Source organism: Microcaecilia unicolor, chromosome 4 (genome assembly GCF_901765095.1).
Source record: "Microcaecilia unicolor chromosome 4, aMicUni1.1, whole genome shotgun sequence".
Classification (NCBI taxonomy): Eukaryota; Metazoa; Chordata; class Amphibia; order Gymnophiona; family Siphonopidae; genus Microcaecilia; species Microcaecilia unicolor.
The window spans coordinates 297,821,492-297,893,580 of record NC_044034.1 but is presented as its reverse complement, the minus strand read 5'-3'; the positions used below and the strand labels follow the sequence as shown (position 1 = coordinate 297,893,580).

Below are 72,089 nucleotides of genomic sequence, written 5' to 3'. Positions count from 1 at the left end.
GTAAGAGTGACAAAGCTGTTTAATTTTATGGTTTATGTTAAGTCCTGTATGGATGTCAAAATATTTCATCATAGAAACATGACGGCAGATAAAGGCCATCCAGCCTGCCCATCCTCTGTAACCCCTAATTCTTCCTGTTCCAAAGCGATCCCATGCCTTTTTAAATTCTGGAACAGTCCTCGACTCCACCACCTCCACCGGGAGGACATTCCACACCTCCACCACCCTGTGAAATAATACTTCCTTAGGTTACTCCTAAGCCTATTTCCTCTTATCTTTGTCATATGCCCCCTCATTCCAGAGCTCTCCTTCATTTGAAAAAGGCTCTCTTCCTGTACATAAATTCCCTGGAGATATTTAAACGTCTCTATCATGTCTCCTCTCTCCCTCCTCTCTTCCAGTGTATACATGTTGAGGTTCATAAGCCTGTCCCTATAATTTTTGCATTCAAGACCGCTTACTAATTTTGTAGCCGCCCACTGGACCGACTCCGTCCTGTTTATATCTTTCCGTAGGTGCGGTCTCCAGAATGGCACGCAGTACTCCAAATGAGGCCTCACCAGAGACTTATACAACGGCACTATCACCTCCTTTTTCCTGCTGGTCATGCCTCTTTATGCACACAAGCATCCTTCTGGCTTTGGCAGTCACTTTTTCTACCTGTTTGAAAGCTTTAAGGTTGTCCGACACAATCACCCCCAAGTCCCGCTCTTACTTCACAAACTGAAGCACTACACCCCCTATACTGTACCGTTCCCTCGGATTTTTGCGACCCAAGTGCATGACCCTGCATTTTTTGGGATTAAACCTTAGTTGCCAAATATCGGTCCATTCCTCTAGCTTCGCTAGGTCCTTCCTCATGTCATTCACACCCTCCAGGGTGTCCACCCTGTTACAGAGTTTAGTATCATCCGCAAAGAGACAAACCTTACCAGACAGCCCTTCCACAATATCGCTCGCAAAGACGTTAAAAAGAGCCGGCCCTAGGACCGATCCCTGCGGTACTGCACCGACGACGTCCTTTTCTTCAGAGCAAGCTACATTTACCACCACCCTCTGTCTCCTACCATTCAACCAATTTTTTACCCAATCCGTTACTCTAGGTCCCACACCGAGGGCACTCAATTTATCAGTCGCCTGTGCAGAACCATGTCAAAAGCTTTGCTGAAATCCAAGTATACCACATCAAGCGCCTCTCCTACATCCACTGTTTGGTCACCCAGTTGAAGAAGTCAGATTCGTCTGACACGACCTGCCACTAGTGAAGCCATGCTGCCTCGGGTCCCACATTCCATGTAGTTCAAGAAATTAAACAATCCTCTTCTTTAGAAGCGTTTCCATTAGCTTACTTACCACTGAGGTCAGACTGACAGGTCTGTAATTCTCTACCTTCTCCTTACTTCCACTGTTGTGCAAAGGAACCACATCCGCCCTTCTCCAGTCCACCGGGACCACTCCAGTTTCTAAGAAAGCATTGAAGAGATCCGTCAGCGGAGCCAACAGAACTTCTCAGAGTTCCTTAAGCACCCTCGGGTGTATCCCATGAGGCCCCATCGCTCTTGTCTTTTAGTTTGGCAAGCCCCTCACAAACACAGTCCTCCGTAAACGGGTTTTGGTCTACCACACCTCCATCCCCTTTAGCCTTTGCTTTCTGCAGCCCTACTCCCAGTTTTTCATTCGTGAACACAGAGCTAAATTAATCGTTAAGCAGTTCAGCTTTATCCTGATCTTCCACATATTTCTCTCCCTCAGCTTTGAGCCTCACAATTCTATTATGGCACTTCCTCTTGTCACTTACATATCTGAAAAAGGTCTTGTCCCCCAATATTACCGTATTAGCTATCTTTTCCTCCATTTGCCGCTTCGCTTTCCTGATAGCTTTTCCAGCTTCTCTTCGCTTATTTAGGTATTCTCTCTTGTCTTCATTTTTCTGAGTAGTCTTATAACATGCAAAGGCTAGCCTCCTTTCCCTTATCTTTTCAGCTACTACATTTGAGTACCAGAGAGGCCCTCTTTTCTTCTTACTTCTATGTACTTTTCTAACATAAAGGTTAGTCGCCTTTAATATAGCTCCTTTCAGTCTCGTCCATTGCTGTTCTACATCCTTCAGCTGTTCCCATCTCGCTAACTGTTCCTTGAGAAATTCCCCCATCTCGGCAAAGTTAGTTCCTTTGAAATCCAGGACCTTCAATCTCAAGTGAACCCTCTCTTCTGTTTAATACCTCTCTTCTGTTTAATATTGAACCATACCACACGATGATCACTAGACGCCAAATGGTCCGCCACCTTGACGTCAGAAACGTACTCTCCAATCGTAAGCACCAGGTCCAGAACAGCTCCATCCCGCGTTACTGCCGGAACAATTCTTCCTGTAGGGAACCTAAGATCTCTTTGCTTCTAGACGACCCCACAGCCGGGACACCCCAATCAACATCCAGCATATTGAAGTCACCTATCAGTAGCACTTCCCCTTTTCTAGCTATCTTGCGGATGTCTTCAATTAAGTCCCTGTCCAGTTCCTCTGACTGTGAGGGAGGTCTGTATAACACTCCGATATAGATACATTTTCCTTTCCCTCTTTCCAGTTTAACCCACAGCGCTTCTTCCCTACCCATGTCCTGCAGTTCTGTCACTTGGATATCATTCTTAGCATATAATGCCACACCTCCACCCTTTTTTCCTACTCTGTCCTTCCTGAATAGATTATAGCCAGGTATAGCAACATCCCAGTCATGGTTCTCTGTGAACCACGTCTCCGTGACCGCCACTAAATCCAAGTCCGCTTCCATCATTGTAGCCTCAAGTTCTAGAAGTTTGTTTCCCATACTACGGGCATTGGTATACAAGGTTCTTCAGATTTTACTCTTTTTATTCCCTTCTATAGAGGCATTAGATGTCCTACCTTCCTTGGGGTTAATTATGGCTTCACAGCCTTTTATACCCATCCACATCAATTTCAGTTTAAAGCCCTCTTTAGTATTTTAGCCAGCCTGTTGCTGAAGACACTCCTTCCCTTCCTTGACAGATGGACACCATCACTGCTCAGTGCCTCTTGGAAAATCATCCCATGGTCTACGAAACCAAAGCCCTCTCGTCAGCATCATTTTGAGTTCCTGGACTGTCTTAAAATTTCCTTTTAGTATTCTTACCATAAGATAATTGATGTAGTGTTCTGGTTTGTAAAGTGCTGTGCCACAGAAGTAGCATCCTGGTTGGCATTGGAATGTTTAATATTGTGTATGTAAATTGAGCCTTGTCTTTAGCATCTGGTTTGTTTCTCCAATATAGCACCCTTCTTCATACTTTTTGCATTGAATGATACTACATTTGAGGATGAGCATGTGAATGATCCCCTTATGCTGAATGATTTTCCCATGTGAGTGACTGTGGAATCCTGTGAGATGTGTTGGCATAGTTTGCACCCTAGGTATATTGCAGGGATATATGTCACTCTTCTTTTTGTGCTGGAGTTGTGGAGATAGTTGCATTTGTCTGTAGGTTTCCTGTATATTGATGTTTGTATACAGCAATTGCTGATGGAAACTGTGGTGTCTAGACAGTTGACTTTCTCTGGGGAGTAGTCAATTTTGAATTTGATTGTAGGATGGTATGTATTGAAGGAACTGTAAAATTGAGAGTCCAAATCATGAAAATTTCATCAATGTACCAGTAGTAGTTTAAGGGTTTAGTCTGACATTTATTTTAAAACATTTCTTCCAGTTCTGCCATGAAGAGGTTAGCATTTTGTGGTGCCATCCTGGTGCCCTTAGCAGTGCCCATGATTTGTAGACAGATACTGTTAAAATGGAAATAGGAAATAGTTGCAAGTTAGCAGTGGCATAGAAAGGGGGGGGGGGCGGTGGGGCGGTCCTTCCTGTTCCGGGGTAGAGAGAGCAGAGAACCAGCGGAGCCGACGCAGCTCCCAGCGACGTGCACTCGGGGCGGAGCGGCCCTCCCACTCGTCCCCTTTCCTGCGCCAGTGGTAAGAATGCGCTCTGGGGGGGGGGGGTGCGCAGCGGCGACCCGCTCCGGGTGTCAGCCGCCCTCGCTACGGCACTTCAAGTTAGAATAAATTTTTGTAATGGTTTCTAGTTAGTCTTGACGGTCCAGGGTGGAAGTTTTAAGGAATTTATCACATGCAGCTATGCCATCTGCATGGGGAATATTACTGTATAGTGCTTCTACATCCATTGTGACAACAATAGCAGATGGTAGCTGCTTGATGTTTTTTAGTTTGTTCAGAAAGCCTGTGGTGTATTTTATGAAGCTGGCTGTCTTGTGCACAAAGAGTTTAAGAATCCCTTCTATAAGGTTACAATCAAAGCAGTTTACATATTACAGCATGAGATATGATACTAGAATAAGAGCCTACTTAATACATTTGTATTACATTGCTAGAACCTGGTCATCAGACACTAACAAAAGGATTTTACTAGCACCATGATCGGCTACCTTTAGGAGAGGAAAATTTAGATGTGGTGTATTATAGAACTATCCTTTTTATTACCTATCTTTATGTTTTGTGGTTGTGCTCTGTATCATTGTGACGTCAATTGTAATTTCACTTATCCATGCCTTTTTCTGGGCCAAGTCCACACCAAACACGTGTTACTCAGTAATAGCTAAAACTGATTTTTTTTTTTTTTTACTTTAACAGTTCTCTATGGAGAAAACAAAAAAGAGAGAGAAAGAATATAATGCATACATTTATCGGCGTTATTCCCTCCGGCCACTCACCTGTCGGGCAACCGGTTTTTGCCCTTCCCCATCGTCACACCGCGCTCGTTCCAGCGCCAGTGAGGCATCAAATCGGCTCCACAAACGGTTCTCGCCACCCGAGTGCCCGCCCAGGCAAGTATCCACAACCGCAAGGCCGCCACCGCAAGCTCTCGGTCCAGACAGTGCTTCGACCTGTTACCAACAGTTACAGACGGTGTACCGTACCGGCTTCCTGCCCCACTGTACTACTTCCACTCACGTCAACATCGCCTACATCTACATCATCACTTGCGCGTCTCACAGTTTTACCCAAGGAGGTTTATTACTTCCTTAATTTTTGCCGACTTCCGTATGAGAGAGAGGACCGTCACCGCTCCCTCGCCAACTCACGTCGACGTATTACAGTGCCCTCTGGCGGTCCCAGAGTTCCAGTGTTTGCTCTAGAGCAGATTTGTTAACCGCTTCAGTTGTCTTCATCGATGCAGTGTCTCAGTTACACCGGGATGGATTTTTTTTTTTATTTGTTACATTTGTATGATTGTATCTCACATTTCCATATCATCAAGCTGATCAATCCATAGACTGGTGGGTTGTGTCCATCTACCAGCAGGTGGAGATAGAGAGCAAACTTTTGCCTCCCTATATGTGGTCATGTGCTGCCGGAAACTCCTCAGTATGTTCTCTATCTCAGCAGGTGGTGGTCACACACAGCAGCAGCTCTGGCTAGGCCTCCAAGCCTAATCCTTAGGTTTTGTTGAGGCCTGGGGTTGAGGGCTCTTTTGAGCAAGTGCAAACCTGGTGGTGCCAGGTCCCTCCTTTTCTCCCCCCTCCCGCTGGCTCCGTTTAAAAAAAAAAAAAAAAATTTTAAACGTCTTTAAAGGCGTTTAATTCGACGTTTCTTTAAACGTTCATTGCAGCTACTCACTGGGACACCAGTTCGTTACAGCTCGGAGCGGCAAGCAGGTAATTTTACCTTTTTATAGCGGGCAGGGGGTTCCCCGATTCTTCTCTTCGTGGCATATGGCGTCGGAGGGCGAGGGCGCAAAGGGTCGCTCCCCGGATCGCTGGAGCGCTTCTAGAGGGGATGCGGGGGTTTTACAACCTGATTCGCCCTTGATGGGTGACAGTTTAGTGACCGATGAATGTCCCGGTCGTTCCTCCGGCGTGGTGGTTTTTTCCCGCCATAAACGCCCATCCCCCGCTCCTCGCCTCCGCCATCTTGGCCGGCCACGCGGCTCGGACGGCTTCTTCGTGGGCCGCCCTTGAGGTTGGAGACATTAATGCCATGAACGCCCTTAATTTGGGCGACGGCACAAGCGGCTAAAGTTAAGCGCTGTTCTTCCCGCGCGGCTCCTTCGCGGAGTTTCACGCCGGACGCCATTTTGGATGCGCAGCATGTCTCTCCCCCGCTATTGCGAGCGCCGGTTGAGAGTGCGTCTAGGGCTGTTGCCCAGGCTGCGGAAGTGCACAGTCTGGGGGGTTTCTCCCCCGAGTTTGTTTTGCTGCTGCATCAGGCTTTCCTCATGCAAAACGCTGCCCCTGCTCCCTCTTCTGATAAAGAGGTTGAGGTTCCCAGAGGTAAACGCCCTCGGGTTGATTTCCAGGCCTTGGAGGACTTTGTCTCCTCCGATGTAGATGAGGGCAGCGTGTCTGAGGTCTCCCAACGGTCCTTTGCGGATTCCTTGGAGGAGATAGATCCCCGCTCGGATGGAGCGGATGACCCCTCTGCAGCGCGGCTTTTTAGCCAGAGGATTTGCCCAACCTGTTTTTACAGGCCATGGACACTTTGAAGATTTCCTCTCCGGAGGACGTCTCTCCCTCAGCCCCTGTTGGCTCTGCCATTATGCTGGGGACGAAGCGCCCGCCTAGATCCTTCCACGTGCATGATGCCATGCACACCTTAATTGCGGCTCAATGGGATGTCCCAGAAACGAGCCTTAAAGTGGCTAGAGCTATGTCCCGCCTCTATCCTTTGGCTGTGAGTGAACGTGAGGCCTATCTGTGGCCTACCGTGGATTCTTTAATCACTGCGGTGACTAAGAAAACGGCGTTGCCGGTGGAAGGTGGCACGGCCCTAAAGGACGCCCAAGACAGAAGATTGGAGGCGGCCTTAAGGTCGTCCTTTGAGGCAGCTGCTTTATGTTTGCAGGCCTCAGTTTGCGGCTCCTATGTGGCCAGGGCGTGCCTGACTATGGTGCAGCGGGCTTCCCCCTCGGATCTTTCCTTGAGGGCTGATTGGCCGGCCCTGGAATCGGGCTTAGCCTATTTGGCAGACTTGCTGTATGATGTCTTGAGAGCCTCAGCTAAAGGCATGGCTCAGACAGTCTCTGCGCGGCGGTGGCTTTGGCTGAAACATTGGTCTGCTGACCACGCCTCTAAATCCCGCCTGGCTAGATTGCCTTTTAAAGGCAAGCTGCTCTTTGGGGTCGAGCTGGACAAAATCGTGACCGATCTCGGCACGTCTAAGGGCAAGAAATTACCAGAGGTCAGGGCTCGGGCTAGTACTCGTCCCGGTACCTCCAGAGGACGGTTGCTGGGAGCCCGTCGGTACTGCCCGGGCAAGTCGGGTTCCTCTGCCCCCTCTTCCTTCAAGAGGAATTTCTCCCCCAAGCAGCATTCCTTTCGCAGAGACCGCCGTCCCGGAGGTGCTCCCTCCGGTCCTCCCCCAGAGTCTCGTACCCAATGACGGGGCCTTGGTCCACGCCCCAGTGCAGATTGGAGGACGGCTGTCCTCGTTTCTGGGCGAGTGGACCACTATAACTTCAGACGCGTGGGTGCTGGAAGTCATCAGAGACGGCTACAAGCTAGAGTTCTGCCAACCCTTAAGAGACGGGTTTGTACTCTCTCCCTGCAAGTCTCCGGTCAAGCTGTGGCAGTGCAGCAGACCTTGGACAACCTGATCCGCCTGGGTGCGGTCGTTCCGGTGCCAAAAAATCAGATTGGCAAGGGACGTTACTCCATTTACTTTGTGGTTCCAAAGAAAGGAGGTTCTGTCCGGCCTATCCTCGACCTCAAAGGGGTCAATCGGGCCTGGAAAGTGAGGCACTTTCGCATGGAGACTCTCCGCTCTGTTATAGCGCAGTGAAGGCAGGAGAGTTCTTGGCTTCCTTGGACATCAAGGAAGCGTACCTGCATATTCCCATCTGGCCTCCTCTCCAACGCTTTCTGCGTTTTACAGTCCTGAGACGACACTTCCAGTTCAGAGCCCTCCCTTTCGGGTTGGCTACTGCTCCGCGGACCTTTTCCAAAGTAATGGGGGTCATAGCGGCCTTCCTGCTAAAGGAAGGAGTACAAGTCCATCCTTATCTGGACGACTGGTTGATCCGAGCCCCCTCTTATGCAGAGTGCGGCAAAGCTATGGACCGGGTAGTTGCTCTTGTGAGCTCCCTGGGATGGATCATCAACTGGAAGAAGAGCCAGCTGCGCCCGACTCAGTCCCTGGAGTATCTGGGAGTTCGATTCGACACCCAAGTGGGCAGAGTGTTCCTGCCAGACAATCGGATTGTCAAGCTTCAGGCTCAGGTGGACTAGTTCCTAGTAGCCTCTCCTATTCGGGCTTGGGACTACGTGCAGCTGTTGGGCTCTATGCCGGCCACGATGGAAGTAGTGCCCTGGGCCAGGGCTCATATGAGACCACTACAGCTATCTCTGCTGCTGCGCTGGACTCCGATGTCGGAGGATTATGCTGTGCGCCTTCCCGTGGACCCAGCAGTGCGCAAGGCGCTGAGCTGGTGGACGCAGACAGACAAGTTGTCTGCAGGATTGCCTCTGGTGACCCCGGAGTGGATTGTCGTCACGACAGACGCCTCTTTGATGGGCTGGGGAGCCCACTGCTTGGGAAGGACAGCGCAGGGGCTCTAGTCTCCTGCAGAGGCAAGTGGTCTATCAACCTCCTGGAACTCGGAGCCATTCGGTTGGTGTTATTGGAGTTCATCCCGGTACTGGTGTTGAAGCCTGTACGGGTCCTGTCGGACAATGCCACGGCTGTGGCCTATATCAACCGCCAGGGAGGTACCAAGAGCGCCCCTCTAGCCAAGGAGGCTATGAGTCTTTGCCAGTGGGCGGAAGCGAACCTGGAGCAGCTTTCAGCGGCCCACATTGCCGGAGTCATGAATGTCAAGGCGGACTTTCTCAGTCGCCATACCTTGGAGCCCGGAGAGTGGCAACTATCTGCTCAGGCGTTCTTGGACATCACGAAGCGCTGGGGCCAGCCGAGCCTAGATCTGATGGCGTCATCGGCCAATTGCCAAGTGCCGCGCTTTTTCAGCAGAGGACGGGACCCTCGATCCCTGGGAGTAGATGCTCTTCTCCAACAGTGGCCGACACAAGAGCTCCTCTATGTGTTCCCGCCCTGGCCCATGTTGGGCAGGGTGCTAGACCGGGTGGCAAAGCATCCCGGCAGGGTAAACCTGGTGGGTCCGGATTGGCCCAGACGTCCCTGGTATGCGGACTTGATCAGGCTCTCAGTCGACGATCCTCTGCGGCTGTCAGTGGAGCAGGGCCTGTTACATCAGGGTCCCGTGGTGATGGAGGATCCCTCTCCCTTTGGTCTTACGGCCTGGCTATTGAGCGGCAGCGTCTGAGGAAGAAGGGCTTCTCAGACAAGGTCATCGCCACTATGCTGAGAGCGAGGAAGCGCTCTACTTCTACTGCTTACGCCAGGGTTTGGCGTATCTTTGCAGCATGGTGTGAAGCAGGCTCACTTTCTCCCTTCACTGCTCCAATTTCTTCAGTGTTGGCGTTCCTGCAAGAAGGTCTGGAGAAAGGCCTGTCGCTCAGTTCCCTTAAAGTCCAGGTAGCGGCTCTGGCTTGCTTCAGGCGCCGCCTGAAGGGTGCTTCCCTGGCTTCGCAGCCAGATGTGGTGCGCTTTCTCAAGGGAGTTAATCACCTGCGCCCTCCTCTGCACTCAGTGGTGCCTGTGTGGAATCTCAACCTGGTGCTAAGAGCATTGCAGAAGCCGCCTTTTGAACCCTTGTCGAGGGCATCTCTGAAAGACCTGACGTTGAAAGCAGTCTTTTTGGTGGCTATCACTTCAGCCAGAAGAGTTTCCGAGCTCCAGGCGCTCTCATATCGAGAGCCTTTTCTGCAGTTCACTGAGGCAGGAGTGACTATTCGCACAGTGCCTTCCTTCCTGCCCAAGATTGTTTCTCGCTTCCATGTGAATCAGCAGCTCTGTCTCCCTTCCTTTCGTAGGGAGGACTACCCAGAGGAGTACTCTGCTCTTAAATATCTGGATGTGAGACGAGTCATCTTCAGATACTTGGAAGTGACCAATGATTTCCGGAAATCGGATCATCTGTTTGTCCTGTTTGCAGGTCCTCGTAAGGGTCTGCAGGCTGCTAAGCCTACAGTGGCAAGATGGGTCAAGGAAGCCATTGCAGCGGCTTATGTGGCCGCGGGGAAGGTGCCGCCTATCCAGCTGAAGGCTCACTCCACGAGAGCTCAGGCGGCCTCGATGGCAGAGGCCGGATCCGTCTCCTTGGAAGAGATATGCAAGGCGGCAACTTGGGCTTCGGCTCATACATTCTCCAAGCATTACCGTTTGACTGTGGCTGCACGGGCGGAGGCCCGGTTTGGAGCTTCAGTGTTGAGGTCAGGGATTTCAATGTCCCGCCCTGGGTGAGTACTGCTTCGGTACATCCCACCAGTCTATGGATTGATCAGCTTGATGATATGGAAGGTAAATTATGTATAATCATACCTGATAATTTTCTTTCCATTAATCATAGCTGATCAATCCATAGCCCCTCCCAGATATCTGTTCTGTTTTTATTCTGGTTGCATTTCAGGTTCAAGTTTAGTCTTCATTTATTTCAGAAAGACTTCGTGTTCAAGTTCTTTCACTTGGATTCTTCAAGAGTTGAGACGAGTTTGTGTTACAGTGAGCTGCTGCATTCCTCTCCCCTCCGTTTTACGGGGCTGGATTGAGACATAAATTCTGCCGGCACTCCCTCCCGCTTCGTGCGGCTGTAGGGCAGCTTTGTACCCCTCCCGCTTCGGCGGTGTTAGGGTCAGTCAGCTCCTCCCGCGGTTGCGGTTGCAGGATAAGCCAGATCCCCCCGCATCGGCGGGTGTGGTGTCCCTCCCCCGCTCCGCGGGGATGAGCTGGACGGATTCCCCTCCCCCACTTGTGTGGGGATGAGCTGGGTTAATTCCCCTCCCCCGTTTCGGCGGTGGTGAGCTGGGCAGAGTGTCCCTTCGTGGGTGTAATTCTCTAAGTGCTGAGTCCTGCGGATGGAGCTTTGATATCGACATACTGAGGAGTTTCCGGCAGCACATGACCACATATAGGGAGGCAAAAGTTTGCTCTCTATCTCCACCTGCTGGTAGATGGACACAACCCACCAGTCTATGGATTGATCAGCTATGATTAATGGAAAGAAAATTATCAGGTATGATTATACATAATTTTACCTTCCCCACCTATTTGCAGGCTCAAGGTGGCTTACACAGTACTGTATCCAAATGTTACTTGTTGTAGCCAGTCCAGTTCAAAACTTTTGAGTCTGCACAGTGTAGTAAGAACATAAGAATAGCCAGAGTGGGTCAGGCCAATAGTCCATTTAACCCAGTATCCTGATTTTTTAACAGTGGCCAGTCCAGATCACAAGTACCTGACAGAAACCCAAATAGTAGTGTAGAACTGTAAATAAAAAAAACACTAGCCTGTGCTCAAATTAACAATTGTTTATTGATATATGGATATATGAGAACCAGGGGCATAGCTAGACCTTGACGGGAGGGAGGGCCAGAGCCCAAGGTGGTGGTGGGGGGGGGGGGGGGCACATTTTAGCCCGCCTCCCCTGCTTCTGACCCCCCCCCCCCCCCCCCGACACTTCTGACCCCCTGCTGCTGCTGCAAAAGTACCTTGGCTGGCGGGGGTTGAAGCGTTGGTCTGTCCCGTGCAGGTCTTGTATTGCCTCTTCTGTTTTCAGCTTGCCCTGAACGCTCGTTTTAATGAAACGAGAGCATGCATGGCGCCACTGAAAACAGGAGAAGCAAAATGAGACAGCAGCAAGGGACAGACAAACGCTTCAGCTGGTGGGGATTGGGGACCCCTGCCAGCCAAACCGGGGGCCCCAGAGCCAATTTGGGGGGGCCCAGGTCCCCATGGCCCCCCGTAGCTACACCACTGATGAGAACATACATGTCTTAATGGTAGATAACGTATGTTCTAAACTCTGGAGAGAGGCCAGTTCCTTATATAGGGAATTTTAGCATCTTAAACACAAAAGGATCAAATCAAAAGAATACATAAAAAGATTCATTATTACAGGAGCAATGGTTAGTTTACTAATGACTGTATATATATGGTTTATCGCCTCTGTGATAGTCTCCTTCACCTCTTGGCCATCAGATTATCCATAATATATTGGAGTCATAAATTGCTCCCAAGTTAAAATACAAATGACTTACAATGGTTTTCCTTTCCTAAAGGTCTCTGGGTCGCCTAACAGCTTACCCTGCTCTTTATAGTTAAACAATGAGGTAATACATATCCAGAAGGTGGTCATATATATACTAAATTCTAGACTAATATTAATACTATATTAAGTATGCAAGTTGTCCATGCTTTTTATGTCTATAGTAGTCAGCAGTACAGGTACCAAAACATTTGAGGAGAGACAAGATCACATCAAGGCCAATCTGAAGTCTCCCCTGTAAACACTGGAAACGTCACCTTTTTCATCATTTTGATTCCTTGATAAAAATCCTTCAGCTCCAGTGGATTTCAGTGGTGACAAGTCACTGTTTGCAATAAAAAGGTGGGAAAATGAGGGATACAAATGTAACAAATAAATAAAATAAAATAAGGTGGGAACATGTGGGATACAAATGTAATCTTTCCTCAACAATACACTCTTCAATATTCTACTAGTAAGATAATTGAATTGGAGGAAAAAGCCTCAAACACGGGTAGAAAACTCCGTCGTTGAACATCAACTTATGGAGCCTCTACCTAATCATCACAGGCTAAAAAAACCTCCTTTCTTGATTCTCCCTGCACTTCTATAAATAAACGTGCTGAAATCATTTAACTTAACTTAAAGTTGTATCGCCAAATGTAACAAATAAAATAAATAAATAAATAAAATAGGTTAAAGCAGGTGTTTGTCCCAGACATGGATGGCCATCACCTTGCTTGTAACTGAAAGTATTCTGTTCTTCTCCCAGTTGGTACAGGGCCCTTGAAATCCCAATACAGGACCACTGGTTCTTTATGCTTTATTACTTTCTTGTAGAGTCTTTTATACCTACTTGAAAGATGATTAAGAATATAAGAATAGCCATACTGAGTCAGTTCAATAGTCCATCTAGTCCAGTATCTTGTTTCCAACAGTAGTCAATCCACAAGTACCTGGCAGAAACCCAAATAGAAGCAACAATCCATGTTACCAATTCCAGGACAAGCAATGACCTTCCCCATGTCTATCTCAATAGCAGACTATGGCAAGTGGTTCCTTAACCTGGTCCTGGAGGTACCCCAATCAGTCAGGCTTTCAGGATAGCCACAACGAATATTCATGAGAGAGATTTGAGTGCACTGCCTCCATTGCATGCAAATCTCTCTCATGAATATTAATTGTGGATGTTGTGAAAACTTGACTGTCTGGGATGCCTCCAGGACCAGGTTTGGGAACCACTGGACTATGGACCTTTCCTCCAGGAACATGTCCAAAACTTTTTGTTAACCCATATACGCTAATCACTGTTACCATGTCATCTGGCAATGAATTCCAGAGCTTAACTATTTGTTGAGTGAAAAATATTTCCTCTTATTTGTTTTAAAAGTATTTCCATTTTACTTAATTGAGTGTTCCCTAGTCTCTGTACTTTTTGAAAGAGTACAAAATCTGTTCACTTCTACTCATTCTACACCACTCAGGATTTTGTACACCTCAATCATATCTCCCCTCAGCTGTCTCTTTTCCAAGCTGAATAGCCCTAATCTCAACCTTTCCTTATATGAGAGGAGTTCCATCCCCTTTATCATTTGGTCGCTCTTCTTTGAATCTTTTCTGCAATATCTGTCTTGAGATACAGCTACCAGAATTGAACGCAATACTCAAGGTGAGCTCGCACCATGGAGCAATACAGAAGCATTATAGTATTCTCGATCTTATTTACCATCTCTTTCCTAATAATTCCTAGCGTCCTGTTTGCTTTTTGTCTGCCGCCATACACCAGGTAAAAGATTTCAGCGTTTTGTCCAGGGGCGTAGCCAGCCTTCCGTGGGTGAGGGGTCCAGAGCCCGGGGGGAGGGGGCACATTTTAGCCCTCCCCCCGGCGCTGCCCCCCCACCGCCGACATTGCGGCCCCCCCTCCCGCCACGAACCCGCCGCCGCTGCAGCCTACCTTTACTTTTGCTGGCGGGGGATCCCACTCCCCGCCAGCCGACGTCTTCTTCTCAGTCCTTCCTGCTCTTCAATGTGTTTGCTGACGTCCTGCACGTAATTGTACGTGCAGGACGTCAGACTCAGAGAAGTTCTCTGAGTCTGACGTCCTGCACGTACAACGTGCAGGACGTCAGCAAACACATTGAAGAGCAGGAAGGACTGAGAAGACGTCGGCTGGCAGGGAGTGGGATCCCCCGCCAGCAAAAGTAAAGGTAGGCGGCGGCGGGGGCGGGTTCGCCGGGAGGGGGGTCCTGGGGTGAATCTGCGGGGGCCCCGGCCCCCTCATGCCCCACGTAGCTACGCCACTGGTTTTGTCTACAATTACAAGATCTTTTTTCTTGGGTGCTGACTCCCAAGGTGGACTCTAGCATTAGGTAACTATGTTTTGGCTTATTTTTCTCAATATGCATCACTTTGCATTTGTCCACATTAAATTTAATTTGCCATTTGGATATCCAGTCTTCCTGCAATATTTTACAATCCTCATGTGCTTTAACAACTTTGAATATTTTTATGTCATCTGCAAATGTAATCACCGCACTTGTCATTCTGGTTTCCAGATCATTTATAAATATGTTAAATAGCACCGGTCCCAGTACAGATCTCTGTGGCACTCCACCAGTCACCCTCCTCTACTGAGCAAAGTATCCATTTAACCCTACCCTCTGTTTTCTGGCCAATAACCAGTTCCTAATCCACAATAGAACATTGCCTTCTATCATATGATTCTAATTTTTTTCAGGAGTCTCTCATGAGGAACTTTGTTAAAAGCTTCCTGAAAATCTAGATACACTACATCAACTGGCTCACCTTTATTGACATATTTATTTTTGCCTTCAAAGAAATTAAGTAAATTGGTGAGGCAAGACTTCCCTTGGCTGAACCCATGTTGACTCTGTCCCATTAAACCATGTTTGTCTTCATGTTTCATAATTGTATTCTTTATAATAGTTTCCACTATTTTGCCCAGCATTCCAGGATCACTGCATGTGATGTGAAACTTCTGGTATGCTAAATTCCAAGCTGAATCCTTCAAGAATCAGCTTGGCAAGCCATCATTATCTAAGAAGGAGGAGGTATCTCTTCTATCTGCACTGGGATGGGAGCCCTTGGGCTTTTGGAAAGGTATCCCCTTCTATTTGTGGGGTGGCTGCTGTTTGTTGAAGTTTTGCAGTGCATGGATGAGTGGTTAGCTGAACAGTCAGAACACTCTGCAGATGCCCTTTTTAAATCTGCTGTATATGTTGGTGGGGATATGAGGTAATGCTCTGACCTTATAAAAATGCCTGAGATGGAGGACACAACCACTGCAATCAGGGCACAACTTTTATTCCATTCAAGTGTGGGAGGCGATATGGAAATATGATGATGTCAGACAAGAGTACTCAAGCCCTTGTTTGGGAAGGAAAGTTGTTGTTTGCCTCTTCTCTGCTTTCTGAAATAGGTAGTGAGGTCTATAAACCCTTAGGTCCAGGCCCTGATTACCAAATTGGGATCAAGGAGAAAGAAAGGATAATTCCTTTACCTGAGATACAGTAGAGAGGCCTGGAGGGACAATGTCGCAGGAGTTGGGAGGCATTTGTATTCTAGTTCTGAAAACCTGTCTGGCTCTGGTCAGTACTCGTGGTAGGTGTTCTGTCCTCCGTTTGGATGGAGGCAGGAAATTGGTTTGTGCCCTTAAACTACAAATCCCTGTAATCCTGTAGTTCCCTGTAATAGGCTCTTAGAGCACATATCCAGTTCACTGTGTCTTATAGGACTCTTTCTATTGGTTTGCCTTGTTCTCTGTGCTCACAAAACAGTGGTTAAAAAGGAAGTGATTTTATTTGTAGTGTTTAGAATATATCTGTTTGGGAATGTGCATTTCTTCTTTTGTTCAGTACGTGAGGAAATTATTTTTTATATCTCCTGTATTGTACTGTGGTTTCTCTGAATGTCCTTTGCTAATTTTTTGGTCATTTATTCTGTAACTTGTGAGGGTTGCTTTGTGTCCCATGTGTGTGACTGAGGTGAGGGATTCTTCTGGCGTGTAGTGTCTGTATTGGGATCTATAGCAATCCAACTTGTTTGACTTCTCCAAAATGAGGTATATATTTCGGTGTTCTATATCTGTGGGGCCCCTTTTCAAACATATAGGCCTGTCTTTGGTGTCCAGAAAGTTAATGTTATTATGGTAGGAAGATTTGCTACATAGCTTCTGAGTAGCTTCTTTTGAAAGGGTTTGTGTTACTTCATAAAATATTTAGCAATGGAAGGATTTTGTGTTGCTACCATAGAAATGATAAGGAGAATTTGAACACATTTTTGTATGGCAGGCTGTAAAGGGAAACATTTTAGCTCCGTTCTATATAGATTCCAGATTGGGCAAAAAAAGTTCTTGATGTTAATGGTTTAGTATGAATTTATCTACCGTTCAGCTCAATATCAGAGCTGCCAAGGTACCCATTTGCAGGAGGTAGGCGTTTGGGCCAGTCCTGGTTTTAAATTACATCCAAAGTGGTGAGGGATTTGTAGTTCCTGATTCTACCCATTGAAATCTGTGCTGGAGGTCCCATTCTGCATATCGTGGTGATATGTACTTATCGTGGTGAAGGCGGTTAGCTTGGCAGAGTTTAAAAAGGGGTTAGACGGTTTCCTAAAGAACAAGTCCATAAACCACTACTAAATGGACTTGGGAAAAATCCACAATTCCAGGAATAACATGTATAGAATGTTTGTACGTTTGGGAAGCTCGCCAGGTGCCCTTGGCCTGGATTGGCCGCTGTCGTAGACTGGATGCTGGGCTCCTTGGACCCTTGGTCTTTTCCCAGTGTGGCATTACTTATGTACTTATGTAGGATGAGGTTGTCAGAAAACTAGGACTGGCTTAAAACCTCCCTCCTGGAAGTGGGAAGCACTGCAGTATTGAAAAACTGTGTATAGAACTTGTGTCTAGATTTCTCACTGAAAGAGTAAGGAAAAATTAAAACTTTTGTGTTGAAAAAATAACATTTAACAGCATTTATATAAGGTTAAGATTAAACTGTATTTATATTCTGCCTTAAAAACCGCTAAGTACAATAATAACAATCAAAAATAATAAAAATGATAAAAGCAAATAAAAACAGAAACAAAAACACTCATAAACAGCACAGATGCTAATAAATAGCAATACCAAACATCCTGTGTGAGCTTCCATTACCCCAAAGTTACTACATATCAAACTGTACTATCTGCTGTTATACTCTAACATCCTGCTACCAAGCCGTCTACAGTTATACCCTATGTCATGGGCTCTCAACCCAGTCCTCATCAGGACCCATCTAGCCAGTCAGGTTTTCACGATACCCATGAGACAGATTTGCATGTCCTACCTCCATCGTATACAAATCTGTCTCATGCATGTTCATTGTGGGGTATCTGAAAAAAGAGAGGCGCAGTGCCCCTTAGGTGCACGGAGCCATAGATAACATGGCGCCGTGCACCGAGGGGACAGGCGTGTTCGTGCCAGCGGGGTGCCAACGCGGAAGTGAGGTGGGCTCGTTCCCGCCGCAAATGGGCACCCTGCTGGGAGAGGGAGGAGAGGAAGCGGGGTTTAAAACCCTGGGGAGGAGCCCGGACAACCTCTTTCGTGTACGGGCTCCAGGTGCAGCACCTCACCTGCACGGTGATCCAGAGCGGAGCGGCGTTCCAGGCCGGAGTGACCCAGTGACAATCCCCCTGCCCCAGGCGATCCCCCTTCACCAGGCAATCCCCCTGCACCGGGCGCAGGCAGCGGCTCCTGGCGCGTGCAGCGTTCCTACACCAGAGACCCTGCCGTGACCGTGCCAGATCTGGGTGGTGAGCAGAGGACGAGCGAGGCGCGGTGAATTCGGCGGTGAATCTCGCCAGACTTTGGCGGGTCGCTCGGGCTCTTATGTTATGTGTTACTGTACATGTTATATCGTGTCGCAGCTTTGGCGGGGTACCCAAGCCTGATGGTGTAAGCTAGGCAGCTGTGGCAGCTGCATTTATGGTGGAGCTCCCTTGCTGGGCGGCGGGGAGCTCAGGTTACGATTGGTCAGTCCTGCTATGACGGCGGACTGAGGTGGAATTGAGCCAGAGGCTGGAGCGGCTTGGGTATACCCATGTTTAAGATGTTTGTATCTAAATAAAGCTGCGGCCGAGTTATGCCATATTAAATACCTTGTGTCTTGTCATGATTGTATCTCGTGTACTGCTGAAAAATTGTAAACCGAGGTCTCTCGGCTGCCTATGTTATCCGCCTGGCTAAGTGTGTCCCTACTCCCTAGGACTGGGTTGAGAATCCGTGCTCAGTCTGTGCTAATGTAAACAAGTGACATTTCAATTTTGAAATAAAGCAGTGTCAGGTTATAAAAATAAATGTGAAAAAATTTGGGCTTTATATTGTTAAGATGCAGATTAGTGTTCAGGGTGTCATGCACATGAACACGGTCTGTAAGGTGTGTCACAATAGGAGAAAAGTTGAGAACTACTGCTCTAGTATTAGCTCAGATCAGATTTCAGTTTCACAGGCTGCAATTAAACCTGCTCGCAGCAGGAGAGAGGCTGCCTGCGCCTTTAAGTGGTTCAGGAAGTGTGAGGATCAGGAGAGCCGAGGCACAGCCCCCTTCTTTACTTCTGTGTTACCGGAGAGTGCTGTGCCCATTGCCTAGCTGCACAGACACAATGTGGCTGTTTATCCCATTTGGCATTGGTTTGGTACTACTGCTTTTGAAAGCATGTTTTTCCAGGAAGAAGTCCCAGAATCCATTTGCTTTAGACTCCCGGAGACCTCCTGCACCGCTGGTGATTGACAAAGCAGAGAGGAGAAAAGTGATCAAACAAGGTAAAGGTCACAGGCTGGACTGGGCACTCTCGTGTTCTGCTGGAGAGGTATCCCATGCCGATCCATGGCACAGAGAATGAAGCGCCCCCTGATCATAAATATTTATTTAGTTATTTATTAGGGTTTATTTACACCTTTTTGAAGGAATTCAATCAAGGTGGTGTACAGTAAGAATAAATCAAACATGAGCAATAGACAATTACAGCAGTAAAAATATTCAAATAATACAGAGTATGGCATAGTATACCACTTACAATGTCAACACAATATGTAATAGAACATTTTAATAGACAGAGTAGGGTATAAGCAAAGATGGAAAATATAGATAGGTAAGAGAGTAAGAGGAGTTAGAAAATAAGGTGACTAATTTAAAGAAAGGTGTACATGAGGTCAGAGAGATGGTTAAATATTATCCCTACTAGGGTAGGAGTGGATAAACATGTATTGTAGTTAGTGATAGTGCTTGAGAGGACCTTAGTGTCCTTGGAGGTGTGTAGAGGATCATCCTATTCTTCAGGTAGTCAGGGCCATTCCCTTTAAGGGCTTTGAAGATCAGACAGAGTTTAAATTTAACCCTGTATTGTACTGGTAGACAATAAAGTTTTTGCAAAAATGGTGTGATGTGGTCACCTTGCTTGCAATCTTCTATGAGTCTTGTTGCAGTATTCTGAATCAATTGGAGCTGGTGCAGGCCCTTTGTAGTCAGACCGTTGTATAGTGAATTGCAGTAATCCAGTCTTGATGTTATCATAGCATGCACAACTGGGATAAGATTTACCTTCTCGATGTAAGGAGAGAGGCAGCGTAGCTGTCCCAAATTGTAGAAGCACTCGAAGGTTGCTTGGATTTGGGGAATCAGAGTAAATGTTGTGTCTAACTGTATTCCAAGGTTCCTGACTTGTGATTTGAGGGGGAGTTCTTATTTACCAAAAGAGATTTTGATGTCAGGTGTGTGTCCACTTGTGTCAGGGATGCAGAGAAGCTTGGTTTTACTTGGGTTCAGTGTTGTGTTTACCCCATTCTTGAATTGATGTTAGGTAATCAGTTTATTCAAGGCTGTAGGTAAGTCAGGTTCAATGGGTATGAGTAGCTGCACATCATCTGCGTAGATGTAGAACTGAGTGTCCATTGACTGAATCAACTCGATCCTCGTTGTACTCCGCAGGTCAGTGCGCATGGTGGCAATGAGTTGCTGCCAAACATTATGGATTGTTGCCTGTCTGATAGATAGGATCTGAACCAGGCAAGTACTGTTCCATTGATACCTGTTTCTGTCAGTCATGCTAGCATGATATCATGATCCACAGTGTCAAAAGTTGCTGAGAAATCTAGCAGTACAAACACCGATGGAAATCCCCTGTCTCGGTTTCTGGGAAGATCATCTAGTAGGAATACGAGGACTGTTTCTGTTCCATAACTGGGTCTGAATCCAGATTGACTTGGATCCAGCCAGTTTCTCTCTTCTAGCCAATCATTAAGTTGAACACAGACTGTGTTCTATAAGTTTCCCTAGAAATGGGATGTTGGATACTGGCCGGTAACTTTCAAGTTTGTCCTGGTCAAGATTGTTTTTCTTTAGCAAAGGGTGAACCACTGCCCTTTTTAATGCTGTTGGTAGTTGCCCATTAGAAAAAGAGGCGTTCACAATTTTTGTGGCACCTTCTATGAGGCCCATACTTACCTGCTGCACTATCTTTAATGGGCAGGGGTTGGTCGAAGGTCTCTTAGGATGTTGTCAAGGTTCTCCTCTGTCATTGGGTTAAAAGTGTCCCATCTGTCTCTGTCAGGAGGGGGCGAGTTTGTGCATGTCTGGTTAACTGATTGGAGACTGGGTGGGATTGCCTGTAAATCCTGGTGGAGACTTTTCATTTTGTTGGCAAAGTATACAGCAAAATCATTGCTGTTCTGTTGTGGGGGTTGCAGTAGGCTGTTTATTATACTGAACAACTGCTTAGTTGAATTGGCAGCCTGTGCAATGCATTGAGAGAAATATTGTTTTTTTTTGTGGTGTTGTTGTTGCTGTTAAGGTTTTTGGTACTTTGTAGTGTGATTCCTACAGTTTAGCCTGTCTTCATCCAGGTGAGATTTACGCTATCTCCTTTCCAGTTATTGTCCTTTGTGTTTAAGGATCTGAAGTTCTGGAGAAAACCAAGGTGAGCATTTGTGAGTGGGGCATAAGACCTTTTAGATTTGAAAAGTCCTTCATCCAAACTTGTTTCTTTGAATGCGTTTGGCCTGCTATCTCTGGGGTGGAAGGACTGTTCCAATTTTAATAGCTAATTAATGTGACAGCTTTGAAGAACAATAATATTGAAATTATTATAAACCAATGAAACAGCAGGGGAGGGGGCAGGTAAGGTGACTTACCCCAACTGTGGAGTCAGTAGCAGCTCTGCAGCTCAGGGTCCCAGAGATTCTGAGGTAGAACAGGCATTAGAATTGATGGCGTGCGGTGACCTTTATAGCAGGGGATTCAGTAGATGTGCTAAACTCTTTGGGCATTGTCCTGTCACGGTAGCAGCTAACGAAAACGGAATGCAGATGAGCAAATTAGTATTATGTGTATGATTCGTATTACAATGAGATGCACTACCATTTTCCGATCCCCTCACCATGGAAAACCTAACGGGAGGTCTGCACCTCTCGTTGGGGCTGCTGTGAGGAAATCGGAAGGAAAAAAAAAAGAGAAACCCAGCAGCATGTGAACGCAGCTCTGCTTGATGCCGAGGGCAAGAAAATGCAAACCATGGGCTTGGACTGCAGTGATTGCCGAGGCCTCTGGATTTTGTTCCTCCTGCACTGAGAAGCCGGGGATTGATTTTGATCTCCCTCCTTTGCCTGTTCCTTAAGATGAAATGCTTCTTTCGCTACCTGCCCTACATCTTCAGGCCCACCAACACCATCCTGTCTTCCAGCTGCCACACGGAAGGTAGGGAGCAGCCGGGTGTGGAGGGAGGGAGGAGGGAGCATGGAGCATGGCTTCTCGGGAAGCTTTGCTGACACTGCTCTTTGCAGCAGCCATGCTTGGCAGAAACCACAGTGTTCTCAAGGTTGGGGTGTTTCCCTTTAAGAGCCTTCCTTCACCAGGAAGTTTGCTCAGAGTCAACCAGTGCTTGTGCCACCAGCTACAGATTCCTGGCTATGGAGGAAGTGTGCTTTGAAGGGCCTGTGCATGGAAGAGGTGCAGCTGGCACTCATCGGGAGTTCATCCATGGGCACGGAGGGGCTCTGGGAGCTTCGTGTGAAGCTGCTGAAGGAGCAGACAGGCGGCTTTTGAAGGAAGGGGAGGAATCCCACAAAGGACTTAAAAGACACAGGGAAAAAAAAGCATCTCAAGTTAATCAAGTGGAGCTCCCCCCTGAAAGATTAACGAAACTCCACTTGATTAACTTGAGATGCTTTTTTTTTTGTTTTATATTAAGTTTTTATTAATCAGCAATGGATTCATATTACAACAAGCATTAACACAGTTTTGTATTTTATCCCCCCCTTTCCCCTCGGGAACAAACTTCTTAACTCAGAACAAGTTTTCGTCTGCCTAATATTTATTCCGTGACAGGACATGCTGCTAACATCCCTTGTTGTTTTGAAGGACGTCCATAAAGGATGTCCTTGGCATGCGCAGAGCAGCAGCATAACGCTTGGCTGCTCTGCGCATGCTCAGCTGGCCGACTGGCTTGGAAGGAAATCGCATGCAAATGAGCTAGCAGCGACCAGCTCATTTGCATGTGATTTCCTTGATGCATGCCTGTTTCTTACCGATTCGCTAAGGAATCAGTAAGGGAAGGGCTTTAACATTAGTCCCTGTAGAGAGTCGCTGGGGAGAGTGACTGGGAGGAAGCCGAGCCCAAGGGAAGTAGTTTTTTAAAGTAAAATCAGGGCTTTTTTTGAGGGGGTACTTGGGGGTACTGAGTACCGGCACCTTTTCCATTGTCTGCTAAAATTGACCCATGGTCCCCAAGTTTTAATGAAAGAGCTCAAGCTCTACACACCAATACTGCCTTGTCATAGATTCTGTGACTGATTGCAGGGGGCCTGGCTATTGTGGGGTGGGTCCCTTAGTGATCACCCCACCCCCTGAAGGGTGGCCTGGCATTTGAGTACCCGCACCTTTTTCGCTAGAAAATATGCACTGAGTAAAATGCAGAGAGATAGTGCCCTGGGACTGAAGAGTGATAGGGGGAGGAGATTGGAAGGAGATAAGGAGGAGTGTTTGCACTTTAGAGGGGTCTTTGGTTGCCTACAGGTGTAAGCTGCCTGCACTTTCCCCTGTCATTGACCTGGAAGAGGGAAAGGGAAATCCTGGAAAGCAGAGAGATCCTTTGGCTGTAAGAGGCCAGTTGCAGCTCCATAAAGTGGCAACCAGGAGTGGAGTGTACAATGGGTTGGTAGAGGAAAGCTCAGACCGGGAGCAGGGTGGATCCAGAGTGGGGTCACCACTGGAGGAGGGTCAGACCTTGGAAATCTCTCTACAGAGAATGGCCTCCCGGTGGAGGTTGTGGAGTCGAGGACTGTGTCAGAATTTAAAAAGGCATGGGATAAGCATGTGGGATCGCTTAGGAAAAGGAAGAGTTAGGGGTTACAGAGGATGGGCAGACTGGTTGGGCCATTTACTACTACTACTATTACTTATCATTTCTATAGCGCTACCGGACGTATGCAGCGCTTCACACTTGAACATGGAGAGACAGTCCTTGCTCAATAGAGCTTACAATCTAATTATGACAGACAGACAGGACAAGTAAGGGATAAGGGCCTTTATCTGCTGTCATGTTTCTATGAAAGAAAGTGTCCCTGTAAATATACCTGAGGAGAAAGTGGAAAAGGTGTTTCCTTTGGAAATAACAGAAGTCTGGTATCGAGTTTTGCTGGAGTTTTACTGAGAGTGACTATGCTGAGAAGGAAAGGCAAAGTTAAAGTCTGCCTGTTGCAGTGTTTACAATAAAAGTTGAATTTTGTTTTTAAACCTTTGGGAGTGCTGTGTGGTTCCTGGACTGAAGAGCTGAGTGGAACCTAGAACTGGAAAAGTATCTCTCAAACCCCCGGATTGCTGTTCTGGACCATTGACCTGCCCTAGCTCCAGGGGTGTAGCCAAACACCCAATTTTGGGTGGGCCTGGACCTAAGATGGGTGGGCAGAAGAACTCCACCCTGTCCCACTTAAGTGATAATGAGGCGTATTTTCAAAGCACTTAGACTTACAAAGTTACATTGTAATCTATGGAACTTTGTAAGGCTAAGTGCTTTGAAAATGAGCCCCTTTGTCTCTCCCTCTCTCGCCTGCATGCCATATGGGCTCTCAAACATCCCCCCCTCCCCCGCATACATTTTAAGTAGCAGATTTTCACCAGCAGCGAGCAGCAACTAATACACACAGCTCATGTTGATCCCACAGCCTTTCCTCTGATCAGTGTTGCCAGGTGGGCGGTTTTACCGCCCAATTGGGCGGTTTTCCGCGACCCGCCGCGGGAAATTTTTGCCCGCGGCGGGTTGCGGTTTTTTGGGCTGTTTTTTGGGCTTCAGGGCGGTTTTTTGTGCAGCTTTTTCGGCCGCGGGGGGCGGGGTTAGTGACGTTTTCGGCCGGGGTTAGTGACGTGGGAGGCGGGGCCGATGACATGGGAGGCGGGGCCGATGACGTGGGAGGCAGGGCCGATGGCGGGGGAGGCGGGGCCAGTGACGGGGGAGGCGGGGCCGGTGACGGCGGGGGCGGGGTTGATGACGGCGGGGGCGGGGGTGATGACGCGGGGGTGGGGGTGTCAGGGGCGGGGTTTGAGCTTGGGCGGGTTTTGGGCGGTTTTTGTGCTGGATTGGGTGGGAAAAAAATTTTCCACCTGGCAACACTGCCTCTGATGCAACTTCCTGTTTCCACATAGGCGGGAATACATCAGAGGGAAGGCTGTGGGGTCAGTGCAAACAGTAGGTATCTGTTGCTGCTTGCTGCAGTTGAAGATCTGCTATTTACAAGGTATGCAGGAGGGACAGTTGTTGGGAGTTTTTGGCTGGTGGGGCTTGGGGATCCCTGCCGCCACATCATAGGTGTGCTGCTACTGGGTGGGCCTGGGCCTACCCTTGGCTACGCCACTGCCCAGCTCAACTGCAGGTGACCTGGAACAGATGTGTGTGTGTGTGGTAAGAATGGCCCGAATGAGACTGTGTGTGTTTTATGAGCCTGGGTCTGGAGTTAGTACCGCATGAGGCCCGGGTTACATTCATATCGCAAAACTTTATTACATTTACTGGATAACATTCCCCTAAATGTGTAAGTGTGTGCTGCCTTTAGTCTACCTGTCTTTCCTTTGGTGAATAATTAACATAAAGGTGCTTAGCTCAGTGATTAATGTTTATCAAACTGATACATTTCTCCTGCAGTGCTGCTGCTTATTTTCTCAGTATACCACAGACAAAGAAAGAAAACTGCTTTTAAAACTCACTGTGACCAAACTTTCCCCAATTTCTCGATAAACCCTCCCTTCAGGGGATTTCACCTATTTTTCTTAAATTGTTTCTGCCTTTCTTCAGCCAGATTTGTGATTTATATGGATTTGTTATTGTTTAATAGTGTTCTTTTGGCTATAATTTTGGGTAGTGATTGTGTTTTGCCTTATGAATTGTTTGTCATAATAGACAGTTTTATGGGAAGGCAGGCAATGATTTGATGAAATAGCATTTATTATTATTATATATTATTTTTTTTAATTGACCAATAGAGGAGCCATGCATTCCTGTTGCATTTTTAGGGGAGCAAGAATACCACAGTTGAGTGAACCTATGGACAGGTGTTTACATAGCTAAGCCACAAAGCAGATTATCTCAGCAGGCAAAGCTAATTTGCCTCATTTGATTCAATTAGGTGGGTTTTTTTTTTTTTTAACTTCCAATAAACTGTGGGCAAACTGAAGATGGTGGAAGCAAGTGTCTTCTAAAACTTGGGTAAATTAATCCAGATTTGAATGCATGGAATTTAGCTTCCTTTAGTGAAGTTAAATATTAGCCAAGTTCCTGGTATTGAGTAGCAATGTTTTGCTGGTCACATGCCCTGGGACCCATCTTTTATTGCTGTAACCAGAAAGCTTCCAGTGATTGAACTGGTCTGCTTGCTTGTGCTCTTCAGCTGTCTTTGGTTGCTTTCTGATGAGTGTACTCATTTCCTGCTCAGTCCAGGGTTACATTGACTCTAACTGCCCCTCCCTCTCCTTTGTCTCCCTCTATATGGACTGCTTGAGTTTGATCATTTAAAAACGCCTTTGATGGTACTATGTAAGCTACATTGAGCCTGCAAATAGGTGGGAAAATGTGGGGTACAAATGCAACAAATAATTTGTAAACCACATAACCATTTTTTTTTTTTTTACCTATACCCTAGGAGCAATTAACCAAAACATTGTTTATGTGGTTTTCCTCTGGGAAAGAAATTACAAAGTAGCCAAATAGGAATAATTGATGCTTCTCTGAACCTGTGATGCTTCACTTTTTTATTTATTTTTCACATTGTCTAGGGCAGTGATTCTCAACCTAGTCCATGGGACACACCCAGCCAGTCAAGTTTTCAGGATATCAGCAATGAATATGCAGGAGCTAAATTTGCATGCACTACTTCCATTGTATGCAAATCTCTCATGCATATTCTTTGTGGGTATCCTGAAAAGCTGACTGGCAGAGTGTGTGTAGAGGACTGGATTGAAAACCTATGGTCTAGGGTAGTGAGTGCCAGCATCAGTGGGATTTCTCTTTCAGCTGGGAGTCATGCATATTGACTACCAGTAGTATTGGGCATCTCTGTTTCACTGAGATCTCAAGCCATAGGCTCAGCATGACTGCTCAGAAACCTTATGCTGGGGGAGATTTATGATACAGGTCTATAAAATAATGAGAGGAGTGGAACGGGTAGATGTGAATTGCTTTTTTACTCTTTCCAAAAGTACTAGGACTAGGGGGGCATGCAATGAAGCTACAAAGTAGTAAATTTAAAACAAATTAGAGAAAATATTTCTTCAATCAGTGTAATTAAACTCTAGATTAATTGCCAGAGACTGTGGTAAAAGCAGTTAGCTTAGCGGGGTTTTAAGACAAGTTTGGCTAACTTCCTAAGAGAAAAGTCCATAAGCCATTATTAAGATGGCCTTGGGGAAACTCCACTGCTCATTTCTAGGATAAGCATCATAAATTGTATTGTACTATTTTGGGATCTTGCCAGGTACTTGTAACCTGGATTGGCCACTGTTGGAAACAGGATGCTGGGCTTGATGGATCTTCAGTCTGTCCCAGTAAGACAATGCTTATATTCGTAGAAAATTCCTCACCTCTCCATTGCTGCTTAAGGAGGACTCATTGTTTGAACTGTCTCCAGTTGTTTGGTGGTTGTTCATAAAGCAAGGCATTTATTAATTCCCTGTTTTTCAAAGATTTTCTTAAATTCTTCATTGTCAAGACTGGTTTACATATTTGGCACATTTGTTTGAAAACTCACAGCTGGTCCTATCTGCATAGTATGCATTTAGGGAGTAATTGTATAGCTGGAAGCCTCTGAAAGACACTTATCTATGGCTGCTGTTTTCAGCTGATTCTAGAAAGGAAAGTAGGCATCTGCTTTTCCTCAGGCACTAGCACAGGTGGCCGAAAACACACTTACTTTTAAGGTTTAATCACTTACACTAGCCCTGTAGCTGGTGGGATAAATGTCCACGCTTAGATGTTAGCTAGAATGTGCATAAAGTGTAATATTTTATAATTTATTTGTGCACTTCTGTACCGCAGTCGGTATTCTGTAAGAAGTAATTTACAGGCATATGTGGTCACTTATGTGCAGGGCTTTTTTGAGGGGGTACTTGGGGGTATTGAGTACTGGCACCTTTTTCATTGTCTGCTAAAATTGACTCATGGTCCCCAAGTTATAGTAAAAGAGCTCTGGCTCTGCACACCAATTCTGCCTTTTCATAGATTCTGTGACTGGTTGCAGGGGGCGTAGCTATTGTGGGGTGGGTCCCTCAGTGATCACCCCACCCCCGAAAGGTGGTCTGGCATTTGAGTACCAGCACCTTTTTTACTAGAAAATAGGCACTGCTTATGTGTATAATTGACTAGAATAGTGCCATTTCCATGAGTTCCTCCTCTGCCTAAATTAGGTGTCATCTTATGAGACACCCTATTAGTGCTAGATTACACAGCACAGTACACACATGCCTAGGTGCCCTTAGGTTGACTGATATTAGGACTCGGAGACCTCACACTCAGTTTGTGCTGTTGGGGTATAACCAGACACTCAAGTTTGGGAGGGCTGGGGCCCAAGATGGGTGGGCAGAACTCCACCCTATCCTACAAGTGATTTGGTCTCTCCCTCTCTTGCCTGCATGCCACATGGAGGGGCATAATCGAAGGGGGCGCCCAAGTCTTCCTGAGGGCGTCCTCACAGGACGGCCCTGCGAAGGGGCGGGGAAACCCGTATTATCGAAACAAGCTGGGCATCCACCTTTCGTTTCGATAATACGGTCGACAATCTCAACAATTAGGTCGACCTTAGAGATGGTTGACCTAAATGTTGAGATGGTTGACCTTGGAGATGGTCGTCCCTGGTTTTCGTCCATAAGGGAAACCGAGGACGCCCATCTCAAAAACGACCAAATCCAAGCCCTTTGGTCATGGGAGGAGCCAGAATTCATAGTGCACTGGTCCCCCTGACATGCCAGGACACCAACAAGGCACCCTAGGGGGCACTGCAGTGGACTTCACAAATTGCTTCCATGTGCATAGCTCCCTACCTTGGGAGCTGAGTCCCCCAAAACCAATTCCCCACAACTGTACACCACTACCATAGCCCTAAGGGGTGGGGGGCACCTAGATGTGGGTACAGTGGGTTTCTGGTGGGTTTTGAAGGGCTCACAGTTTACCACCACAAGTGTTAACAGGTAGGGGGGGATGAGCCTGGGTCCGCCTGGCTGAAGTGCACTGCACCCACTAAAACTGCTCCAGGGACCTGCATACTGCTGTCATGGAGCTGGGTATGACATTTGAGGCTGGCAAAAAATATTTTTAAAGTTTTTTTTTTTTTTTTTTTTTTAAGGGTGGGAGGGGGTTGGTGACCACTGGGAGAGTAAGGGGAAGTCATCTGGTCAGTTTGGGCACCTTTTTGAGGTTTGGTCACAAGAAAAAATGGACCAAGTCAAGTTGGCCAAGTGCTCGTCAGGGATACCCTTCTTTTTTCCATTATCGGCCGATGACGCCCACCTCTTAATCACGCCCCAGTCCCACCTTCGCTACGGTGTCAACATGCCCCCGTGAACTTTGGTCGTCCCCGCAATGGAAAGTAGTTGAGGACGCCCAAAATCGGCTTTTGATTATGCTGATTTGGGGCGACCCTGAGAGGACACTCGTCTTCCGATTTGTGTTGGAAGATGGGCACCCTTCTCTTTCGAAAATAAGCCTGATGGTCTCTCAATCATCTCCCTCCCCTGCATACCTGTTAAATAGCAGATTTTCACCGGAGCGAGCAGCAACTAATACACACTGCTCGTGTTGGCCCCACAGCCTTCCTTCTGATTCAACTTCCTGTTTCTAAATAGGTGGGAATACATCGGAAGGAAGGCTGTGGAGCCAGTGTGAACAGTATGTATCAGTCACTGCTTGATGCAGGCGAAGATCTGCTATTTACAAGGTATGCGGGAGGGACAGTTGTTGGGAGTTTTCAGCTGGTGGGGCAGGCCTGAGCCCAAAGTGGGTGGGCCTGGGTCCACCCTTGGCTACGTCACTGGTGCTGTGCCACTGTAGTTGCCCCATTCACCACTCTTCCATCACCCCTAGTCCATTTAGAACTTCATTATTGCTGTAAGGAAGGGTTTTTGTTTGTTTTAAATGCATTGTTATATGAAACATTACTTGGACTTGTATTCTCAGGTTTGAAAAAATATATTAATTTTTGTATTCATAATTGTAATATTAAAAAAAAAATTTTTTTTTAAAAATGTGAATCTATAGATTTTATTTATACTATATCGAGCTATGAGAAAACACCCCCAAGGTCTTGGTGCTTAGGAGCCACAGATGGTTTTAATCTACCACAGTATGTGTTGGTTTCACATCGCTATTGAAGACATTAATTGAGGATGTCTGCTTTCTGTTTTGACAGCATTTTCACCAGACAAGGTTCCACAGAATCTGGATGCTATAGTGATCGGCAGTGGCATTGGTGGCCTGGGGGTGGCAGCCCTGTTAGCTAAGGCTGGCAAACGCGTGTTGGTACTGGAACAACTTGCCAAGATTGGAGGATGCTGCCACACCTTTAACGAACAGGGCTACGAGTTTGATGTTGGTAAGAACAAGAATGAGGTAGAAGACTGTGGTGGTGCTGACGGTACTCTTCAACAACACTTACTAGCTGGCTCTAAGGTAAAGGATGTCGCCCCCAACAAAATGCTTGAGCCTCGTTTCTCCTGTACTGAGCCAGCGATGCCATTTCCTCTTGTATCTGGTGTTTTCATCCAAGAGGTTTTCTATCCTGCTTTTGGCCTCTGCCATCTCATCAGATCAGAGGCCAGGGAGGTGGCAGTAATAACCTCTACTAAACTGTAGCAGTTAACCCGGTTTGTCTGAGATGTATCTGGTGTTTTCATCCAAGAGGTTTTCTATCCTGCTTTTGGCCTCTGCCATCTCATCAGATCAGAGGCCAGGGAGGTGGCAGTAATAACCTCTACTAAACTGTAGCAGTTAACCCGGTTTGTCTGAGATGTGATTGCTATTTCCTCTAAAAATGTATGATTTTCTGTTTGTATACATATAAAAAGTTCCTGATGTTAATGTATTTTAGTAGCAGAGGAAGTCGTTTTCTTTTCCCCTCTTCATATTGCTTATAAGAGATTTCAGATATCGGTTACTAGTTTTGAACAAGAATCTTTTACTGATACTGGGATTCAAGTGTAAGGTCGGCAATAACAGATGAGATTTGTAACTGACAGCAGGGGCGTAGCCAGACACCCAATTTTGGGTGGGCCTGGGCACACGATGGGTGGGCAGAAGAACTTTTCCTTGTCCCACAAGTGATTTGGTCGCTCCCTCTCTCGCCTGCATGCCATATGGTCTCTCAAACATCCCCTCCCCCTGCATACCTTTTAAATAGCAGATTTTCACTGGCAGCGAGCAGCAACTAATACACACCGCTGATGTTGGCCCCACAGCCTTCCCTCTGATGCAACTTCCTGTTTCCGCATAAGTGGGACTACTTCAGAGGGAAGGCTGTGGGACCAGTGCAAGCAGTATGTATCAGTCGCTGCTCACTGCAGGCGAAGATCTGCTATTTATAAGGTATGCAGGAGGGACAGTTGTTGGGAATTTTCAGCTGGTGGGGCTTGGGGATCCCTGCCAGCCACATCATAGGTGTGCTTTTACTGGGTGGGCCTGCCACCCTTGGCTATGCCACTGACTGACAGTAAATTTGTGTCTTCTTGTGCTAATTAAAAAAATATATTTTGCTACACTATCTATCGGGATCAGCCTTCCTAAGTTGGCTATATTCATGTCCCATCTTTTTGGAGACTGCTTTAGCCCTGCCTCTTCTAAATTATAGGCTTCTCCAGTTTTTAACCATGTTAATGTAATATGTAAATTTCCTCGGACCACCTATTTGCTTTTTCTATATGTCTTAACAGTCCAGTTTCTGTGCATTTTACTGTCTAGTCACCTGTCTCATGCTAGGTACATCTACTAGCCCTTTACGAATGAAAGAAATATGAGTATTTTTTTGGTAGTAGAAATAAAGTGAGTTGCCTACTGCCACAAAGAGAGTTGGTGGCAGAGCTGGGATTAAAAATAGAAGGAGATAAAGGGGTAAATTTTGTAAAAGCTTAACTGGAACTTAACCACATAAAATAAGGAGTTGCAAATTTGTCCTTTTGACTCTGTGTTTTTGGCTTAGTATAAAAATGTGTGTTAATTTCAATGCATGCTTAAATTTACCCACAGAAAAATGGGTGTTCTAGGAAAAGGGAAGGCATGTGTGGAAGAGTTATACAACTACATTTTCAAAACAGAATGCATGTAAATAGGATGCCATTCACACAGATAACTCTGTGCCCCATTTTTGCAACAGTTAGTTATGCTTGTATATTTAGGAGCATAGCAGCTTGATTCCAGTCAACTTGTGCATTTATCTTATATTGAAAACTGGGATTTTTTTTTTTTATATACGAAAATTACACACACATTAGCGTACTACTAGAAATTTATCCAAAAGTGGCTTGCTTAGGATAAGAGAGTCAAACGCTAAGAACCTGAGGCAAAAACCTATTTAATTCATGTTTCTCATATAGAACCTTTACTGCTAGGCCCCACCTCCTATATAATTCTCTATAAAGAATGCAGATGATTGATTTGTACTGTTCGGTTTCAGGGATTCATTATATTGGAAAGATGTATGAGAAATCGATCCTTCGGCTCATGGCAGACCAGCTTACGGAAGGGCAGCTGCAGTGGGATAAGATGGATAGTCCATTTGATGTGGTGGTCCTGGGAGATCCCAGTACTAGCAAGCAGTATAACTTGTACAGTGGGGAAGATGAATATATCAAAGGGTTAAAGAGATGCTTTCCAGGGGAGGCACCAGCGATCGACAAATTCATAAAACTTGTAAAGGTACAACTTTGACTTCTTATTTAAAATGGAATAATAAAAAAAAAAAGATGATTGTGGAACACCCTTTTGCCATGGGAAGATCTTGCTGAACATGCTTGACTGAACTATTTTAAGCTGATCAGAGTAGTGCATTGAGGGGTGCAGTAAATGTGAACAGGACAGTGGGGTGACTGATTAAATGGTGATAACACTGGAAAATGTGCTGCTGCTGTCATGTGACTCGAGAACAAATTAAGCACATTCTAATTGTTTAAATAATCGCCTTTCTATGCTCATGTATATCTCTAATTTTCTTATGACTAAATGGCCATGTGAGAATGAATGTACTTTAGTGCAGGGGTTCCTGCATTTTTGGTTCCCGTATCCCTTTATCTGAACAGTGACACCCAAACATCCCCTTCCTAAGCCACGTGTGACTATTGACAGCTACTTACGTTCCTATTAGTCACTAACAGCACTAATTGCCATCATGTCACTAAAATTACAGTAGCACACAATTATACTACCAATAACTGCCCTAATAACTGCCTTCACTTTGTCTAGTAAGTTTCAATAAATTGCCTCAGATTTCAAGACCCTTCTCCACACCTATCAGACCATTTTCCTTAGGGCAAGGTAGTGGTAGGGTAAAAGGCTAATACGACAACCGTGCATCATAGTCACATTTTTGGAAACACCTTAACATAAGAAGGCCATTTGAACACTGATTACTCCCTTGCTTTTGAGACACAACAAGTCTATGCAGATTACAACACTCCTGTTGCACCCCTAACACAAAAAGGCTACCCAGAATTCCTGGAAGCCAATCATTACCCCTTCCTCCCACCCCTCAAAGGTCTCCTGGATTCTGTGCAAGCAGAAGAAAAGGTGAATACCTTCCTTGCCCAGTGTGTCCAATATCACACTGGTTCCACACCACTTTACATTTTGTCCATATTCGGGTTAAAGAGTGATTCAATGGTGACCTGGAAATATGTACAGGTACTTTAATACTGGGCCTCCAGTCAGCCCTTACACTACAGTCCAGCATCTTCTTGTTGACATTTTGAACAGTGGTGGCCAGCAGCACTGTATCTTATGGTTTACTGTCGACTATAAAATGAGATAAATCAAATCAAATTAGATCTTGTATACCGCTAAAATCCCCTTTTCCGGGTTCAGTGCAGTTTACGACATAGGTGGAGCATAGGTTGAATACAATCTTTAGGCCACTTGAATGAGATTTTTTTTTTTTTTTTTAGAAGGTTGCCAAATGGCCATGAGGGTTCAGATCTTCTGGCTTTTAGTTTATTGTTACATTTTCCAAACAGGTTTGGAAATGTATCTGTTTTAGCTGTAAACCCTCTCTAGTACCAGACATATTAAACTTTATCAAAGTCTCTCAGGACCTATAGAACAAGTCTACCATACCATATCAGCACTAACTTCCAAGAGTCGCACAGCAAGGGACTATGTAGGAAAAAGCAGCACTATAAACATTGCAGTGGACACTAGAACATCAGTACACTTATTGGCAGAACTGAGCAAGCAAGCAAGGGATACAGATCCCTATACATTCAGTGCTAACAGAATACCTGGCTTCTTTCACTCATGAAGAACACAGATAGACCCTCACCACTTATAGAATAAGAGACTACAAAGTAAACAGAAATATGTATGTAGACAAACATTTAACTGAAGCCCCCAAGAAACCAGACTCTGCATGCAGTGCAGCACCAAGGAACTAGAAACATTGATGCACATCTCCCTGTAGTGCACAAAATTTAAAGAGAGCAGATGTGAATTTCAAAAAATCACATACTTCAATCACTAAATTAAAAAAATGTTTTTCTACTTGTATTGTCTGGCCATTGTATTATTCTAATTGTGTTGGTCACAGTCTCTGGTTTCTACTTTTCTCTTTCTTCTCTGATCTCTCTCCATGGTCTCCTGCCCATTTGTCATTTTTCTCTCCTCTCCTCTCCTGTTTTCTTCACTTCTTTCTGTATCCTCTGTAACATTCTTTCATTTTCTGCCTTTCTGTCCCCTCAGATCTCATTCCATCTACCTATGGCTTTTCATCTCCTTCACTCCTCTTGGTCTTGCCCAGAGACTTGGATCAAAATGATTAGAAAAAAAAAATTGCCAGACAACAAAGGTGGGAAAGAGTTTTATATTCAGTTTGGTGATTGGAATATGTCAGTTTTTGGAATGTACATCTGCTGTCGTTGTATTTTTACTCCTAGGGGAATTCTGTGCAAAACAATTGAAAATTCCGTAATTTCATTTTCTTGTACAGAATTCCCCATTATAAAGACTGACTTCTCCCTCAGCTATATCCTCTCCCCACCACAGTTTATTTATTTTTATTTATTTAAAAATTTCTATTCTGCCTACAATGAGGTGGATTACAAATCAACATACACAATAAAACTAACATACAATTAAAAAACAGATCAGAAAATCACTCATAAAACAGACAAGAATATCAACTCCATGCATGTTCAAACAAATATCTCTTCAGAAATTTACAAAATTGATCCCTGCTGCTACACAATCTCAAGTAACCTGGCAAATTGTTCCAAATTTGTGGGCCTGCTATTGAAAAGGTGGTATTCCGGATACCAGCATATCTTACTGTATGCTGTTTAACATTTGCTAATAACTTCAAATTTTTAGACCGCAATGATGATAATGTTTGATACACTTGAATCACATCTTTAAGATACCAAGGAATACAATCCAAGTGCAATATTTGATGGATCAAATGTGGCACCTTGTACTACACTCAGAAGTGTACTGGCAACCAATGCAGTGAGGTCAAAGATTGGGGACAGATGTTCAAACTGAGACGTACCCACTAACAATTGAGCAGAAGCATTGTGGATCTAAGATGCAGGCATTGCAAATCTAAGATGCAGGCATTGCAGATAATACAGAAGCATTCTGTATTATCTGCAATGCCTGCATCTTAGATTTAGACAAACCTAGATACAGTGCATTTTAGAAATCAATACGATAAATCGCCAAACTCTGTATCACTGACTGAAAATCACATTTTAACAGCAACGGCTTGAACCTAGCCGGTAAATGAAGGTGGAAAAACGCAGACCTAACACATGCAGTACTTGACCCTGCATAGACAATAAAGGATCTAAAATCATACCCAACACACACATTCTTTCCTTCACTGGCAACTCAGACTCACCCAACCTCATTGACTAGCAGTGGAGCAAATCCTCATCGTTTCCAATATACATCACTTCAGTTTTACTAAAATTTAAAATGAGTCTATTGAAACACATCTATCTTTTGACAACTGTCATACAGTCATTCAGTTGTTCAGTCAATCCACCCACCCAGACCCTCTTGTACTGGAGAGAAAAATTGTATATCATCAGCATAAATTCTGTATTCAACATGAAATTCCCTGAACACTGCTCCCAAAGAGGCCATTTAGATATGAAATAGACCCCTACGGTACCCCCTTGGATACTGGCGACATAGTAGATACCTCCTAATAACCTGTATCTTACGTCCCTTCAAAAAAAGAGGCAAGCCAATTCCATGTAACTTCACCAATTTCTATCCCCTTCAGCTTAGCAAAAAAATCAATATCTACAGTATCGCATGCCGATTACACATCCAAAGATACAAAACAAAACTTATGACCTTCATCGATCCCCTGCCTCATTACATCTAGAGAGCACAGTAATAAGATCTCAACACTATTTCCAGCTCTAAAACCATATTGATGATCATCCAAGCACATCACCATATCCACAAACTCAACCAATTGATGGAGAACCACTTTTTCAATTACCTTCAATACTACAGGAACCACAGAAATTGGCATATACAGGCATATTTTCAAAGCACTTTGGGAGGCTAAGTTCCATAGGTTTCTATGGAACTTTGGGAGGCTAAGTGCTTTGAAAATGAGCCCGATAGTTACCTAACTCCAACACATCCAGCGAATCACTTTTTTAAAAGAGGTTTCACTGTAGAAGTCTTACTCTTCTTGGGAACCTTCCCCAAAGATATTCAGTATAAAAGACATAATTGGAGCAACTGTTGACGCCAAACCCATGATAACCATTGCAGAACAGGGTTCCACCAAAGATTTAGTAGGCGTCCAAGAAGACACAACACTGGCAACCTCCAATTCTGTAGCCTAACTGAAATTGGTCCAAACCTCACCAATAATCTCATCGTGATTCAGGCCCAAGATTGTACTAGGCTCCAATTACAGTTGTTTCCCTCCTCAGGTTCCACCTTCTCCGGAATTAGAATTTTCTTTCTGTATGATGAGTTCTATAGGAAAATGTCCTAATTCTGTTTTGTGGTATTAATTTTTTTTCTTGGGGCAACCATATGACTAGTGTTTTGAGTGGGAGGAACCCCCTCCCACTCCATTACTGATCAGAACTTTGAAGGGGCCCTTCCTTTGTTGGTGCCTTGGTGGGGTGCCATCTCATACCTCACCTGCCCCTGACCTGGACAACTTTTTTGCATTGTGTAGTTGCAGTCATAGGCTTCAACTCACCTGAAGAAGTCAATCCTCCTCCTTCAGATACTACAGTTTCTCCTCAGTTTAAGGTCCACCCTACATCCAACCAGTATATTTTAATTTATAGGACTGGTTTAAATGTTTTCAATCCAAGCTTTTCTTCCACAACACACAGCTCAGCCTTTCATTGCGCAGGTTTCTGCCATTTACTCAGCTCAGGGTTGCAGCCTGTAAATACAAGACTATGGCACGTTAAGAATGCAGTCTTCTCATGACTGTCTCAAAATTCTATTTCATTCTGCGCTCCTAATCTGTTTTCATTCCCCCTCTCCCTGGGGCTGTGCCATTTCTGTACTGGTAACATATAACTCAAAATTAGCGATTGGCTTGCTCTTTGTACCTTAACAGCATCAGCTACTTCTGTTTACAAATGCCTTGAACCAAGTGTGATGGTCTCATTTGACAATGATCATTCGCTGAGCAAGTGGTTAGAATACTATAGCCCTCATTTTACAAGCCCTATTCGTGTTTGATATAGATATGCATAAAACAGCAATTAAATGGTTATCTTGCATAAACATTTAAGTCCTCGTTTTACAAAGCTGGGATATGCATGTGTCAAACCCAAGCAAATGAAAAGAGGGCATGGTCTGGGAGTGTCTTGGGTGGGACAAGGGTGTGGCAAATTCATATCTATTTATTCACTATTTCAGAAGGTGATTAAACATCTGTGTCCTAAAAGATCAACGTTGGGAATTACACGTGCTACTAAGCAGGTTTAGGATGTATTTCCCCCCCCACCCCCATTAAAATGCCAAATTGACAAAAGAAACCTGTCACTGTGACAGTGTTGGGATTATAGCTGGTTATGTTTCTAAGGTCACAAAGATAACTGGTTATATGCCGGCTTTGAACGCATCGTTTTTAAAAAGATGTTTATTTTTCTAAGATCATGTTTGTGCAGCACGCAGCTGGTGCACAAACATCAATTTCTCTTGTATTTTGAAACAGGCTGTACATCGGCAGATTCTATTTTAAAATACTGGTGAAACTTGAGATGCACTGACCACATCTCAATGCCTACTTCTGTAATCTGCCTGCACATCAGTAACCCTCCTTTACCTCAGGTACAAGTGTGAACTCTCTGGGCACAGGAAAATGCTTAGTGTACCTTAACGTTGCTCACCTTGAGCTACAATTGAAGGTGTGCACTAAATCCAAATAAATAAATCTAAAGACAAGGAGTAGCCTTAAACTTGCACTTCAATTCTGCTGTGGACAAGCGGATGTTCTTTCAGTTCCATTGTCTCATCAAAGTGGACCTACTATAGCAGTGGTTCCCAAATCTGTCCTGGGAGATCCCCCCAGCCAGTCAGATTTTCAGGATATTCATAATGAATATTCATGAGAGAGATTTGCACTCTGGCCATATGAGTTAATCCCTCGTAGTCAAATATGTGGTCTGTTCAAAGACTAAGATGATACGAGAGTTTTTTTTCCTTCTGCAGCTTTACAACTAACCGAGGTGCTGAGGAGACCACTCTGCACAGGAAGGGTCACACCCACTCAGAACTTTTCACTAAGGAGCCCTTTTAGGAAGCTGCAGGAGGGCTACTGTTGGGGTAGCGCGTGCGCCTGGCGGTAATTCTGAGTTTGGAGCATGCCGAATCCCACAGTAGAAAATATTTTTCTATTTTCTACCATGAGGGTGTTCCCAGCAGTAATTGGCAGCATAGCCATGTTGGCGTGGAGGTAGCAAGTGAACCCTTAACCGCTAAGTCAATGGCTGGCGGTAAGGACTCTGCCTGTAAATAGGCACACGCTAGTTTTAATTTTTATGCATGCCCTTTTTCCTGCCCATTAAAAAAAGTTTTTTTCCCCATCCATGATAAAAGGTAGCCCAGTGCGCACACAAAAGACGCACCCATGCTACTTCAGGCCACTTCTTACTGCAACTTTGTATATGGACCCCTAAGTTCAGAGCTGTGGGAGAGCAGTTCTGTCCCAGCACCACTGGAGAACATTAAGTACATAAGTAATGCCTAACTGGGAAAAGACCAAGGGTCCATCGAGCCCAGCATCCTGTCCACGACAGCGGCCAATCCAGGCCAAGGGCACCTGGCAAGCTTCCCAAACATACATTCTATACATGTTATTCCCAGAATTGTGGATTTTTCCTAAGTCCATTTAGTAGCGGCTTATGGACTTGTCCTTTAGGAAACCGTCTAACCCCTTTTTAAACTCTGCCAAGCTAACCGCCTTCACCACGTTCTCTGGCAATGAATTCCAGAGTTTAATTACACGTTGGGTGAAGAAAAATTTTCTCCAATTTGTTTTAAATTTACTACACTGTAGTTTCATCGCATGCCCCCTAATCCTAGTATTTTTGGAAAGCGTGAACAGACGCTTCACATCCACCTGTTCCACTCCACTCATTATTTTATATACCTCTATCATGTCTCCCCTCGGCCGTCTCTTCTCCAAGCTGAAAAGCCCTAGCCTCCTTAGTCTTTCTTCATAGGGAAGTCGTCCCATCCCCGCTATCATTTTAGTCACCCTTCGCTGCACCTTTTCCAATTCCACTATATCTTTCTTGAGGTGCGGCGACAAGAATTGAACACAATACTCAAGGTGCGGTAGCACCATGGAGCGATATAACGGCATTATAACATCCTCACACCTGTTTTCCATACCTTTCCTAATAATACCCAACATTCTATTCGCTTTCCGAGCCGCAGCAGCACACTGAGCAGAAGGTTTCAGCATATTAGACGACGACACCCAGATCCCTTTCTTGGTCTGTAACTCCTAACGCGGAACCTTGCATGACGTAGCTATAATTTGGGTTCTTTTTTCCCACATGCATCACCTTGCATTTGCTCACATTAAACGTCATCTGCCATTTAGCCGCCCAGTCTCCCAGTCTCGTAAGGTCCTTCTGTAATTGTTCACAATCCTGTCGCGTGTTAACGACTTTGAATAACTTTGTGTCATCAGCAATTTTAATTACCTCGCTAGTTACTCCCATCTCTAAATCATTTATAAATATATTAAAAAGCAGCGGTCCTAGCACAGACCCCTGAGGAACCCCACTAACTACCCTTCTTCATTGTGAATACTGCCCATTTAACCCCACTCTCTGTTTCCTATCCTTCAACCAGTTTTTAATCCACAATAGGACTTTTCCTCCTATCCCATGACCCTCCAATTTCCTCTGTAGCCTTTCATGAGGTACCTTGTCAAACACCTTTTGAAAATCCAGATACACAATATCAACCGGCTCCCCTTTGTCCACATGTTCGTTTACTCCTTCAAAGAATTGAATTAAATTGGTCAGGCAAGATTTCCCCACACAAATACTCATGTATTTATTTAAAATACTTATATCCCACCAATCCCAGGTCCTCAGCAGGTTACAAACAAGTTATATAATAATGAATAACATTTGGAGCCAAAATAGGAAGACTTAAGTATGGAGCAAGACCTGTGACTGCACAGTAGGGAGGTACAAATAGTCCTTATTTGCTAACATATTCTAAGTAAACCTCCCCCAGGACGAGTAATTTTCCCCCAAACCATGGGATGGTTAAAATGATCACAACATAGTCTATGTAAGCTAAGCAGTGCAGTATCTTCAGGGCAGAGGGATGGAATTGGACATCTGTGGCTGAGTGCTGCTCCTGATGGACTATTTAATGTTTCTCTTTTGCTCTACATTCAACCTTCCTATGATGGTACAATGCTCTGTATCCAGGGCTTCTCCACAGCTTTGTACTTCTTTCTTGCACTGAACCTAGAGTCTCTTCATCACCATCTGATTCTGTCTTGCTTGGAGTGTATGGCTCTGATGTGTTTATTCCTGGGGGAATTCTGCACTACTGCACAATGCAGAATTCTCCTCCTCTGCAGACTGTGCAAAATTCTGCCTCTTCCATACAGAATGCTGTGAAGTCTGCTGATGCGGAGTGCAGCACCAGCACGGAATCTGCTCTTTCCAACTGGCTGCATCCCTCCCTTCCTCTCTGCCTAACTGCACACAAATCGCTACAGTGTGGCAAGAAAGAGGAACTGTACAGCCGCACACTGCTTCCGCCTTCTCTACCGCCTTGGTCCCCAGCAATTCCTTTAAGCCACGTGGCTGTATGGAGGTCTGTGTGGCTCAAAGGAACAGTCAGGCCCAGGACAGCAGAGGAGGATGAGGAAGAAGCCTCCACCCCAGTACCAAATCATAGCAAATCAACTGGATGAAGTTTAACAACACAAGGCTTGTTATATCGGGTCAAGCCAATATCCTGTTTACAACAATAGAGAATTAGTTGACGGTGACTTAAAGGGGGGGGGGGCAGGGGTATGATAGGTCTTTTAATACATTATTGGTAGTCTGTAAGCAGCATTTTAAGTATTCCATGATTTTTGTGGTTTGTTCTTTGGATAGAAGTTTGTAGTTCTCCTCAATGTGGGCTTGTGCAGCAATGATTCTCACTTGCTGGAGATAATTTGTCCTTATATGCTTCTTTGTTTGCAATTACTTGCATTACTTGATATGTGTTTTGGAATGAAAATTTTCAAAATTGTAATAAAAACAAATGAAGGGAAAAAAGGAGGGATTGACGAAAGATCTCAGATCGTTTCCCTCATAAGGGGAAGAGCTGGCAGTTCTGCTAGGCTAATGTGGCAGTCCACTGATCATACCAAGTCTCTTATAGCTGGTAAATGGTGCCGTGTTCCACCTTTCTACTTACAGGTGTCTTTTGTTGCAGACCGTCTCTAACAGAGCAGGGGATATGGTCATTTTGAAAATGATTCCTTTGTCCTGGGCCAGGTTCCTCATTCGTACAGGCCTTGTAAACTGGCTGTCCCCTTTCTTCAAGATGTCATCCAAAAGTCTCACTGAAGTGATCAATGAGCTGACTCAGAATGAAGAACTTAAAGCAATATTTGGGTACATCTTTCTCACTTATGGTAAGGCTTCATTCTTTCATTCCACCAGTCACACTTTATCAATATCCTGAGTACAGCTTTTCTTTATTACATCCAGTGCATTTTTTTCTAGCAAAAAAGGTACCAGTATTCAAATACTAGTCCACCCTTCGAGGGTAGGGTAATCACTGAGGGATCCATCCCACAATAGCCAGACCCCCTGCAACCAGTTACAGAACCTATGACAAGGCAGAATTGGTGTGTAGACCCTGAGCTCTTTCATTAAAACTTGGGATCCATGGGTCAATTTTAAGCAGACAATGGAAAAGGTGCCGGTATTCAGGACCCCTAAATACAAAAAGCCCTGATTACATCACATACTGTAGAGTAGAATGTGTTTATTTGCTGATTTTTTTTTTTTTTTAATTTGAGGGAAGTTTTTTCGTATCAAATTCTGCCACACTAGACTAAAGAGCTACAAGTTGACTCCATGTCATTGGGGTAGACTGACACGATTGTAGTTTTGCCACCATTGCATCTTTGGATTTGTAGATTTTTTTTTTTTTAGTACAATAGTTTTTATTGGTATTTTTAAATATAAAACATTACACATTAATATCAAACATAACATTAATTGAGAGTGTGGTGATGCATATATATATATATATATAATCACAGCTTTATGTTGACAATGCTGACATTTTAGGATTGCAAAGTAACCTACATTATTTTCAATCTGCGCATAAACACAGATAACAAAGCATGATGCGTCCAATTGGTACAAGATTATCACAATGGAAACTAAAGAATAAAACCTACAAGTCCTTAAATCTGTCTGGTCCAGTAAACTAAATACTAATATAACAAAAGAGCAATGGACCTACTGGTGGAACCACAGAACTCGGTGTGTCCAGTCTGCTTCTATAACACAAGCCTTGTTCTACATTGGTCACAGATGCATGTGGACACCTATTAAAATACATAGAATAGACTCAAACAACTACATGTTCTAAAGCATGAACTCTAGATAAATTTACATGCTTTAGAACATGTCTCAGCTGTATCCATTTGTAGGTTCAGTTTCTCCGAGACTAACATATCCTAGCCAGCAGTGCACCTCTTCCTCTGCTTTATGTGATCTGCTGTACTTACTCCCCTTATAAATGGGAGGATTAAACTTGAAGTAGAACACACTGCTATATCTCAGTTTATGTATCCTATCAGCCAAGAATCCAGCCAGCCAGTCTCTTTCTTTGGGTTTTTTTAATGTCGGAACTCTACAGAATTGTCATCTCTGTGCCTGTAACTGATTCCTTCCTCCTGATCTCTTTGTGACTTTTATTCTGCTCATGTAATATTTGTGGGTTTTTTTTTTTAAATTTCTTTATTTCTTCATCCATCCATTTCCTCTCCTACAGGAGTGTTCCCGAGACAGGCCAGCTTCTCTGTTCACGCCATAATCATCGACCACTACCTGGAGGGTGGATGGTACCCAAGAGGGGGTGCCAGCGAGATTGCCTTCCACATCATTCCAGTCATAAAGAGGGCAGGGGGTGCTGTTTTTGCTCGAGCGTCCGTGCAAAGCATCTTGGTAAATGAGGAAGGGAAAGCATATGGTGAGTGTGGTTGCATGATGAAAATTAAAAACATTTAGACTGGTTCTCAAAATCTGCCCCCTCCCCCCAGTATTCAACCTATGGTAGTCAGCATTTTTAAAAATGAAGGCCACTGCAGGTTTTTATGCTCAGATAGTCAGTACAAGTACAATATAACCGCCTGCACTCAATGGATTCCAGCAATATTCAAACCAGTATAGTCTACAACAACATCCACAGCACTATGAAAAGTGTTGAAATTCAATAAAACACACTTCAAATATTTAAAAGTAAGAAAAAGAGAATTCAGCAACCATGTCAGGAGACTATATTTGTCTTGCCTCAGTCGGTTTCACTGTCATTCATTGGTCATCTTTTAAAAACAAAACTATTTTTAAACATTTATTCTTGTGTGTGCTACTCTTTTACATGTAGTGTAGAGCAGTGTTTCCCAGGTCCGGTCCTGGAGTACCCTTTGCCAATCAATTTTTCAGGATATCCACAATGAATATGCATGAAAGAGATTTGCATATAATGGAGGAAGTGTATGCAAATCAAGTTCATGCATATTCATTGTGGATATCCTGAAAACCTGACTGGCAAGGGGTACTCCAGAACTGGACTTGGGAAACACGGGTGTAGAGAATGGGACAGGGACAGAGCACACAGGGACAGGGTGGGGATGAGGACAGAGCCAGATGGCGGACAAGCTTTGTCCCTGTGTCATTCTCTACTTTGAAGACTGTTAATGAATTGGACAGTTATTTATGTTCGAGAGATGCAGACAACAATGTATTCATTTTTTGGAAACACAAGCAAAAGTGCTGGCCACAACTGGCAAAATTTGCACAGAGGATCCTGTGTATTCCTGCTACCAGCACATCTTCTGAAAAGACATTTTCTATTGCAGGAAGGATTGTGAAAGACTAGAGAGCTAGACTGAATCCTGAGATTGTTGATGACTTATTCATCCACAGATTAAAAAATCATAACAGAGCTTTGTAGGGCATATTTCTCCCCCACTAGGGCACACAGAACGGGTTGTATTTTGTACCACTGGGCATTTTAACAAGGTGGATTAGGGTTCCTTGGGGCAGTAGAAATCAGCTCTTGGGGTTGGAAGAATAGAGGTTGGTGGTGGGGGGTTATTATAGTTGCTCGTTGTTATAAGTACATAAGTAATGCCACACTGGGAAAAGACCAAGGGTCCATCAAGCCCAGCATCCTGTCCACGACAGCGGCCAATCCAGGCCAAGGGCACCTGGCAAGCTTCCCAAACTTACAAACATTCTATACATGTTATTCCCGGAATTGTGGATTTTTCCCAAGTCCATTTAGTAGCGGTTTATGGACTTGTCCTTTAGGAAACCGTCTAACCCTTTTTAAAACTCTGCCAAGCTAACTGCCTTCACCATGTTCTCCGGCAACGAATTCCAGAGTTTAATTACGCGTTGGGTGAAGAAAAATTTTCTCCGGTTTGTTTTAAATTTACTACACTATAGTTTCATCGCATGCCCCCTAGTCCTAGTATTTTTGGAAAGCGTGAATAGACGCTTCACATCCACCTGTTCCTCTCCACTCATTATTTTATATACCTCTATCATGTCTCCCCTCAGCCGTCTCTTCTCCAAGCTGAAAAGCCCTAGCCTCCTTAGTCTTTCTTCATAGGGAAGTTGTCCCATCCCCGTTATCATTTTAGTTGCCCTTCACTGCACCTTTTATTGTTTTCTTTTAAATATTTTTATTTATGAATTTTTCATTTTACATTCATGTCATAACATAAACATATAGTAATTCTGAAATATTATTCTCTTATAATATTAAATGAAGAAAACTATTTCAATATTTAGTCCACGAAGAGGCATATTTTCAAAGCACTTTGGGAGGCTAAGTTCCATAGGTTTCTATGGAACTTTGGGAGGCTAAGTGCTTTGAAAATGAGCCCGTATATGATCCAAGAACAAGGAAAATTTACATAGTATTAATGAACAATTGAAAACAGAAGGCTCCCTCAATAAGCACAGCCGATGCATAGTATTACAATCAGGGATTTCTATTCTACTCTTTACTTGTAATAAATTCTAATAATTTTCCAGGTTCAAAAAAGATATTTGAAGAATTAAAAGAAATAACACATCTACAGGGATACTTGAGCAAAAAAGTTCCACCTAAGCTAAGCATTCTTGATTTTAATTGCAGAAATTCTTCCCTTCTTTTTTGGGTATCCCTCGATAGGTCCGGAAACATTTGAATTCTTGATCCTAGGAAATTATCATTTATATGACGGAAATACAATTTAAATATATTATTACATTCAAGTTCAAGAGCAAACGTTACCAGCATAGTGGTCATTTCAGTTTCTACTTCCAATGAGTTTTCAAGAAATTCACTTAGATTCAGATCAGGTTGGGAAGAATTCCTCACATTTCTTATACCAGTAATATATTGAATCCTTGTTATAGGTGGAAAATTATCAGAAGAAATATGTAAAACTTCCATACTGCAGAAACTAGAGGTGATTTAGGAAAATTCAATAGTCTTAAGTTATTTCTCCTAATCTGATTTTCTAAATACTCGATTTTTCGAGTTTGGAAATTTTTATCTTTTGAAACTATCGATGCAAAGTTCTTAAAGTGAACTTCATTTTCAAGTACCTCTATTTTGTTATTGTGAGTATCGAGCCTACCAGAAAGCTGATCTTGAGTTTGTTTCATTTCCGCCATTTCTCCTCGAGTGGAAACAGAGATCTGCTGCAAAGTAGAATTCAATCCCTGTATCGCGTCCCATAGACTCTCTAATGTAACTACAGCAGGTCTCACACATTCTCTGTTACCTCCGGAAAGAATATCCTGTGAAGGCGATAGCGAGGGCAGGGAATGTGAACCCTGTCTTCGCAAAATAGTTGTTCCCACAGGAGAGGAAGTAGCTACGGGGCCTCCTCCTGCAGCAACTGGGGCTTGTCCACCTTCGGGTGCACCAGATTGCTGCTCCTCCGACAACACTGTTACATCTCCGGTTCTCGGGGGGGGGGGGGGCTGTAAACGAGGGAGGACTCAATGTAACTCCCTCTATACTATGTTCCCGATCTTCAGTTGGTTTCATCAAGGTGCTCATCGGGGGTCCCAGCGCTCGCGTTACCATCTCATCCAGGGTTGCCTGTCGCATGGTGGAAGACACTACCCGGTTCGTGGAGGTGAGCATGTTAGTTTTCCTTTTCCCCATTGCTGGTTCTAAGGAAAGCCCAGGTTCTAGGATACCAACTGGTAGTCAGGAGCTGCTGCAGTGCACATACGTTTCAGAACTCCATCTTGGATTGTTATTGTTTTCTGTTTATGAATTATAAACAATCGTACAGAATATTGTTCCTTTTTATACTGTGATATCCCCCCTCTCACTCAGGGTGACCTGGTTCTCAATATGCAGATCATATGCAAATTAGTGTGCTACCCCTTCTCGCTCAGGGTGACCTGCTTCCCACTAAGCAAATTAAACAGGTCTCACCAACTGCATATTTCTCAGGCAACTCTTTATTCCAGCCCTGGGCACATTTCTTCTAGCTTAATACTTTATGCTTTCATAGGTCTTCACACTGAGCCTCCCCACACAGATACATGGGCTTAGTACTAGCTTCAATACTTTGGGGACTCCCAACCCCAGGCTTTGCAGCCTACTTCTCTCAGTACTTTGGACACACAGTCCTCACTTTGAACATACAGTTCTTTACCAGTACTTGGGACACACACTCCTTCCGTTGAACACACAGTTCTATAAGTACTGAGGACGAGGACTCACCGTCCAACACTAATGCTTTAGGGCCTTATTACCCCAGGATTTTCAGCCTGCTTATCTCCTTTGGACACCCAGTCCACCACAAGTCCATAAGGTTAGCCAGTATCTTCCAGGGGGATCTCTCTTCTTCAGTTGCCAGCTCTCTTCTCTTCCTTTCACAACTCAGGTGGGGTATAAAGCGGTTAATTAGCTACACAGGACCCAGCCCATAACCTCCTACACCTGTGGACCTCCCAGGGCTCTCCCCGGTCCTAGCGACCTCCATCTATTCTCCTTGCGCCCTCTAGTGGCCTACCCCGGATAGGACAGCCTCATACTTATCATAATACTTTAATAAAAAGAATTAAATTTAAAATCATAAGTGTTTAAGGCCTCTGCAGATGAGGACAGAGCCCATGGGGACAGGGAGGGGACAGAGATAGGGCCTGCAGAGATGGGACAGGGACAAACTTTGTCCTCATGTCATTCTCTAATGTAGTGCTCATGTTCAGTAACACCATCAATTGTTAACTAGCAATGCTTCAATCACAAACTGCTTAGCAAAAACACACATTTTACTCAATGTTGCTGGCTTCCTCAGGGGTCTACTAATCCATTCTCTTCTTGCTGGTTAACAATTGGTGGTGTTATTGAACCTTGCGTAAAAGAGAGTTGTTTTTTTTTTTTTTAAAGATGACCAATGAATGACAGTGGAACTGATTGGGGTAAGACAAATATAGGCTTCTGACATGGTTGCTGAGGTCTCTTTATTTTGCTCAAATAATTGAAGTATGTGTTATTGGATTTTAACACTTTTCATGCCATAGTGCTGTGGATGTTGTACACTACACTGGTTGGTGCTGTGTGTTCACTATTTGATTAGATTGGTATTTAAACCAGTACCCATATAGCTATGCCTGTGGGCACCTAAAATTTAAATCTGGCCCTGGGCTGAAATATAGAAAACCAGTAAGTTATTCCATGCCTTCCATGTTACGTTAGTTTCTTTAATTTTAGTATTTCAACTTGAATATTTTCATATTAGATCTAGACCTGAAAGAAAGCTAATAACGCAAACTTGGTAAGCTAAATTGGGAACTTACATAACATGTTATTTAACAATATTAAAAAAAAAAAAAAAGTAGTGTTAGATTCAGAGAATGCAGGCCCTGTCTCTCACCTCTCTACGTTCTCTTGGAGTTAGAAGCCTAATGAAAGAATCTCCATATTAAGGAGCAGAGAGGACATGAGAACTAATTCTGCTTTCCTCACAAATATACTGCTATTTTTCCTTCAGTGGAAGTTTTCATCTCATTATTCTCCGAGACACAGAAACTTAGCCCTTCTGGTACTGTGTAACATCCAACAGTTAATTACATAGGGCTCAACATTCAATCACAGCAGTCCAGTTAAGAAAACCGCTAGCTGCCATGGTTAACAAAAAAACTGGATATTCTATGCCAGTACCTGGATAACAGCCAGCGCTGAATATCTGGTTTTAGCACTAACCCAAAGTGTTAGTAGCCATATTCAGACTACCTGGATAACAGTTATGTGGTTAGCGATCTGAAAATGGCCTCTTACTGAAAAACCTCTGTCCCTGCCCACAGCGCCCTGGCATTGTCTGGATAGTGCTGCTGAATATCCCTCTCGCCGTACTTATCTGGTTAGTAGCACCTGCTAATGCTAATCAGATAAATGCCTTTGAATAGTGGCTCCATAATAGTTTAGTGAAATTCTATTTGCATTTTCTCTACAGTGTGTTTTTTTATGAATCTGACATGCCCTAGATAGGGAAAGCTTTAGAACCTGACCTGGGATCTGGTGCCATGAGTCTTTATTCATAACTACCTTGCCCCCTCCCCCCCCCCCCACATTCCTACATACTCAGTCTTGGCACTGAAATGATCTGGATTGGGGGGCATGGCCAGTGGCGTTCCGTGGTTGCCTGACACCCAGAGCGGATTGCCACTGCGCACCCCCCCCCGACACAGTCCCCACCTGCCTTCCAAGTTCCAGCTCCATCCACCCCAGCGTGACGCCGCCTCCCCCCCCCCCCCGACACAGTCCCCACCTGCCAACCAGGTTCCAGCTCCGTCCACCCCAGCGTGGCGCCTCGCATCTGCAGCGCTGCTGTAAAAAGAAGAAAATAGCCTCATCGTCGGTCCTTCACTCTGTGTCCCACCCTCGAGGAAATAGGAAGTTATGTCAGAGGGCGGGACACAGTGAGGGAAGGGCCGACGAGGAGGCGATTTTCTTCTTTTTACAGCAGCGCTGCAGATGCGAGGCGCCATGCTGGGGTGGACGGAGCTGGAACCTGGTTGGCAGGTGGGGACTGCGTGGGGGGGGGGGGGGTAGCACCACGCTGGGGGTGGACGGAGCTGGAACCTGGTTGGCAGGTGGGGACTGCGTCGGGGGGAGGTGGTTCCATGACAAGGGGGGTGTGTGGATGGATGGAGCGGAGCACCCCCCCCCACCCGTTGACACCCGGGGCGGACCGCCCCCCCCGCCCTTGCTACGCCACTGGGCATGGCCCCTTCTGGAACTCTGCAATTATGAGTCCCAGGTCTGACCACTAGATGTCACCATACCTAGGAGCATGAGAGTTGTGTTTTCGTCTTGAGATTGCTGTTAATTAGCAGGAGAGAGAAGCATGGGTATCAACTGTCTGTCTTCAATCCTTCCCCTTCAACCTTGCCATAAATCACATGCAGTTTCCTGACTTGTGCAATGAGGTGTTCTCTTCCTGCTCCCTCACTCAGCTGAGGAGCAAGACCTCGAACCACAGAGAGGGGCACGTTGATCTGTGTCTCCTCGCCTGTTTCTTCCCACATGCTGCCTGTTGACAAAGGAGCAAAGGAGGTATGACAGTAGACACTGCAGAGCAACCTTTCTCCATCCCCTCCCCTCAAGTTCCTTGTATGCTACCAGAAAAGTAGGGGGCTTTTCCCTGAGCTTTCTAGTGTTTTTCCCCTGAGACTGGAGAATTCATTCAAATTTCTCAGGGTGAAATCTGGAGAGTTTCCAGGTACAGGTGGCACTCTTGAGATATGTAACTCCACCCTGGGTGAATTCTACCTCTCCAGGGGCGTGGGAGGGGATCCAGAGCCGGAGGTGCGGCACATTTTAGCCCGCTTCCCCCAGCCGCCGACCCTCCCCCGCTGCCACCAGGTACCTTTTGCTGGCGGGGATCCCCAACCCCCGCCAAAGTCGTCTTCAGCGTCTGTCTCCAGCGCGCTCGCTGATCTGTTTCGGTGAGTCCTGACGTTCTGTATGTATGTCCGTACATGCAGGACGTGCATGCAGGATGTCAGGAGTCAGGACTCACAGAAACAGATCAGCGAACGCGCCGGAGATTGGCGCTAAAGAAGACTTTGGCTGGCGGGGGGGGGGGGGGGGGGTGTCAAAGTAGAGGGGGCCAGGGCTAAATCTGTGGAGGCCCATGCCCCTGTGGTCCCACCTAGCTACGCCCTTGCTGCAGTCCCCAGCCTAGGCCAACTCATGGCCCAGATGATATAACTCAGGTCTGAACCAGTTCACAGTCCTCCACCAGGCAGGGCTAATAGAGGCAAACCAAGAAATCCCAGTCTGACTTTTTCCTGCTTCAATTCTAGGTGTTACTGTAATTTCAAAAAAGTATCCAGAGCCGGTGAATGTGTTTGCTCCTGTGGTGATTTCAGATGCCGGGTTATTTAACACTTACAAGCACCTTTTATCTCCAAAACTGCAGCTCCTACCAGGTGAATATCTTTCGGTGCTTAAAGCAAATCAAACAAAAATTGTTGCCCCCAGCTCCGTTCAAGGACAGTCTGATGTGAGCAGTAATCAGAAAGCTTGGGAAACACCGAAACAGATTTTAGAATTAATTACTCATCTTTCTGAACCCCAACTCAGGGTGAGGTACATTCATATACAATAGATATTTTCCCTGTCCATAGGATTTACAGTCTAAGAGTGCTCTTTATTAATGTGCATTAACTGGTTACTGCACATTATGTTTATGGTTATTAAAATGTTTGATATCCCGCCATTTCTAGGTATAGATCATGGAGGCTAACAGTACCAAAATGAACATAACTAATTTTCAGAGGGTGGAAAGGAACACCAAAATTAAGATAGGAAAGAAAAAGACAAATAAAAAAGAAAAACACTCACACGCCTTAAAAGAATCTAAAAGAACTGGAGAAATAGGTTCCATGAGCTAATGCTCTGGGAGGCTAGGGAGGCTTACGGTAACCCAAAGAAAAGAAAGATCTTTGCTAATATATGGTCTAAATATTTACAAAATATCTCCCACAAGGCTAGAAGTGCAGTGCTTAACAAATTGGATACATCCTAGATAGTGAGACATCCAGCAGATATTTGCTCCGGATTTTGGACCGGTTAAGACCTGTAATAGATATTGCTAGTATATTTACCATGAAATAAGTAGATAAAGGTAAAGGAGTAAAATAAAGGGGAGGTTGGGGGGGAGGAAAGGATGTAAAATAATGATGATGATGTTAGACTAGATGCATATGTACAATTATGACATGACTGAATGTTTACAAAATGTTTAACTTTATTGGTTTTGTTTGACGTGGTACATCATCAATAAACACCGTTGAAATATTAAAAAGAATCTAAAAGTTACTAAAAGTCTGGACACAGGTAGTTCAATTGCTGGGGCATACAGACCACCGTAAACCCTGGACTATTAAATCAGGGGCTTAAAAGCCCTATTAAAAAAATTAGTTTTAAGAGAATCTTAAATTTTGTGAATGACATTTCAGAATGAATACAAGGAGGAAGTGAGTTCCGTAGTGAGGGTGCCAAGAAGTAGAAAGCAGAGGAACGAGTTGAGTCATAGTATGCTAATCTGGGACAGGGAAGAACCAACCGGTTAGAATCCATAGAATGAAGGGCACAGGCAGGGGTATAAGGTATTATAACTGAGGCAAGGTAGGCAGGACCACTGAGATGTAACACTTTGTGAGTCAGACATAACATCTTAAACATGCATCTATACTGGACAGGAAGCCAGTGTAGTTGATGGAAAAGAGGAGTACTATGCGATTTAATACACGTTATATACTACATGTATTCAAGATGCCCTTCAGGCAACTCCTCAGTTGGTACATAGTGCGGAGTTGCAGGGATGTCATTTTCGAACAGTTCATAGAGCTTATTTTTCTCAAACGTAAGTGTTGTTTGCAGGATGTGCGGATACCCTCATTGTCTGAAATGTGCCCTTGGGGATAATTTGTTCCTTCATGGATTGTGGCAGTGCAGGAAATTAAAGTATTCTGGGCAGCCCTGTTTGCTTACTTCCATTCTGTTCTTGACCACCATCTCCGGGTCTCTCTTGAAGTAGCTCTCTAGCCCCATTACAACTATGAGTGCAAGGACTATTGGTGAAAAATTCATTTTTGGGAAAATTATGTATCTTGGGGAGGAAGTGCATTCTCAATCACTGGTGGTTGAATTATCCTCTGTCTATATGGTATTGTAGGAATAGGCTTCATGAGTTAATGTTATGGGAATCCCAGGGGGCTCATCTATCTGTTTGGGGTGCATATTTGCAGAAGATATCTCCTAAAGCATGAAGTCAAGTTTTGAACCGGTTCTCAGCTGACTATTTAGGAACAGTTAGCACACCTTGAGTTCTCAGGCAGGGTGGGAGGGAGGGAGGGAGGGTTTTCCTGTTGGGGGGGGGGGGCGGCTTTGATTATTTGGTTTGGGGGTAGTTTGAGGCCCTAAGGACCAAGACCCCAGACAATGGTTCTGTGTTATATTGTTTATTTTGTTGAACTTCCTTGTTGTTTAGATGCCACGGGGGGGGGGGGGGGGGGGGGTTTACTCAACCCAACTGAGTGAGTTTTGTTGCTGTAGAGTAGGCTGACTTTCTATCTTCTAACAGCATTTCCTTACCCTGTACTCCAGGGATACAGTCCCAGCTCAACAGGGCTCAGCATGGGCTGGCTGGATTCAGCCTGTTTGTTGGTCTCAGAGGAACGAGGGAAGAACTAGGATTGAAAGCAACAAACTACTACATTTACCTTGATAAAAACTTAGATAAACTGTAAGTTGGAGTTTTATACTACCTTGTTGAATTTTTTTCTTGGAACAGAAAACAAGCAAGTCAATAATGCTTTTGATTGTACTGCTACTTTTTGAAAGTTGAGAGGTGTGGTAGCTGTGTTAGTCCATTTCCAATCTGACGAAGAAGGGCAACCTTCGAAAGCTAATCAAGAAATGTATTAAGTTATGTCCAATAAAAAAGGTATCATCTTATTTTCTTTTCCATGTTTTATTTTGTTTGATTTCTATTTATAACCTTTTTGAAAGTTAAAAGCTGAATTGATGGTGATACTGGGCAAAACCTGCAGAGGAGATTTTTTCCCCCCTTCTACTATAATATCAGGCAAATGTTTAAAAGTTGCAAGTTTTTGTTTTTTTTAATGGCAATGCCTCTGATTTATTTGCTAGAAAGCTAGGTATTGCACTTTTTAGAATATAGAAAATAGTTCATCTTATTTCTTGACCATAGCGCTACTGGGTTCTTGTGAGCAGGTCATGAAATGTGTTTGAATTTGCTTTTAGGGAAGCGCCATACTTTACTGTCTCCAGAGATGAAGCGCCTGTGCGCATCCCAGTAGTCTACGTTTCCTTCCCATCAGCCAAAGACTCTTCACATGAGGAGAGGTGCCCAGGTATGCATACATGAATTAGATTTTGAAACAATATTCATTATGTACAGATTAAAACAACAATGAAACCTAATTTTTTTTATCAAAGCCCACAATAGCAGGAAATCATTCAAACTCTCTAGTTCAACTTTTAAAAGGAACCAAAATGTAATCGGAACTGTTGGCATTGAATATTTCAAATGGATGGGGCTCATTGACTCTCATACCAGCTCCTTCCGAGGTGGTTAGAAATTTATCAGAGGGTTCCCTATATTGAATGTGTTGCTAATCAATAGATTGGTGGATCTTTGTTTGTATTCTCATTTGGCATAAGTGATTTCTCCTGTATCTGCTCTCCAGACACTGGAGTCTATCCTGTTTATTTTAATCGATATGTTAGTATATCAGAATAAGGTGAACTTGAAAATGTATCTCTTTTGATAGAATAATAATAAATCAGTTTTAGCTTTGATATTCCTCTTGTAGTGTGTTGGGAGAATGAAAGAATTTTGTTTCTTTAATTTGGTTAACTTTGTTACATACCGTTCATTATAAAATTCTTCACACCTTTTATTCTGCTGTCTAAAAATTATAATTCAGAATGCATTGAAATAGGAGTTTGTTTCACTATCTAAACAATATACTTTATACTTTGAAAATGAAAAACCAGCTTTAGAAACCAATAATACTTCACCCTTTTTGTCATAGAATATCAAATTAGATTTGTTTTCAAAGCTACCTTAACCAGGCCCATAATAAGTTAAATAGAGCCCACTTGTGTCTAGTCACAATATCTGGCTTATTCAACTACTCCTGGATAAACAGTCGAGTTTTCTTTTGTATGAAGTAAATGTGAGCTGCCAAAAGAACTATGGGATATAGATATAGATTGGGGAAGACTGTAGGAAAAGTTCAGTGTGTTTTGATTTTTTCCTTGCAGCACTGCCAGGTCCATCACTATAAAGTAGAAATGGATTGGTACCATCGAGACACTGCCTTGATCAGTAACTGGGTGTTATGATTGGGGTCAGAACCCCTCTCAAACTTACCTCTTTCCTGGGGGTCAGCTTCTTAGCTGGCTTCTGTTTCTTTTGTCTGTCCTGTCTGAGCTGGCTCTCTCTCTCTGTGCTGGCAGCTTCCAGCAGCATGGGGTTAATTGTTTTACTTTACTACAGCTGTGTGGGTGGACTGAGTTAGCTCTACCTCTCTTTGGGTGTACTGGCTTCAAGTGCTTCATGGTGTTGCATTGGTGTGGGTTGGGCCTCTCTGGGTCAGTGTGCTTTTGCCTAGGTCTAGGGAGTGTGACATCATCATGGAGGGCCTTGATAAGGAAGTGGTGTTGTTTCCTTCAGGGCCTTTGCAACGGTTGTGTTTACTTTAGGTAGGGTGGTGCAGTGTGCACTTCTGACTTTGTGTCTAGTTTCCCTGCTTGATTTTGCTAAGGTCCAGGTTAGTGTTAGTGCAGTGTGCACTGGTGTTTGTGTGTTTAGCTTTCCTGCTTTTCCCTTGTGGTTCCCCTGCTTTTCCCTCTTGGTTTGGAAGCATTGCTGTGTGTAGGGCTTTGGATGCTCTGTTGCTGATAGAAGTACTTCAGGGTTTGGTGTTGTTAGGAACACTGCAGAGTTTGCTGTAAGAAGTACTTCTGGTGTTTGTGCTATTGGGAGCATTGCAGTCTTTGCTGTTGGTGTTTGGTGCTTTAGAAGCACTTTTGGCTTATGTGTTAGCTTCCCTGTTTTTTCCTTGTGGCTCCCCTGTCTTCCCTTTTAGTGCTAGGAGCTCTTCTGGTTGCTTGCCAGAGTAGTGCTTAGGAAGCACCTTGTTAGTTTTGTATCTAGCTTGCTAGAGCAGTGCTTAGGTAGCTTGTTAGTTTTGTGTTTAGCTTGTTAGTGTAGAGCTCTGCTTGTAGCTTGGTGCTTAGTAGCACCTGTGTTAGCTTTGTGTTTAGTTCCCTGCTCTGTTAGTTTAGGGCTTAGGAAGTCCCTTTCTTGAGCAGGGCTTAGGAGCTCCTGTTTAGTATAGGGCTTAGGAAGTCCTTTTGTCAGTTTACTGTTAGGAACACTCCTGCTGGTTTAGGGCTTGGGAGCACGTAGATCAGTTTAGGTTTAGGAACACTTCTGTTTCCAGTCCTGGTCCCTGTGTCATCCGGTATCCAGTAAGTCCTGCCGGCTACTTGAACCCAGGAGCTCAACTCCTGGGGGGCTTAGTAGCTAAGTGCAGGTGAAGCTGTGTGGACCAGTCTGGTGTGCTCCAGTCCGGGGGATTCCAGTCCATGTGTTCCGGCTCGCTGGGCAGTGCCTGCAGTCCCTGTCGGTGTCGGTGTGCTTGCCCAGCATTGGTTGGTGGGTTTTGCCTGCTGCTGTCGCTCCTCGTCAGCAGCCCAAGGGCTCACGTTTGCTCCTGGGCTCTGAACCTGAGAACCTGACACTGGGGGTTAAGGAAACTGCTGAAGAAAGTCACTGTGAGGCCTAAAGTACAGAAATCTCTGGCCGAGACTGGGAAAATGTTGATTGTTCAACAGTTTAAAAATCACTCCACAAACATAGCCTGTATGGGAGGGTGGAAAGAAGAAAGCCACTGCACATAAATGCACATATGGGGCTAGATTCTATATATCGTGCTGAGATTTCAGTGTGGAAATCGAAGCATACTCTATAAATGTGGAAACTCAAACGCATGACGCCATTCTTCCCGAGCGAAACATTTCGCAACTTGATACAAGCAATGGTACTAAGCCATGTAGACTACTACAATGGAATTTATGTGGGATGCAAAGAACAAATTATAAAGAAACTGCAGACCGCTCAAAACACGGCAGCCAGGCTTATATTTGGACAAATGCGATTCGAAAGCGCCAAACCCCTCCGAGAAAGACTGCACTGGCTCCCAATCAAAGAACGTATTGCTTTCAAAAATCTACTGCAAAGCCCCGGGATACATGACAGACCTCATAGACCTCCAACCAGAAACAAAACAGGATCAACACGAACATACCTAAATCTCCACTTCCCAAGCTGCAAAGGACTCAAATACAAATCAACCTATGCATCCAGCTTTTCCCCTCCTACATAAGCACACAACTATGGAACGCCTTATCAAAAGCCGTGAAAACAACTTATGATCACCTAAACTTCCGGAAATCATTAAAAACTAACCTGTTCAAAAAGGCATACCCTACCGACCCAACTTAAATGCCTGTATCCTGCAACACAACGGAACCAAAGCTCGTAATGGACATATAATAACTCTTCCTCTCTACAATTCCCTAATGTGTCTGTACACACGTACCTTATTCTACCACAACATTACTTTATTTGTTTGTACCGGAATTGGCGAACGCCTTTACGGTACTATGTAAGCCACATTGAGCCTGCAAATAGGTGGGAAAATGTGGGATACAAATGTAACAAAATAAAGTACGCTTTAATTTAGGGGTACTTTATAGAATACACCGAGCGCTGGTCCATGAGACTAAATTTAGTTGCAGTCAATTATGCCAACTAAAACCTGGTGTAAATCCTGACGCCGTAATTAGGCATGGAGTGAGTGTATTCTATAACAACGCGCATAGATTTTAGAAAAGCCCATAACCACTCCCACTTTTCAACTATGTGATTTAGAATTTATGCCATCACGTTACAGAATACGCTTAGCAAGTAGTATGCATAAATTCTAATTAATGCCAATTAGCACTGATAATTGCTTGTAAACATCCAATTATCAGCGCTGATTAGCTTATTAACTAAGTTATGCGCATTGTTATGGAATACACATCGATTTCCGCATGGAAAACTCAGTGCGATATATAGAATCCAAGGGATGATGTGCCACATAGTCTTTGCAAAGAAACACTTGTGGGATAATGTACACATGAGAGAAGATTTATGGGTAGATTCAGTAAATAGCGCCTAAAACATCAGTGCTGAAAAAAATGCTTAAGTGTTAGTCTGTAAGCCACGGCTAAAGTTCAACGTGGTTTATAGAATAACACTTGATCATTATGGTCGTGCATAAATTTAGGCACCAACATTTGCACCAACAAAAACGTGGTATAAATGCCTGTGCCTAAATTTACGTGCGGAGTAGTCTTATTCTGTAATTACAAGTGTAACTCAAAACTGCTTAACTTTACCCACATAACACCCAATTAAATCTAATTAGTGCCAATAATTGGCACTGATTGGTTCACTATCTTATTAAATTGTGCATGCAAATCGATACTACACCTAAATATGCACTTGCAGTTTTCGGTGACCTTTACAGGATAATGGTCTGGTGAAACTGCTTGCTCTTAGCATTCAGTGATATGTGTGATGTAAAAACACATTTCAGTACCCAGCTAACAGCACTGTGAGGCAAATGATCAAAAGCCCCGCGCTGTTCCAAACAGCACTCTTAAAATAACGCTGGAACAGCGCGAGGCGCTATTAGACCTATGATCAGAGATAATGCATGCAAATTTAAGCAGTGCAATTATCTCTGATCATGGGGTAGAAGTGTGGGCGAATTTTGCCTGAGCATGCGCTCGGCACAATCCTCCCGCACTTGTTTGACAGGTCTGGGCTGTCAAAAGCCCAAACCTGTCAAACACAGGGGCTGGAGGTCCATGGGACCACCTGGCCCTGACTACCCCTCCCCGGAGCAACAGGGGCTGGAGGTCCAGCGGACTTCCAGTCCCCCCGAGGATCCCCCCCCCCCAGGTTCAGGGAGGGCTGGAGATCCAGTGGGTCTCCAACCTCCCCAAATCCCTGGAAAATGGTCCCTGGTGGTCAAGTGGCCGCCGGCCAAACCCCCTCTCCAGCCCACCCGAACTCCCCCCCCCCCCCCCCCCCCCCCAGCGTTGTCGGTCGAATCCCTGCATTTATCAGCTCACTTTGTCACCCAGTTTCTGATCCAGTCAAGGGCATCAGATCATACTAAAAGGTGCTCAGTTTATGTAAAAGTCACCTATGCAGTACAGTGTCAAAAGTCTTGCTGAAATCTCAGTATAGCACATCTAATGCTTTACCTTGATCCAAAACACTGGTCACCTGCTCAAAGAAATTTTTTTTATTTTTATTTTTTGTTACAGTTGTACCCTGCGCTTTCCCACTCATGGCAGGCTCAATGCTGTAACAGGATCCGAGGCATTATTTTTGTCTGTATAGATAATCCAGAAACTGCACTATTCTCTGTTTTAGAAGCATTTACTTACCACAGAAGTCAGGCTTTTTGGCCTGTAGTTCCAAGCCTCCTCCTTACTTTCTCTTTTTTGGAAAGGAACCAAATCCACTTGTCTACAGTCCTGTGGGACCTCTCCTGACTCTACTGAAAAGATCAGATTACAGAGGTGCTGGGACTTCCTCGTTTCTTGAGTACCCTCAGATGTATCCCATCTGGCCCCATTTCTTTGCCTACTTTAGCTCCTCATGAATAGATTCTTATGAAAATCATGTGAAGATTTTCTTTTTACTTTTATCTACTTTCATAACCAAAATGGTTTGTTGCTCTTAAAATATCTCCTTCAGTTTTGCCCACCACTTTTCTGTAAAATGTGAGCTAGCTGTGATCCAATAAAGCATTAAAAAGGAAAAAAAGCTTCAGAATCCTTTAATAAACATTTTGTGATCCTCTGTGTTCTAACATCAGGTAACTGCTCACAAGAGACGTCAGACACATGAGTCAAAGATGAAGGCAGTTATCCTGATAAAGGCCACTAAAAAGAGAGAGAGAGAGAGATTAATTTTTAAAAATTAAGATAAAAAAATAACACCACAGTTGGTTTTTTTTAAGCATGGTATTTAGGAGAAATTGCCCAGTCTTCTACTGTCTAGATAATATGTACTGTTTTATTCAGATTAAAAAGTTACATTATCCTCTGGCCCAAATTTTGGCACCGGCAACTGCTTATTTATTTATTTGATTGATTGATTGATAAGATTTCTATTCCACAGCATCCATAGTTCTTGATAGACTACAATTTAACATACACAATATCAGACATATTGTCAAAGACAAAATATCACATATAACAAGACAAAAAAAATGTATAAAATATACAAAGACCCTCTACCAGCCCTCCCTCCCCTCCAAACGGTCTAGCACCTCTCTCCCTTCTATCCAGCCCCCCCATGGGTCTAGCGCCTTCCTTCCTTCCCTTCCCTTCAGCCCCCTCCCTCTCTGTGGGTCCAACAGCCCCCCCTCCTGCATTTCCAGCGCTCCCACTCCCCTCCTCCCCCTCCACCACGGTAACTCTCTTATGCAGCCAGCCAATAGCAATCTTCGCAGGCCTTCTCCGGGTCCTCCTCTCTGCCAGGTCCTGCCTTCTGATGCAACTTCCTGTTTTCGCTAAATAAAGGTTTGGACAAGTTCCTGGAGGAAAAGTCCATAGTCTGTTATTGAGATTGACATGGGGAAGCCACTGCTTTTCCTGAGATTGCTAGCGTGGAATGTTGCTACTAATTGGGTTTCTGCCAGGTACTTGTGACCTGGATTGGGCACTGCTGGAAGCAGGATACTGGACTAGATGGACCATTGGTTTGATCCAGTATGGCTAGTCTTATGTTCTTAGATCACGCTGCAAATCCACCCCTGTGCAAAGTTCTGTACCAGCAAAAGGACAGAGGTATCCTATGATCATACATATCATTCTGCCAGGACAAGCTGATTCATTCCTGGATTTGAGGAATGCATGGACTGTGACACCTTTTTTGTCCTTCTAGGCAAGTCCACCTTAACAGCACTGACCTTTGCACAGTACGAGTGGTTTGAGGATTGGAAGGAAGAGGAAGTAAAAAAGAGAGGAGCGGATTATGAGAGTGTGAAAAACACTTTTGCAGAAGCCATGCTGGAGACCATCCTGAAATTCTTCCCTCACTTGAGAGATAAGGTGGGACATAAGAGCCAGCTTTTCAACACAAATTATCCCTCCCTGGACACAGGAAAGGAGATTGTCCAATATAGTGGGTGCTTGAGCAGCCACAGAGCTGGCACCTATGATGTGGGTTAATTTTCCATTTCTGATGAGCTTTCTTGGGAGTTTAGGATTTGCAAAAAGTCAACTATTGAAAACTGTTTGATATCATATATTAAGATTTCCATCAAAAAGGAGGCATAATCCCAGATTTCTGAAGCTTTTTGCCTCTTTAAAAACAAAGGGAAAGGAAGAGGTTTTGTGAATTCAGTAGAAAGGGAAATTTTATTTTTAATTTTCGTAGAAAAATCAGATTTTTCTTGTATTTTCAGATGGTAAAATTTTGACAAGATTTTTTAAATGTTTTTATTCATGAAGATGAAACCCCCCCTTTTTTTAAAGGAAGGAGGGTGCAAAACCTATTATGAGTCTCTCCAGACATCCCATTCCCTTCCCTAATCTCTGGAACATAATCCATTTGCATGGGGAAATGGAAAAACAATGTTTATTAGAAAGCGAAGGATTAATAATTTTTTTTTGTTCTGACATAATTCAGAGCTGCCTTCCTCAGTAAACAGGCAGTTGGTGAATCACTCATTTGGAGAGGCTGAGGAGAGAACGGGACAGGGACACAGACACAGTCCCCTCCAATGTTGTGAGCAGAGTAGAAAATTTTAAAAGGGATAAAAACTTTGCCATATGCACATGTTGTCTGACCACAGTCTCGCCTACAAATTACTTCACTGAAACTTTACATAACAGAAATAAACCAATTTTCATCAATATGGAATTCAACTCCACCATCCAACTGAATTTTTAAACTTTCTGGGCGATATTCAGTCCGTGGCTGTCAGTGGTTTTAAATGTTCTCCTGCCCACTTAAACCACATTGAATATCAACCCCTTTCTATTTTCTTTTTTTTTTTTCTTCTATAAAACGTGTACAATGGCAAAATATGCAATGACACCTTTAAATTCTGGAATCACTTCAGTTAACAGCAACTCACTTTCCACTAGCAAGTACTTTGGAATTAACCAAACCTGAAAAGAGACGCATTCCAGACCTATACAGGTTATCAATAGAAATCAAACAAAATAAAACATGGAAAAGAAAATAAGATATTTTTTTTTATTGGACATAACTTAATACATTTCTTGATTAGCTTTCGAAGGTTGCCCTTCTTCGTCAGATCGGAAATAAGCAAATGTGCTAGCTGACAGTGTATATAAGTGAAAACATTCAAGCATTACTATGACAGTCTGACAGGGTGGGAGGATCGGGGTGGGTAGGAGGTATGCATGGGGACATCAAAGCATATCATTGATGTCCCCATGCATACCTCCTACCCACCCCCATCCTCCCACCCTGTCAGACTGTCATAGTAATGCTTGAATGTTTTCACTTATATACACTGTCAGCTAGCACATTTGCTTATTTCCGATCTGACGAAGAAGGGCAACCTTCGAAAGCTAATCAAGAAACGTATTAAGTTATGTCCAATAAAAAAGGTATCATCTTATTTTCTTTTCCATGTTTTATTTTGTTTGATTTCTATTGATAACCTTAAGAGTGGACTAACACGGCTACCACACTCCTCAGACCTATACAGAAAACCTGTCATATAAAAACAATATTACATCAGAATTCAAATAGCAGCCACCTAGAATAGCAATATACTGCTGCTGGAAAAACAGAACAAGTCGGGCTGCTATACACGGAAGCTAAGCTTTAGCAGAATATCATGTCTGTCCCTCCTGTCAGTCATAGGAACCATGAGAAGTCTGCATGCAATAAAACATTGGAGAAATAGAAATGCATTTTCTTCTGTACTGTGCAAAATACAAAGTTTTCAGAGTTGCACATTTCAAAAACTGACATTAAAACTACCAATTGGAGGAACGAACTGACTCCCCCCCCCCCCCCCCCCCGTTTACGGTGCGCTAATGCTGCCACAGCCTATTCAGTTTGAATGGATTGTGTCGGCATTGGCGTGTGGCAGCCGCTAGCGTGGCATTGTAAACAGGGAGGTAAGTGAATAGAGGTATGCAGAATATTCTTATTATACGTTTTGCATATCCCCATTCAATTAGTTAGTTCCTCCAGTTGGTAGTTTTGATCTATTCTAGGAAGCTGGTTTGCCTCCTTTTTGGGGAGTTTCAAAAGATGACATATTTCAATTGCTAAACTGAAAAGAAAATGTCTTCTACTTTTGTTGTCTGGGCTTTTTATTTTACTAGTCTGGTTAGCCCCAGTCTCTCCTATTTTTACTTTCCTTATATTGGTCTTCATCTAAGTTCTTTTTTACAGTCTTGTCTTTATTTATCCTTTCTTCTCTCATCTTCCATTTCTGTCTACATCTGTCTCTGACATTGATCCTTCCCTTTCACCTTTTTCTGCACATCTCACTTCTCTGCATCTCTAGTCACCTAGATTTTACTCCTCATTTTCCCCTTCTCTCTCACTCTGTAGTTCTCAGTCTCTCTCTTTTCACGTCATCTACCTATGGACTTCCCATCTTCCACTCTCACCCCCTCATGAGCCCTCCTGTGTTTTCCTCCAAGTCTCACACTCTCTCCAACCTCAGCAACTTACCTGTCACTCAGTCCCTTCTGGCATCCACCTCCTTTTTTCTTCTTTCTCTTACCCACTACCCAGCTTCTCTCACACTCTTCTTAGATGTATCCCTTTCGCCTAGCCCTTTGCACTGCCTCTTAACTCTTTTCCGGCCCCTCCAGAACCTTCATACCATCTCTACACTCCTTCCTCCAGATACTCTTACCCTCTTCTCCCTCCTTTCACTCCATTCTTCTCCCTCTTCTCTCCTTTCTGCACCCCCTCCTCACCAACTCTCTCTAGGCACTCTGACCCTCTTAAACCTTCCTCCAGCCATATGCTGTCCTCTTATTACTATTTCCCTCTTCTCTGACAGCTTATCATCACTTCCTTCCTCTCTGACCTGTTCTCATCCTCTCCTTCCACTCTTTCCCCTTCTCACCCATTCTCTCCCTCCTGGTCATGCCACTCGCTCTTCTCCCTTCTTCCCTCTAATCTGAGCCCATTTTCTTCTTCTCCCTCCTCCCAGAAGTTGCCTGAGTATATGTCTGTCATTTTAGAGTATGAATAACAGTTTCACTGTCTAGAGCCTTTTGGCCATCCATCCCTGGCTCCTCCTCTTATGTGGCTGCCTTCACAACCAACCCATCTGGTATGCAGCAGGAGATGCATTTAATAGCTTGTCATCCACCACTGCCGTGGAGCCAGTGTCACGATGATTTGTGAGATTTTGCAGTTAATCTCATGAGACCGGATCCATGGCAGCAGGGGATGATGTGCAGTTAACTGCATTTTCTACTGCGTGTAGCTGCAGGAGTATTGAAGGTCTGGGTTAAACTTTGCCTGAACTGGCCCAGTAGGTTTGAGGAGGCTAAGCCTTCCCAAGCCTCTTATACCAGGCACCTATGGTAAAGCAGAAATGATGGTAGTCTTCATGTGTGTGTGTATTCTCCACAGACTTCACATGTCTTTCTACGGTACTGGGAAAACTTGCCCAGACCAGGCCAGTAAATTTTATTCAGAAAGGTAGGAACTCATTGTAGTACAGGAAATGAGATTACAGAACCAAATTCACGTAGTCTATTTAAGGTCCTGATTCAAATAGACTTGGGAATAGGAACCGAAAGTATGTAGTGGTGTGGCAATGATGAGAGAGGGATTTGGTTGGAATGGGCAGTGTGTTTAGAGAATGTACAGGAGGCTGGTCAGTGTACTTTCAGGACTGAGTGGGAATCCTTTTCACATAACTTGCTTTGTTATCTTAGTTGTTCATTTGAACCCTTCTCTTGGCCTCTCACAGATTGACTGCATTTCAAGTGGCTCTCCACTGTCTAACCAGCACTACATAGCTTCTTCACGGGGAGAGTTCTATGGCATAAGCCATGATATACAACGATGGACCCCTGAGAGTGTGGCCTTGTTCCGGGCTCAGACGGACATAAAGAATTTGTACATGTCAGGTATTGATCTTATTTGAAATGAGTTTTTCTTTCTACTAGCTTTCTTCTTTTGTATTTTTAACTCATCGGTTTCCTACTGCTCCTTTGGTCATCTAGCTCACTCAGAACTGGCCTTATGGTGACATGATTCTTCATTCACAACTGTCCAGGTTTTTCCTCTGTTTATATAATATTCCACCACACTTGCACACCTAACCCAGTTATTTCAGTAGATAGAATATATTTTGATAGCAGGTAAGGTTGTAGGGCTCATCTTGTCTGCCCAATTTCATTACTGGGGCATTGCCATAAATCCCAGGATCGCAAACTTTTCACCTACTCCTTTGTATCTAGGAGCTACCTGAGCTGTTCAATGTAACCCTTCTCTGGGCTTCACAGTATCTGTCCAGAGCTTGAGCCACAGACCCTTGTTCCCTCCAGAACCCTGTAATGTGTATCCTGAATCCAGCCAGTGGTGGTGCTAGTAGAATATTTATAGAGAAATATTTGGGGTGCCAAAAGTCTAAAGTGCGCAGTTCAAAAGGGGCGTGGCCATGGGTGGGAAAACGGGCATTTTGTGGGCATTCCCAAATTTATGCATGTTATAGAATATGGCCCAATCTGCGTAAATCTACACGCAGGGATTTATGCCACATTTTCGTTGGTGGAAATGGAGGCACGTAGTTTTAGGCACTGGGATATCGACTAAGTGTATTCTATATACTGTGCCTAAATCTAGGAACCGCTTTAGATTATTCTTAGGCAGAAATGTTTACCAAGTGGATTTTTTAGGCGCCTTATATAGAATTGGCCCATTCTGCCTAACTGGGATATCAACTAAGCGTATTCTATATATTGCACCTAAATCTTATAGAATACACTTAGGTGGAAATGTTTTCCATGCAGATTTTTTAAGTGCCATATATAGAATCTGGCCCATTGTGTCCACCTCCACATTATGCTCCACACTCCCCTTTAAAACATTGCAAGAAAATAAATCCCCAAATCTGTGCAATAAAGAAACCCCTAGCCAGTATGAACCAAACAGAACCCCCCCCCCCTACAATTACAGTTACTCAATAGGATCATTCAACCAATTTTTCTATATGGAAGGAAATACAGAGTCTTATACAGGGTGAACGCTATCCCCCCTAATTCTATATATATAGGGCTCAAAATTGTGTGTGCAATTTAATTGCTTAACAAGTCAATTAGCACTGATAATTGGGTGAACAATCAATTATGGGTGCTAATTGGCAATAATTGGAATTTTTATAGTCTCTATTCTATAACGATGTGCGTGTAAATTTTTCCACGTGGAGCTGAAAGGAGGCCATGCCATGGGAGGGGAATGGGCAGGTCAGGGGCATTTCTAGGATTTGGGTGCAGTGTTATAGAATTTGGGGGATCCATGCCTAATTTAGACATGGGGATTTACACCAGGGTTCAGTTGGTGTAAATCATTGGGTGCAGATCCCGGTGCTAAGCACTATTCTATTAACGGTGCCCAACTTTGAGCGCCATTTATAGAATAGTGCTTAGTGTGCATTTTTTTTTTTAGAGCCCAAATTTGGGTAGTAACAGTACACAGTGGGAAATATCAGACAAATGAACAAATAGTCCAAATATAGCAGCTCCTTATTGTAGAAACTTGCAAAAAGGACTCGACATGAGTCGTGTTTCGGCACAACTGACTTCCTAAGGAGTCCATAAATTAAAAAGCAATAATAACAGCATGACCATAAAATATATGTAACAATAATGTACAGAATCAAAACAATATTAATCTATTTTAAAACCCATAAAAAGAGGTGTGGAGCTACAAAATAATACAATTAAAAGACACAGAAAGTGCAACTAAAAGACAATTCCTTACCTATACAGTACTATAATGATGTATAGAAATGGAGAGCTGTATCAAATAACAAATAGGGAGCTATATCAGATGATAAAATCTATTAAAAAAAAATAACAACCAATGAATTTGAATAACCTAGGAGAAAATATTGTAAAATACAGCAACAAACAGATTAAAATATGCAAATACAGATCACAGTATTAGATCAAACTGGATGCACAATCATCCAAAAAAAAGTATTTATGTCAAAATATCATATATAATATCAGAACTTGATGTAGATATATGTAGTGTAATTCCCGGCATGCAATTTGGGTGCACATCTCCAGTATTCTATAACACTGTGCACAAATTTTAGCAATGTCCCTGACCCGCCCATGTACCTCCCATGGCCTCGCCCTCTTTTAGGTTACACCCTATGGGATTTGGACACACATTGTTATAGAACAGCATATAGCAAGGTGTGTGCACCAGTCTAAATCGGTGCCCATTAGCACTCAATTAGTGGCACTAATAGGCTCAGCTGATGCATTCCACAGTTCTGATTCAGGTGGGCCTCTGTCATTACATTAGCGCTGTCTCCTGCACAGCCTCTGTTTCAGTTGTCAATAGCATAAGCATTTCTTAAATTAAATTCTTCAGTTTTCTTGAATAGGTAACTACCATGATTGGGGCTTCTAAGGTGTTTGTAAATTGTAGCTGTTTATTTTCCAACTAAAGAGTTCTTTGAGGATACAAAATATCAGTGTCTTAATGTTTTCATGCCACCAGTACTATTGCTGGGGACCTTTTAGAAATCAAATAAGTAGGTTTGTGTTACTTAGGAGTTGTCAGTGCAGAAAAACCACCAAAACTGAGTGGAGAGTATAAAACAAGCCAGCGGAGGGATGAGAAATTACTAGAGGAAGTGAGAGCTTTCTAGTGTTTCTCCAATAGACAACAGTTTTAACTTGTTTTGCATTGGGGGTATTTATTGGTTAAAACCTGAAATCACAAGCCCTAACTATGGGGGTCTTTTACTAAGATGTGGTAGAAATCATTACATTACTTTAAGGTCTTATAGCCCGCTACAACCCAGTGGTGTTCCAAGGGTGGAGCGGTGGGTGTGGTCCGCCCCGGGTGCACGCTGCAGGAGGGGTGCGGGGAGCAGCCGCGCGGCTGTCAGCTCCGCTGGTTCCCCGCACCCTCTGCTGTTACTTCCTGTTCCAGGGCAGAGGGCGTGGGGAACCAGCGGAGCCAACAGCCGTGTGGCTGCTCCCAGCAGGTAGGAAGAATTCACCGGGGGAGGGGGGCTTGGCGGTGATGCACCTGGGGGGTGTCGTGCTGCACTGGGGGGAGGGGGTGCACAGTGCCGATTCGCCCCGGATTGCAGCTGACCAAGGAACGCCACTACTACAAACAACAAGTTCTAAGCGGATAACAACAAGAAAAAGAGCATACTCCCAGATAGTTGTACAAAAATAATCACAATCATCAGAAACAAAATTTAACATCTGTGGATTAAGAAAAATATTTTCTAAAAAGAAAGTTCCTTAGTAATTTCCTAAACTCATAATAATGTTTAGTTTGCCTAAGAAAAGAAGGAAGAGAATTCCATCTAGAGGCTGCTTGATAAGTTAATGAGGACTGTAAAGGAAGGATGAATGACTTTTAAACAGTAGGGAATCCTAATATAAAAATATTTCTAGTAACTCCACTGCAATTTCTGTTAAGGAAAAACAAAATAATCAATTAAATAACCCGGGGGATCCCTATAGAAAGCTTTAAAAGTCAAATGCCAAGATACCCGTAGCCCGTAGGAATATAATCAGCATCTTGGCGTTTAGCGCCAGCTGATTTGTGCCGTGAGACCCCCCCTATGTTTGCCATTCTGGCCTCAAATTGTGTGACTTGAGCCTGTGTGTGGAGGAGGGAGGGGTCAGTTTGGTCCATTCCTGCAGCTGAAAGACTTCTCTGTTTTATTCTTGGAATCTGCTTGCCTGATTATGCGTTTTCTAGAGAGCTTTGTATGTGTTCGAAAGTCCACAGGCATTTGTGATATGAGTCGTACACCCTCTAATGCTTCTTCCCTGGGTTGCAGGTCAAGATGCTTTCCTGTGTGGATTTGGTGGGGCCCTTAACGGAGCCATGGTCTGTGCCTCAGCTGTTCTGGGACGGAACCTGTACCTGGATCTAATGCGTCTCAAGAAACAAATTAAACAAGCCAAATCCAAGAAGAGCAACTGATGTCCCATTCCTACACAGATTTCCTGATGGAAATTTGCAGGAGTCCTGATATATTGCACAAAGATGTTGTTACTCATGAGATTTCAAGCCCCTTTGCCAGTATCACTTATGGCTTTGAAACCTCATGTGCAAAGTCATCCTTGGCTGCTGCTTCTAGTCCTGTGAAAATATTAGTTTGTAAACAGGCCAGTTTTCTCTAAGCTCAATTTAACCTAGGCTCAGTTTGATTACTGCTGCTCTGCACTAAGCCCTACACTCAAGTTCATTGTGTTATCAGAAGCTTCTCACCTTTATCAAAAATGTTCTACTCCTGTACAAGCCACTTGGTGCTGGGAAAGAAAGCTGAGTAAAGTCCTTGGGAAAACACAGATGTTTTATTTACATTGCAAGTTCTTTGGTCCATTGAACACCTTTATTCAAGGGTGAGGCTTTGGAGGGCTAAACCTCATTCCCAGTTTTGGCTTAGGCCCCTCCAGGCCATGCATACAGGACTTGGAGAGGCCCTTGGATGAAGCATTATGGGCCACACTAGCTGAAGAAATTCAGAGCCAGCACTGCCATTAGAAGGAAGAGCAGCAGAAGCCAATACCTCCCTCCCTTCCTCCCCCCTCCCCCAATATCTTTGATCTTACAAGGCTGATCTGTGAGCATCTTCAGATTTTGCAGGATATTTCCTGATGCTGGTCTCGTGAGAGATCAGGAGGTGAAGGAGTCTAAGCAAGTGCATCAGTCTTGTGGCATTTACCTCCACAATATAGTTTGGGAGGTGGGGGGGAGGAGGGGAATGAAATTAAACTTGATCTGTGGGCTAGATCAAAATCTAGACTGTACGGTGGGGTTCCCCGTTTTAAAGCAATGATTCATAATCAATAATCCACCCAATTAAATCAATTTAAAGATTTCTCCAGTGGTAAGAGTTTTTGTGAAATGTACTCCACTTCCTTTGAGAGAAGGGTTCAAGCTGCAGGATCCTGTTGAAAGACCTAGCAGTAGAGCCTATGGTCACACCAGTGCTACAGCTGCTAAGGCCTTGCAAAGGCTACTTTTAAGACTGTAGGCTCATGGCCCTCAGTCTTTATTAGATTAATTAGTGCCTTATAATTCATCTGATTTATTTTGTCTATTTGATAGGGATCAATGTATATCTACTTATAGATTTTTCTGTCTTTATTTTGTTTGTATAGTCTTATTTTTCTTAGAAAGACTTATAAACTTTGCCTGACACTGTATTTTGTACTAATTTGTACTTACTATGGTTTATACTCTAACAATAAAATAGATTTGAGAGGAAGGAATCAAAACTATTTTTTTTCTTGTGTGAAATGCTGCACCATGATTTTATTGAATGCAGACTTCGAGGAAATAGACCTGCAGGAAGAGAGGCCTGTAAATCCACCAGAGGAGGGTCATCTGACAGTCCTCTCAGCCCTCTCTAGCCCCAATCAGATGTAACCTAAATCTTACAACAAATACATCTAAATCAGAATATTGACAGGTGACATCCCGACAGCTATGTATATGGGTCATGAAGACTGGATTTCAGAAGCATTGAGTGGAATTTAACGTCTGTTTCATGTCTTTTTCCTTTTTCTCTGATCATGTTTGCCTATATTGTACAGCTCCAATGGCATCTGACACCTTAGGTGAACCTTCAGCCATGTGCCCCTCCTGACCAACAGGAGGCTCTCAAGCCCCCCCCCCCCTCCCACAGACACATCCAGTGTCTTTCCTTCCTTTTCCTACCCCTTTGTAGTCCAGTATTTCCCCTTCCCTACCTACCCTCCCTGAGGTGTCTAGCATTTCCTTCCCTATCTGCCTGCCTCCCACCAAAGTGTCCAACACTTTTATTGGACTAACATAGTAGATGACGGCAGAAAAAGACCTGCACGGTCCATCTAGTCTGCCCAACAAGATAAACTCATATGTGCTACTTCTTGTGTATACCTTACCTTATATATTTGATAGCAATATTTCAAAGGCAGAACCTTCTTCAGATCAAGTATGAGCCAAATGTGACAATATGGGAAAAATATATGTATAAGACTAATGAAAAGCATTTCAATGACAGTCTCAAGGGAAAGGTTGGAGGAGGAATGAGAAACAGGGAGAGGTGGATGGGTGATCAAAAGATGACAAAGCAGCATAATTTTATAGTTTCTAATATGATAGGAAACACAACCTTGTTAAGTCCTGTCAGGTGGAAATATTTCATCATCTTAACTTCAAAGATCTTATGTTCCTGGATTGTTTTAAAATTACCTGTTAGTATTCTGACCATAAAATCAATGATGCAATGCCCAGGTTATGAAAAAGGCTCACACACAAGACATGTCACCTTTTCTTTCTTTGTGGTGCTTGTGTGAGTTAATTCTTGTCTTTAACAGCTGTCCTTTCTCCCCTGTATAGCATCTTCTTCACATACCTTGAATATTGGGTGCAGTTCTGGTCCCCTCCCTCATCTCAAAAAAGGGCAGCAAACACCTAAGAAAGGTCAAGAGAGCAAAAACTATTATAGATCTGTAACAACATTTATGTGTTGAAGAGAAATGTTAAAAACTATGCTACTGTTAAAAAACAATGAGTCATGGTGGGGGGGGGGGAGATAGGATGAAGCTATATAAAATCAGTAACAATGGGAAGAACATAAAGAGGTGAAATGGAGTGGATAACACAATAACTGGGAGCAGTCCAAGGGGAATGTGGGGGAAGGCCATGTGTGGACTAATTGTGGAGTCTCATCAGCATAAGTCACAGAGGGGGCTGAAAAGCAGACCCCTGTGTAAAAAAAAACATATTGGAAAGGGTTTAACCAAACAGGAGAAGTTCCTGCTTGGTAGCTGGCCAGTCACCGATATTTAGCACCACTTAACCCAGGTAGTGTGACTAAATATCTCCGCTAACTGGCCATTTCCTAATTGGTTAGGTTAGAGGCAGGCTGGGGACGGAGTGGCGATATTCAGTCTAACTGGCTAAATAAGCGTATAAAATTAGGACAGCAAAAAGGTTGTCCTGGCTTTACGTGCTGAGTTAACCTGGCACCGGTCGGAATATCAGCCAGTGCCTGGTTAATTCTAGGACACCACACATACCCAGTTATTTAGTGCTGGGAGCCACACATGCCA

At 44.1% G+C, this 72,089-nt stretch overlaps 2 protein-coding genes across 3 annotated transcripts in view; one reads left to right on the top strand and one right to left on the bottom strand.

Annotated features, from left to right (window-relative positions):
- DUSP11 (dual specificity phosphatase 11) overlaps nt 1–5,045 on the bottom strand; it is a 61,923-nt gene extending 56,878 nt beyond the window's left edge. Inside the window, exon 1 of the mRNA XM_030201780.1 lies at nt 4,738–5,045. Within this exon, the coding sequence (XP_030057640.1) occupies nt 4,738–4,805 (68 nt within the window). The 5' untranslated portion in view covers nt 4,806–5,045. The remainder of the gene's footprint in view (nt 1–4,737) is intronic.
- A 13,690-nt stretch (nt 5,046–18,735) lies between these two features.
- LOC115469283 (all-trans-retinol 13,14-reductase-like) lies at nt 18,736–69,668 on the top strand. 2 transcript variants are annotated; one of them, XM_030201778.1, is made up of 11 exons: nt 18,736–18,945; nt 30,064–30,246; nt 32,320–32,561; nt 41,811–42,012; nt 43,389–43,586; nt 50,948–51,073; nt 53,256–53,394; nt 53,916–54,025; nt 60,700–60,866; nt 64,745–64,904; nt 68,822–69,668. In XM_030201778.1, the coding sequence occupies exons 1-11, from the start codon at nt 18,786–18,788 to the stop codon at nt 68,965–68,967; spliced, it is 1,833 nt and encodes a 610-aa protein (XP_030057638.1). In that variant the 5' UTR covers nt 18,736–18,785; the 3' UTR covers nt 68,968–69,668. The 2 variants fall into 2 exon arrangements, with proteins under 2 accessions (XP_030057638.1, XP_030057639.1); XM_030201779.1 differs by lacking the exon at nt 18,736–18,945 and having other exon boundaries at nt 30,242–30,323.
- The last annotated feature ends 2,421 nt before the right edge of the window (nt 69,669–72,089 follow it).

Bases quoted from the DNA above. Each gene is read 5' to 3' on its own strand.
- LOC115469283 (XM_030201778.1), top strand. From the start codon at position 18,786: ATGTGGCTGTTTATCCCATTTGGCATTGGTTTGGTACTACTGCTTTTG. The intron at 42,013-43,388 runs GTAAGGCTTCAT...CCTCTCCTACAG, and splicing joins GTACATCTTTCTCACTTATG to GAGTGTTCCCGAGACAGGCC. The intron at 54,026-60,699 runs GTATGCATACAT...TTGTCCTTCTAG, and splicing joins ACATGAGGAGAGGTGCCCAG to GCAAGTCCACCTTAACAGCA.